Source organism: Polypterus senegalus, chromosome 8, assembly GCF_016835505.1.
Source record: "Polypterus senegalus isolate Bchr_013 chromosome 8, ASM1683550v1, whole genome shotgun sequence".
Taxonomy (NCBI): domain Eukaryota; kingdom Metazoa; phylum Chordata; class Cladistia; order Polypteriformes; family Polypteridae; genus Polypterus; species Polypterus senegalus.
This window is the reverse complement of record NC_053161.1, coordinates 168,719,873-168,791,961: the sequence shown is the minus strand read 5'-3', so window position 1 is coordinate 168,791,961 and position 72,089 is coordinate 168,719,873. Positions and strand designations below refer to the sequence as shown.

General features: G+C 39.6%; 2 protein-coding genes across 2 annotated transcripts in view; one reads left to right on the top strand and one right to left on the bottom strand.

Annotated features, from left to right (window-relative positions):
- Positions 1-15,510: 15,510 nt before the first annotated feature.
- On the top strand, positions 15,511-35,776 carry LOC120534690 (gastrula zinc finger protein XlCGF7.1-like). The gene is made up of 3 exons (XM_039762281.1): positions 15,511-15,665; positions 20,430-20,869; positions 35,082-35,776. The coding sequence occupies exon 3, from the start codon at positions 35,168-35,170 to the stop codon at positions 35,774-35,776; it is 609 nt and encodes a 202-aa protein (XP_039618215.1). The 5' UTR covers positions 15,511-15,665; positions 20,430-20,869; positions 35,082-35,167.
- Positions 35,777-70,186: 34,410 nt separating this feature from the next.
- The window catches only part of LOC120534479 (zinc finger protein 585A-like), a 349,597-nt gene continuing 347,694 nt past the window's right edge, over positions 70,187-72,089 (bottom strand). Inside the window, exon 5 of the mRNA XM_039762072.1 lies at positions 70,187-70,999. Within this exon, the coding sequence (XP_039618006.1) occupies positions 70,285-70,999 (715 nt within the window). The 3' untranslated portion in view covers positions 70,187-70,284. The remainder of the gene's footprint in view (positions 71,000-72,089) is intronic.

Genomic DNA, 72,089 nt, shown 5'->3' with positions numbered 1-72,089 from the left:
TTCTAAACTCATGTGCACTCCTCACCGCCTCGCCCGACCACAGCCTTTCCTCCTCCTTTTGTCTGTAAATGGCAGCTGGCAGACTCTCTTATGGTACAGACTATGAAGAGGAAAAAAAAAAAGAATTCCCTCTTGGTTGAGAGATTTCAAATTAACTCAAAAAGCCATACAGATTGCAAACAGTGAAAGATTGTTCTAAGCTATGAACTAAAGGCATTCTCCTATCCAATTTTCCAAAATGAAACTATTAAGCCCCAGTGCATGAACTGATGCCTGAAGTTGAATCCTTTCATCTTTGAATACTTAACATCATAATATTTCATGTTCTATGGCTTCCTGGTGACCACAGTGCCTACACAATCCTGACTGATGCTTTCCTATTAGATATGGTGAAGGACTTCAGAATTTTGTTTCCACATCTTAATCGTGTCAGATTTTCTCTGCCTTCACCGACAAATCCAACATTTTTATGTCTTCTTGCAAATGTCAAAACTTGTGGGATAACAGGAGTGAAGGGAGACATCATTGATTTTATCATTTCTTAGCCTCTGTTTTCCTAATTGAATACCCTTATCCTCATCTGAACTTTAACAGCTTTTTAGCCATACAATTTACCCTCTCATTCTCCCCAATACCTTTATATGCGAGAACCCACTTGAAGCACACACACAAACTCAGATATTTCAGGTGAAATAAAAACTGATTGACTTCCGATTGCAAATCCATTCTGCATTCCAGCTATCCAGATTTTTTTTGTTACTCATCAATCCTGAATATGAATCTCAACATAACAACTCTAGTTGGTGGAATTACTTTCACCCGTCACAAACCTCAAATGACTACAACCAAGTCAATTGCTTTTACGGATAAAAGACTTGAAATTCTTTCATTTGTTTTCACCTGAAATTCAGGAACATAAACAGCAACTCCAGGATTTCCAGATGTGGTGTTTTTGGAGCCATCAGTAAAAATGAATTTTAATCCATAAACATTTTACTTAATGTATCGATTAACAATCTTCCACTCTGATTTTCTTTTAATAAATCATGTAGACTTAGATCAGCTGCTGGCTCTGGAAATAACCAAAGTAGGGCTCTTAAAAAAGTTAAAGTTTGACTTATTAAATGATTTTATTTAACTTGACTCCTCTGTCTGTTTGTTTGTTTGTCTGTGTCAAATCTTGCAACTAATTTTAAACCCTGCACTTTTGCAGAAGCAGATTTCTTCAAATTTTGCGATACCTGTTCAGTATCAATGATAATACAATAATCCATCAAAACTGATATAATTACATAGCAAATTTTGCCGTAATTAATGGTTATGCAATTCCAATTAACGTACACACAACAATGACGGAGAGAAAATAAAGTGAGATATAGGAGCCTACAAGTGAGAGACGCATCGGATTGCCCCCACTTGCCTCTTCCAATGAGTAGAGTGGGTAAATATGTGTGCCAACTTTACCTGTTTACTCTTGTGAAGGAGTAGCCTTGATGATCACGGTGAGGAAGTATTGCCGTAAGCTTGCCGTTGTGTCGTTAATTATTTATTCGCAGCGACCGAGCGCTAATCCCATAAGAGCCTGAACAGAAAAATAGAGACCAAAATAGAATTCTTTTTAGTATTCAAATAATTCTGCAAAGAAGGTATATTATGTAATACTTTTAAAGAAGCTTCCCATTCATGAAAAATTATTTTTAAAAAATCATTTGCAAAATACTCAAAGCTTAAATAATAAAAAATAAAATATATTAAAAAAAATTTTTAAGTAAAATGATTTTATTTACTTTAGTTATAAATGCACTAAAAAGTAAAAAATACATTTGTATTTAACCACAATTTCAATGGTTTATATGCGACTAAATAAACTTGTGATTCATTCAATCAATTAATTTAAAGCTACTTTCTTTATAAAATATAAAAAACAACAACATTCTAATTCCCCAGCATGCTAAATAAGCTTCAAAAATTGCTTAAATTAATTAATTTATGTGCGCCCCACAATTTTATTTAGTCGCATATAACCACGAAAATTGTATTTAAAGAAAATTTCTCGGGGTGGGGGTTGATTTGTCTTCAATCCTATTTTTTTGTTAAAATTGATCTATTTATATGGAATGATTAAAATAAAATTAAAAAAATATATATTTTTGCTTTTCAGTGCCTTTATAACTAAAGTAAATAAAATTGTTTTACTTAAAAAAAAAATTCACATATTTAATTTTATAATTTGAACTGCACAGACTGATAAAAGGAGAAAGAAAGGCAGAAATCAAAGCACCGTGCGTGTGGCATGGCCGTCTCTTTGAGTTCAGCGACTCGAGAAGGACACAGCAGAAGGAATAAGCAGAAGGGAGTGAACAGGAGCCGGCAGTGTGTCTGGGTGCTTGGAAGTAACAAATGGGATTCAGGCAAGTGAAGTGAAATGGATGAGAGACACAGACAATCAGGGACCACAGGGGGATTCATCTGTAGTGAATCTCACATTGTTTGATTCCATAAATCGAGAATTGCACCTTCTCCCTTATCAAATCATTGTACTATACCAATGACGTTTAAATAAAGCAAGTAATAAAAAGAAGACTAATACGGCTTACTGGAAACTAAACAGTGCATTATTAAACTCAGATCCAAATATGTCAATGTCAGTTTATTTATAGAGCACATTTAAAAGAATATCAGAAATGCTGTAGTGTTTTACATTAAAACATACAATAAAATATAAAATAAATACAATAAAATACAATAAAAGCACAATGCAACCAGCAGCAGCAACAGTAGTAGTAATAGTAGTAGTAGCTTTTTTATTGCTTATTATTTATTTTTATAGCAGAGTACACAGTGAAACAAAACAGTGCTCCTCCTGGACTATATGGAACACAAGACCACAGACAAACTACTCATTTTAAGGTAAAGTGCATGTGTGCAAGCATGTAGAACACTGCATGACAATGCAAAGACAGACAGTGGTGCAAATGAAGGCAATGTACCTGCACCGACCAGTATACATTTATGATATCTAAAGGGACAAAAAAATGTAGCAGGTTATGCCAGAATGTGACAATGTTTTAATAGAAGGAACAGATGTAAACATGATACTGAAGCAGGAAGAAAGTAACAAGGGGATAATAAATATACTGTCTCTCTCTCTCTCTCTCTCTCTCTCTCTCTCTCTCTCTCTATATATATATATATATATATATATTGTGAACGCTGGCCCCAGCACAGACAGACGGACGACATATTTTGCTTCACAAAATTTGCTCCACAATCACTGTGCCTTTCCTCTGGCCGCCTCCTGTCCTCTCTCCAGCTCCGTCTTCTGCCTCCCGACTTCCACCCATCACTGGAGGGAGGCGGCCCCTTAAATAATGCCCCCGGATGAGCCCAAGGTGTTTCCGGCCTCTTCTCCTTAGCCACGCCCCAGCGTGGCGGAAGTGTCGGCTGCTTTCCTGGGGGCTCTCCAGGCGCCACACAAAGTCTTCCCCCCGGCACTTCCTGGTGTGGCGGAAGTGCCGGGCTCCCGGGATAATTAGGCACCGGGGCGCCGCCTGGCGGTGGCCACGGGTCCCTACAGGGCTGGGCTTCCAAGCCCTGTACCCGAGGCCCCCTTCCTAACCAGGACGGACGCCCCCACTCAGTCTGGAGGAGGTACACGCCCTCCTCCGGTCTTCCAAGGCGTCCCGGCCGGGCTCCATCCCCGGCCAAAGACCACACAGGGTAAACCGGCATTGGGGTGCCGCCTGGCGGTGACCACGGGTCCCTACAGGGCTGGGCTTCCAAGCCCTGTACCCGTGGTCCCCAATATAACCAGGACAGACGCCCTCGGGTCTGGAGGAGGCACAAGCCCTCCTCTCCTCCTCCTAGCGTCCCGGCGGCTCCAGCCCGCCGGGACCACAATATATATATATATATATATATATATAATATAAAAATCCTAAGCCTAAAAGTGCAATGATTTTAGGTGATGTTTTCAGTTACGGTTTAAATCTGGCTTATTTTAAAACCTACATATATATGTTTGGTGCCATTCTTTTCAGAATTTATCAAACTTTAATGTGATGCTTGTTAGATTTTCAAATTCTTATTCCGTTATAAATTATAAACTAAAAAATATCAAGAACTTACGTCTCACAAGACAAGACTTTGTGTCAAGAGATTTAACCACGGTCTGGGGCTGGAAATAAAAGACAAAGAGTAGATGACAAAGTAGCACGTTGTAAAGAATGCAAGTTAGAGATAATGGAAGTACGAAAATTAGAGTCTCAAGAAAAGGATAGTAAAGATCTCATTAGCGCAAACAAACAGATATCATTACTCGGTGAAATAACAGAACAGCAAAAAGAAATCAATTATATTGTTTGGACTTAAACTTCAAGTCGGAGACATGTAGATCGTCTAATTCCTGTTGCCACCAGGGGGAAAAAAAGTAGTGTTTCTCCCCAATGAAAAGGCGTATCTGTGAGAATTAAAAGATTTGTTGTTTGCTGAATGTTATACGTTGTCTTATATATAGGATTTTTTTAACTGCCTTAATGAGAACATCACAACAACTTTAATGAGAACAGGCCATGTAGTAAAATATTCAGAAGAAACGGTGTATCTCAAATGCCGCCACATACCGTCTTTAAAGATGTGAATGAAGCAATATATAACAAAAGATAAACATCATATAGACATGAGCTCATCTTTTAGAAAAATAGTGTTTTAATCCGTAAACTCTATATTCACTTAAGTTTTATAGCTGTCGCAAACAACGTGGGAAACATTATAAGCTTAACATTGTAAAATTCTTTTTCTTAAAGCGGCAATATGCAAAGTGCAGTACAAGAACAAAACAGAACACTAAGCAGGAGGAGATAACGCAAAACGTAATCATTGAGGACAAGCTTTCTCAGAGTCATTGGGAAACTCAATTCACCTGCTAAACAAAAATACAAAGTTGATCTGAAAATAAAATGGCCAGTAATGCAGTTTCCAAATAACTGATACACAAACACGAATGAAAGAACAAAGCCTGCTGTTTTCATCCCTGCTTGTAAACTGAACACCCATGAAACGAACACACGAATGCTAACACGTTGCATGGACGTCTCACTTGAGCTGTGATGTGAATTACTGGCTGGTGTTGTTATGTCATCACTGACAAAGTGCAGGTATTTTGTGGGTGCAAGTTAAGTAGGCAAAAGTGTGCTTTACAATACAGAGTAACAGCAGTTCTTAAACCCCCCATCCTTCGAGAAGGTTCCGGTTGCAGGTCGAAGATTCAGCCTTCCACGCCTCCGGCCTTCCACAGTCTGCCCCACAACCTCCCACAGTCCGTAGAAAGAGATGGAGAAGAGCTGCTGTGCAGTTTTTCCAAATCGAAAAAGAACAGGAGCTGAAAATGTTTTCCGCCACGGAACAATGGCACAACAGAACCAGGTATGGACTCACAGAATAAAAAGTTCAGTATATTTAGTTCTAGATCCTTTAAACTAAACTAATGAGATGTACGATTATACTGTATACTGTATAGCGAATCCAAGTGTTCTCTGTTTATCGTCATTACTGACATGTCCTATTTTTAAGCATATTGTTTTATTTTTTACCTCTTGTATTATTTCTTTTCAATATTTGCCATATTATTTAATTTATATTAACTTTTTCCCTTATTTATGAGATGTTATGTAGAGAATCTGCAATGTTATTGTACAATACGAAAGGTATTTATGTTTATCGTCGTCATTAACGTTTGTTAAATATCTTATTTAACTTGATTTTTCTGTAGGTAACTTAGCTATTTATAAAAGGATGTTAGCACTTTCTACCAAATTAGTCTTACATATTATTTTTGTCTTGATTTCCAGTCACATTTCTCCATAAAGGCAGAGAATGTAAAACCAAAATTTGATTAAATTGATAAAATATCAAAATGAGTCCAAGTGCCCTCTTTGTAAAAAGCAGAGAGATCACAGCATCCTGAGTCATGAAGGCCACATTGTCAAAAGTTACTGATGTCTAGATTTCTGAACTGGAACTGGACAGCCAGGACAGGGTCATTTGTTGCTCTTATTCTTTTGTTTCTTTTTTAACATTTCCTTAGGTAAATATTATTTTCTCTGTTTTCAGGTTTAGTCTTTATTGAGCCATTAATGAAAAGACAGAAGAAGAGTAAAGACTTGCACCACCTCTGAAGTGAACAAATGTCTCGGTATTCTATTCCATAGCACTGCGTTCTGCAGGTTTCAGATCTTTTCCTTTAGAAGAAACGTCAGCCTCCCTTCTCCAACATCCAGCACAAGGCACCGATGAGCAGGTACAGACACATCACTTTATAAACTTCCATAAGAAAGATGAATTACATTTTGTTGATGTTGGTTTACAATGCCTATGGTATAGTGAATAAAATGTATAAAAAGACTTAATGCTTGTCTCGGATGTTGACTGTTAATTGTTAACCAGTAGGAGTCAAAGCCCAAAAGACTAACAGCCTGTTTTACATCTTCTGACAAACTGGAGTACTAGTACAACTCTTAACGCCTTAAAACATTTGAAATGCATTGTGTGCTGTGTTAATAATAGTGTATGGTAAGAAACTTTGAAGACTTGTAGAATCTGCGATCGAAAGCAGTAATGTTAATAATGTATAACAAATTCAGAATAGGGCGGCACGGTGGCGCAGTGGTAGCGCTGCTGCCTCGCAGTTAGGAGGCCCGGGTTTGCTTCCCGGGTCCTCCCTGCGTGGAGTTTGCATGTTCTCCCGTGTCTGCGTGGGTTTCCTCCGGGCGCTCCGGTTTCCTCCCACAATCCAAAGACATGCAGGTTAGGTGGATTGGCGATTCTCAATTGGCCCTAGTGTGTGCTTGGTGTGTGGGTGTGTTTGTGTGTGTCCTGCGGTGGGTTGGCACCCTGCCCAGGATTGGTTCCTGCCTTGTGCCCTGTGTTGGCTGGGATTGGCTCCAGCAGACCCCCGTGACCCTGTATTCGGATTCAGCGGGTTAGAAAATGGATGGATGGATGGAAATTCAGAATATACTGTACATTATTTTTTTTACTTTCCTTTACTTATTTTACTTGTAAATGTGGAGGGAAAATGCTATAGGCTTTATAATGACCATTTAAAGAATTTTCTTTTTCTTTTTTTTTAATAAAACATATTACAGCAACACGGAATCTTTCAGCATCTTACCAAGGCAGAGAATTGGTGTGCTGAGAACATTTCTGTGTTCAAGGTGGCGAGTCTCACTACCTTCATTACTGTCAATGGACAAAGACGACATTGAGAAGGCCTTTTAGAAATCTGAGTTGTTATCTGAATTTCCAGATTAAGACGAGAGAGAATATGTCTTTTGACCCTTCATCATCCTTTTTTTTCACATATGGAAGACATGCATCTCTTTTTAGATAATGAGAGAGAAAAAGGGAAAATGACTGTGTTTTGTGAGAAAATGTAACCTATACTGTATGTCCCTCATTGCTCAGTTACAACCCACAATTCTTGTTCTATATTTTATATATTCTTTAACTTTTTTGAAATAAATGTTGCAGACCAACTTCTTCTTTATAGTCCATTTTTCAGATCTGCACTTCTTAGTGTTATGTATTAAAATAATGTTTTATTAAGCAAGGCAAGGCAATTTTTATTTTTAAAGCACATTTACAACAGCAGCCAGAACTGAACCAAAGTGCAGAACAAGGAAGGGTAAAGAGGAGGTTCAAATAAACTGTATGTACACAGCACAAAACTGCAAGAATAACCAACTATTACATAAAAGATAAACCAACACCCATACATACATATTTCTAATCATGAATATACATGAGCCAACATATACAAACAATGTCAACCTCATGCAGAGTCAAATGGCAGCAAGAAGAAATAAGACTTTGATGATGACATAAAAATTGCCTGTGCTGGAGCAGACCTAACATAATAAGGTGAGCCATACAAGAGAAAAGCAGCAGCACCACAAACACCTGATTCCAACTTTGCTTCAGCCTCAACCTTGGCACAACTAAGAGCATCTGGCTAGTAGACCACAGGGCTCCACACATTTGAAAACAAGAATTAGAATTGTAAAATCAATTCTGAAATGGACCAGAAACCAATGAAGCAAGGTCAGTATTGGTGAAATATGGCCATACTTACGAGAGTCTTCAATAAGCGAGCAGAAAAGCTGTGGACTAGTTGTAGGTGTCGTAACAGGGCCTGACCAACACCTACATACAAAGAACTGCAATAGTCCAAATGAGATGTTGTAAAAGATTGGATAGCATTTTCAAGATCACTGAAAGAAAGAAAAGCCTTTACCTTAAAGATTCAGCTGGAGAAAGCTTCATTTAACCTCACAATTTCTCTGTTTGTTGAGTTTGAATGAGCTGTTGAAGATCACATCTGGGCTCCTAACTGAAGCTTTATGATACATACTGTATATGGCAAGGGGAACAAGAGCAACATCAGAGACACTCAAACTTTGTTAACTTTTGGACACCATGATCACAGTTTAATTATCATTTAGTTTAAGAAGATGCATTGCCATCCAGGGTTTAATATCATTCAAGCACACATGGAGGGTCTGTATTGTCTCGCTTTGATTTTAGTGGCAAATATATTTGAGTGTCATCGGGATAAAGAAGCCATACCTGTTAACAATGGAGCCTAAAGGTAACATTCCTATCAAAAAGATAGCTGGTCCAAGGATGGAACCCTGCGGAACCCCACAAGTAAGAGGAGCTACAGAGGATGAGAACTCACCCAAATGAATAGAAACACTCCTATTTCTTAGATAAGATTTCAGGGCATTACCTTGGATGCCTACATACTGTTCAAGGTAGGATATAAGAATTGTAAGATCCACAATATCAAAAGCTAAGGTAAGATCTAGCAGTACAAGAATGGCAGAATCACCAGCATTAGTAGTTGGGAAGAGGAGGTCATCGTAAACCTTTAACAAGGCTCTTTCAGTGCGGTAAGAACATCTGTATCTGGACTGGAATTTTTCCAGAATACTATTTTTATCCAGAAATGTTTGAGTTAGGACAACTTTTTCTAAGACTTTAAATAAAAAAGGCAGTTTAGAAATTGGCCTGAAGTTTGACACATTAGAGGGTCCTTATTTTGACTCCAAATCTTCCTCCAGTGTTTTAATAAAACCTTTAATTTTTCCAAGAAATGCAGTGCCATTATCCGCTAAATAATTTGACTTATAAAGGTTGCTGTAAAACTGTCATATTTCCTCGTTTACTTGGTCTTGATCATCAGTTGTAACCCCCTTGATAATCCGTTTTTGAATTTTCTTTTTAGCTTGTCTCTGTTTTTCCAAATTAAAGAAGTAGGAAGAGTTTTTTTCCTCCTCTTCAATCCATCGGGCTCTTGAGGGAATAAAAGCACCGTTTGCTTTCTCGAAAAACAGTTTGTCTAATTGAGATTGAAAATTGCTTAGTTGTATTTGTTCATCCAATGATAAATCTTGTTGGCAGCACAATTTATTAATGCCCTCGATAATGTTTTGTTGCTCATATTGTTTCTGTTTAGTATTTATTTGGATTTCCACCTGTTTAACTTTGAATTTGTACCATTCCCATTTGCTTAAACTTGACGTTTCCAGTTGGCCAATTTCCTCAATTAGTTATTTCACTTCAGTACAAATGTTTTCATTATTTAGAAGGTTGTTATTAAATTTCCAAATAAGACTACGAGGTCCCTCTTTAGTTAATGAAATGGACAACTGTGATCAGTTAGAGGAGATGCTGAGATTTCACACTTGTAAATATCATTGCTCAAATTGTTTGAAAGTAACCAGTAATCAATCCTAGAACATTGACCATTGTTTGAGGAATTAAACCAAGTGTATTGAGTTGCAGTGGGATTTTTGAATGAATGAATGAATGCCTTTTATTGTCACTATACACATGTATAATGAGATTAAAAGCAGCTCCTTCAGTGCAGACATATATGTAGTACACAACAAGTAAATAAACAAATGGTGCAAAAAAAAGTTCTGTGACGCTATATACAAATGGAAAGAATAATAACTAAACTGAGTTATTCCATGTTATTTAAATACTAGAAAGAATAAATAACTATTGCACTATTGGGTTATTGCACATAATTTAAATATTGCACAATACAGTGTGTATTCAGTGCATGTGTGAGTTTAGAATGGTTATGGCTTTTGGGAAAAAACTGTTCTTGAGTCTGTTTGTCTGTGTTGTGATGCACCTGTAGCGCCTCCCTGAGGGCAGCAGGTCAAACAGATCAGCTGTCCTTGATGATGTTTTTTGCTCTGCTGAGGCAGCGGGAGGTGTAAATGTCCATCAGGGAGGGAAGAGGGCAGCCGATGATCTTCTGTGCTGCCTTTACTACTCGCTGAAGCCTCTCCCTGTCTGTCGTGGTGCAGCTGCCGTACCATGCTGTGATACAATACGTCAGCAGGCTCATGATGGATGAGCGGTAGAAGGTCAGTAGCAGGTTGGAGTCTAGGTTGTGCTTTCTGAGGACCCTCAGGAAGTGTAACCACCGCTGAGCCTTTTTGATGACTGCTGTGATGTTGTCTGTCCAGAAGATGTCAGCAGATATAAGGACGCCAAGAAACCAGAAGGTGTGGACCCTCTCCACACACTCACCGTTGATGTAAAGGGGGGCTATGTCAGTGCTGTGCCTCCTGAAGTCGACAGTGATCTCCTTGGTTTTTCTGGTGTTCAGAGCCAGATTGTTTTTTGAACACCAGGCTGCCAACTTCAGGACCTCCTCTCTATAAGCTGCCTCATCTCCCTTTGAGATGAGTCCAGCCACTGTGGTGTCATCAGCAAACTTGATGATGAGGTTATTGTTGTGGGCCAGATTGCAGTCGTGGGTGTAGAGACAGTACAGAAGGGGGCTCAGCACACAGCCTTGTGGGGTGCCGGTGTTCAGTGTGTAAATGGAGGATTGGTGGGGTCCAAGTCTCACAGTCTGGAGCCGGTTAGTAAGAAAGTCTTTTATCCAGACACATGTGAGAAGGGGGAGGCTAGAGTGACCAGTTTGGTGATGAGAATATCAGGAATTATTGCATTAAAAGCTGAGCTGTAATCACAAACATCATCCGGACGTAGCTCTGCTGCTGTTCCAGATGGCTCAGCACAGAGTGGAGAGCTACAGTAATAGCGTCTTCTGTGGATCTGTTTGTGACTCAGGCTGACTTTGGTGACCAAGTTAAGAAGATCATCAAAAAAAAAAGATGCGCTTGATGGAAAACAGTCTGAGGAAGGATCAGGAACCACATTAAAGTCTCCTCCCATCACTGTTTAATCTTGTCAACTGAATAATGTAACTTCCGTCATTCCAACCTTTCGCATAAGACAGTAAGAAGTTTTTTGTTCTGAGCTCTATTATTTTATCCATAACACACATAACAGGATATAGATTGAACGATGAATTTCTGACACCACCATTAGCCAATGTCCATCAGAGCCACTTTTATAGTCTATGACATTACCCGGAAACCTATTAAATAAAATCATCACTCCAGCTGAATGAGATGTTCCATGACTAAAGAAAACAGAGTCTCCCCACAGTATTTTCCAGAACTTAATGTCTGACTCCACTGAATGGGTCTCTTGCAAAAAAACACAGTTAGCCTTTTGCTCCTTGCAGAAAAGAAAAATTGCCTTGCGTTTCACAGTGTTTTTTAGCCCCCTAGCGTTCAACGAGTTAAAAGATAACATAAAGCACCTCAGTAAACTTTTTGAATAAACGGTAAAAGTTAGTAGACACGCAGGAATGAGCAGCTGTCTCCTTCGTATAAACAAGTAGTGCAATAACCGTTAACAATCAGGGAACATGAAATATTAAAGCTGATTTAACATCAGCTTACCTGAGGAGTGAAACATAATGTTCAGTTCGGGTCCACTCTTTGGTTGTCAATCAGAGCGTAGCCTTCCTTCAAAAACACACTCTTCCCCTTACTCCTGGCTTCCTGGACCAGCGGCCACAATTTGGCTTGAGCCTGCTGGTCTTCTTAGGAGAAGTCTTCCTAAAAGCAGATGGTCATCTCTTTTCAGACTCTCGCATCTCTCGATTTCTTCCAGACATTGTCCCAGACCATTCTCATGCCGAACTGAATGATTATGGCTCTTGGGGTCATGGAAGATACAGCGTTTCCCTTTCTTCCTAATCGATGAACACTATCGACAGTTTCTCTAAGTCTATCCACAGACATAGGCACAACTATGGTGAGTATCCCAATGATGGTCTCTCTCGCGTTTTTGGCATCTTTCTCGAGAAGACCAGTTAGCCTCAAATTCCACCTTCTCTTGTAACGAGCTTGTTCCTCACAAGAGCTGCGCAGAAATGTATTTTATTTCTGAAGTTCAACAATTTTCTCCTGGAGCTCGGCTATTCCTTCTTTGTTTTTTCTTATTTCTGCTGTGTTCATATCAATATGCTTTTCAAACTTGTGCCATCTGCTCGTCCATCTTCAGCGTTAAGATGTTGACTGCATGCAGAATAGCAGCAACAGTATTCTCATCCTCCATTTTCTGGGCTTGTGTCCCTTTTATTTTCTTCAGGTTCTGAACTTTTGATGGTGTGTGAGCCCAGTTAATTTTGTGTTCTTTGGAGGTCATTTCATCCACTTCCAGGTTTTCAATGTCATTGTCGTCACACGCCTCTCTGAGCACAGACAAGTTGTAATCATGATCCATCTTATTCACAGTTTAGTTATCAAAAAAGACAAAGTAACTACTGTGAATTTGGTAAATACAATAGTTGGTTATTTGGATAGCGGTTAACTTTGGTCCGCAAATACTGGGTTATTGTGAAAAAAAGTTCACAAATCCAGGACTAAAACTGAAAAAGTTCCAGAGCCTGCAAAAAGGTTGCTACTCACTCTGCCATCTTTGACTCTCCCAGTGGATTGCATCATGACACGAACTTCGAAGCATCGAGCAGACATGCACACTGGGATTGCATCATGACACGTGGTTCGGAGCACCGAGCAGACATGCGCACTGGTTATTGAATCATCAAGGTGGTCAAAGCACCGAACAGACACGAGCAGTTAAAGGGGGCTTTATGAAGCCTCAATGCACTCAAAGGCATTGACCTCTATATTTTGGAGGGTCAATCTGACACTCTAGTTAAAGTTTTGTAATTCATATTGACACTAAAGACTTCAGTTGATATAGTTAAGTGATGGACTGAAACGACAATTCAAGTAGTTGCTGAAAATTCATTATTGTTATTGGGGATTGCTGTGATTTCCTTTGTCTGATACATAGTGTCAAAGATATATTGTCATATGTCAACTGTCAGTTGTGCGGAGTTCGTTAATTATCCCGATTAGGTGGCTCAATGGTATTGCAACTGTCTCTCAGTAAAAATACCAGGGGTTTGCGTCGTTGATCCTCCTCTTGTGAAAGAATTTTTTTTCAATTCCTCCATTTAACAAAAATTTCCAACTTGAGTGGATAGCTGAGCGAATCGAGCTATCGAGAGAAGGTTGGGCTGCCATAACCGGCCACGTTATATTGTGTTTGTAAAGAGTTTCACTGTAAAACGTAATAAGCGACAGAATTTGTATTGTAGAAAAACAAACTACTGTCCAGCATGCCTAAATGTGTCTTTTTGTTTCTGATCGCTATACGGCACTTCCAACTTGGGACAATTTGCTATAAACAGTTTCGGCCAATCAGCGCCTTCTAAACGTGCAGAATGACAGTGTGAACCTTTATTGTTGCGGCGCAGCATCTTCGTTTCAGTCATTGTCCTGTTAGACTATTTACTGTTAAGTGCTAAGTGCTGCTTGAGCTACCGTTTATAGTACAACAGGTGACATACGTAGTTCTTAAATCATTATTGAAATGCACACACAAGTCTCCTAATTATTTATTGAAATGCCTACATTTACAGTGTCCATTTTAGGAGGTTGTTGCTTTTACTTGTTCCCGTTATTAGGAACTATAATTTCTCAGTGTCACTTCGTTACTACTCGCGAGTCCCGCATCATTGAGATTCATTGAGAGAGTGTCTGACATTAACAATGCATTCTGTCCTAAATGACAGCGCACACGCTTTTTTATATTTTCTAAAGGCCAATGTGTTTCAATTTGCTCATTAATATATTTTGACAGTGTACTTTAATGAGAATGATTATAAACATATTAACCATGTTCATTTCCCATGTAGATATGTAACGTATGGTTAGAATAAATAAAAAGTAACAACACATATAATAGTTATGTTGCATTGTTTATGATTAACAAAATTCATCGTTTATTTATACAGTCGATTTATTCCACTTCTGAAGGTGTACATTGTCGGTATTCTACATTGCATTTCCCCCCCAGTGTAACGTGTGCCAGTGCAACTGAAGGGCGGCAGACGAGCTCACGTAATGGGTTACAAGGCACCTCCCAGTTTACTATTATTATTGGACATGTATGTTGAAGAAATATGTGTCTTATTTTAATGTATGAAAAGAAGGACGGTAAAGCCTTGAATGAAACTGCTGTTGATGCTTTGGGTAACAATACAGGTTAAGGAGCAGAGAACGTTAAGTGTGACTGTGACTGCGGGGGATTGTGTAACTGGAAGATGGCTTAAGAATACAGAAACGGCAAAAGCTTAGTCTTTCAATAATTCTATTTACATCAATGATTTACTTTGTTGTGCTGCAAGTTCGGAAGATTACTTATTTACCCCCCAGCGCAGCCTTTGATAAGATGAATTCACAAGGAAAGGATGTTGCTGACAAAGTCAGGAGCTTTTTTGAAAGTTTGGCTCCAGATGTGCTTATCCAGCTGCTCCTTCTTGTCAGTACTATAGTGATCTTTATGTCCACCGCTGGGTGAATTCGCAGTTTCTTTACAATTTTTTTTTTGTCTCAATAACGCCGAAATCAGGCTTTTCTAAAATTGCATAAGACACTGCTGATGCCGCTTATTCTGTTTTAAAGACAGTTGCGATTAGTTATGCAGCACATACTTTTACTCACATTGTTTTTTGGAAATCAATAATACAAATCAGCAACAGATCTGGGAATCACTGAATAGTAAAAACGTTTAATGAGGAGTGTCTTGCGCATATACTGGTGTAATGACTACGTCGGCTTTAGTGAAGCGTTTCTTAGCCTCTCTGATATGATCGACATTGGGTAGAATAGATTCTAGATGGTACAATACTTGCTACCTTACGTAAAATATGATCATCAATTTGTTACAGATTCTAGGTGGACACGATTCTACACCAAGGATAAGGTGCCCCATGTAAATCGTAATGTCTCCAAAATATGTTTGTTAACTTACAGACAAGTACTATATAACTGATTTTTTACAAAGTCCTTATATTAACTTTAGGCAAGAACCATACGCGACCCCCAATTACGATCTAAACTCGCGTTAGCATACCTTATCGCTGCAACAAGGACAATTGCTTTTACGATTTGAGCCAAAGCAGTTCAGCAAACAAGTAGGTGACGAAATCTGCTGCAGACTGCGCAGATATTAATGACGTCATTACGCTAGCGTGCCTCAAAATCACGTGACGAATACATTTCAAACAAGCCTCGAAGCGGCGCTTTGAGCTCCAGTGTGTCGAAACTACAGTATCGAGCGGCCCATCACTAGTAAACTTCGGTTCAGTTGGTGGGGTCGCTCAATAGTTAGTGAGGTGCCGGAGAGACTAGTCCCCGCAGGAAAAAAAGGTACGTTGTTATATCTGAATATGAGAGAGAGCGTGCACGGAGGCCTCTATTGTAAGATATTCTGATTGTAGTCCCTGAGCAGCACTTGGAGGCTCCTCGTGCTTTCTGTGGTGTTGGGAAGGGGGTTTAAAAGCCCGATTTTCGATGGCGTTTCCCAGTGCACCGAGGGCGCTTCTCCGTTCATTTGTTTGTCTCTCTTAATATAACGTGCTGCGTTTTACTGTGGTTTAGTCGTTATGATTGTTGCTGATAATGTGGTGTTCGCTCACCCCTGCGTGCTGTTTTTTATATTGACTTAGCGCGTGCTCCTTGTCCGTTTGCGGAGTGTACATGCGTGGCCGTTCCATAAAAACAGAGTCGACAATATCGTCTTACGGATTTAACTTCGCTAAATTTGGCAAGTTATCTTATCTGGTTTAGAGGGGGATTGTGTAGTCATGGGGAATTTTATTACTCAAATGATAGCTGGACCAGCTTTTCAGACAGCCAAATGTAAGAACAGGGAGCTGTTCCATGAAGCACGTTTATGAAATCGAGACATGGGGCCTCATGTATAACGCCGTGCGTGGAATTCTCACTGAAACAGGGCATAAGGACAAAAGGGAAAATGTGCGTAAGCACCAAAAAATCCAGATGCAGGAATCTGTGCGACACTCCAACTTCCACGTTCTAACGTTCCATAAATCCCGGTCAGCGTGAAAAGCAACGCACGCGCTCCGTCTCCTCCCAGAATTACACCTCTTTGAATATGCATATCAATTTAAATAGCCCTAAAGCTCATCGTTTTGTGAAAAGGCAATGGCAAAAGCAGGGGGGAAATAAAGGAATTTCATCAAATACCAAGTGGAGGCAAGGGAAAACGTACAATTTGTTGGTTTAAACAGTTTTATAAACAACAAAAGGAAGTTGATCGAGTGAGAGAGTGTCAGATGTCAAAGCCGCTGTGAAAACGATTCGTGTCCCACTGTTTGAGTGTCAAATGAAAGCTTATTTGGGTACAGAGAAAAGAAAAAATAGGGACACAGTGAGGAAAAATCTCGAAATTTCCACTTCAAAAACGTAGTTTATTTTGTCATTAAAGTAGAACATCATAAACTTCATCTTTAAATCGTTTAAGTTTCTCAAATCCCATCGTAACTAAAGTAGCATGTTAAATGCTTTGTTTTGTATTTGATCTTCTATGTGCTGTATGTGAGTGAATCACTACGTGCTTCTTAAATTGGCTTTCTCTTTCTCCAACTGGACACAGAATCCGTTACATTTGTGATATTACAGTTCTCTGAATAATTTTAAATACTGAGATGTATACTTGATATCATTTTCATGATGATAGGAGTTAAAGCATTTTATTAAACATAGGAACATTCTTTCTCCAAGTAGCCAATCGCCACACAATCAGCTCTGTAATAGATGTTAAGCCATCTGTAAGCTTAGAACGCCGCTTCTTCAAGACTTTTAAGGAACATTGAAATATCTTTGTAGTACATGTTTATCCTATCCATCTATCATTCCAGTGTCGTGCCAGTCCCAGCAAGAATACAGTGCGAGGCAGAAACAATCCCTGAACTAGCTAGCGCTGCAACACTGTGTCCTCACATGTTTTGTTTATTTATATTTTGCTGCATTTCATCTTAAAAATGATATCGTCATCATATGTAAATACACGCTTTATAAAGTGGCTCAGGCTTTGCAATATTAGAACTGTACTAGCCATGTGCGCCCAACTACGTTGTGTGTGTTTAAAGTTGTCTGTGAAGGGCTCCCTGTTTAAACGAGGCTGCCAGTCGTGAACTGGGCCCTTCGTCGCACAGCATTATGATTTATTTTTATAAGGGAAACAAAATTACAAAAGAAAACCCTTGGATATTGATTCGATAGGAACAGCCTACTCAGAATTGCTGTCCGAATAGTAATTATGTGGTGGTGTAGGAGCGTTTCTGCTTCTGTCCGTTCACAGTCCGTCTCATTTTCACAACTCTATTGTTTCCTCTCACGATGTCTTCTCAACCTTTCTCCAATCTCGCAGGTTGCTTTGTGGCAATCCAAAGAGTAAGGCAATATACACAGAGCTATGGTTATAAAAGGGGGACACAGAGGTATCCAGGCTCTTTAAAGCATAAATAGGGATCACTTCACTGACATGTGAGCAAGCCACGGTACAACTGTGAGACACGCAGCACTCGCCGGCTACAACGTAACAATAATAATTTCTGGAACGTGCTGTTACGTTGTCATTCATTTTACCCACTGTCTGTCTTTCATTCATATGTTACGTAAGCACGTACCTTTTATCTTCAGCAATCTCATTCTCTAACCAGGCCTCAGGAGCTAACCAGCGTAACACTGTCCACCACCCCTTTCGTTATTCTGGCACATTGTTGACATCCGTGAGTAACAACAACGTACTAAACTGGAAGGTGCTCTACGCATGCGTGGAATTCGCGGACAAAGATCAAGATCTAAATGAAGATGTCTTTAGTTAATTTAAAGCTCAACAATTTGTTTAGTTTGAATGTCTGTGTTTTGAGGTGTGACTGGCGTACTACAGTCTTCAGTAGTATAAGCCTGGAGGAGATTCTTAATGCAATGCCTATGTTTTAGCTGTCTCTCTACTGCCATCTAGTGCTTCTTCTTCTAATTCATTCGCGGACAAACAAAGATCAAGATCCAAATGAAGATTATATATAGAGATTGCAAGTTTACAGTGAGGTAATTGTACTAATAAGTACAAACAGTTCTATAAGGAGCACTTGATGGACTGATCGAATGTGTTTATAGTTCTTGGGCTGAAACTGTTTCTGAACTGTGAGGTCTGTACAAGAAAGGCTCGGAAGCGTTTGCTATTTGAGAGCAGTTCAATAGACAGTGCACATGGCTGAGGCAGCGTGTGCTTGATGCTGTATTCTCTTTCTGATCATCTGCTCTAGAGCTGTGATTCCACACTCCGATACAGTGGGATAAATAGTCTGAGTGGTGCATTGAGAGGAACAACGCTAAAGCAGCTATGGTATTTGGAATACTTTGGCCATTCCGTGGACCATTATATTGTTGCAGGTTAATTACAATCAGATGCCTTAAATAATAAACAATATGCGGTTCATTTCAGTGTATTTATAAAGCCGCGTCAGGGATGTGCATCTAAAATAGAAAGGGAAACCACACTTGCACAAAAGCGCTGCTTTGATGCTGGGTGCCACCAGTTTGCAAAACCGAGTGGAGAATTTGCGTACACCAAGCATTTAGCTGGTGTGGAAATGTGTGTTGTGTTATGCCAAGTTTGTTTTATAAATCGCGATCTGAGCATGGAAATGGGAGTACGCAACATTTTTGTGAGTATGCACTGTTTATACGTGAGGCCCCAGGTGGATACAGGCAATCTGTGATTATGCGCACACTCGTGAGATTTAGACATCCAGGTGGAGTAACTTGTATTCTGGAATCACATAGTTGCATTTTAGTTGGTACATAATGAAACACTCAAACCATGCAGTTAACTCAAGGAACAGTGTTGTACATTAGAGAGAGAACCCCAAGTAGCATCCACTTGCAGAGCCACCGCACCATACATCACTGCAGTTGCAGACCCGGAAGTCATCACAGTTTCAGTACTGACTTTGTAAAATTACTTTTGAAAGGTTTCAGACGGACTCTGCAGAGCCTGGAAAGTAACGTCAGGTCATGGACCTGTTCAAACATTAAGTGATAAAAAATGAGAAGGAAGAACAGTACATCAAGAACAAACTCTGGACAGCTCACTGGTCCATTGCAGGGCAAACGCGCGCACACACACACACACACACACACACACACACACACACACACACACACACACACACACACACACACACACGCGCACTAGGGCCAATTTAGTATCACCCATCACCCCAACCTGCATGTCTTTGGACTGTGGGAGGAAACTGGATGACCCAAAGGAATCCCACCCAGACACGGGGAGAACAAGCAAACTCCATGCAGGCAGGACCTGGAATGTGAACTTTGGTCACCTTTACTGTGAGGCAGCTGTGCTACCATTGTGCCCTCCTCATTTTAAATGTGATATTCTTAATTTTTTTAATGCACAGTTTAGTTAGTTTTTTTTTTTTTTATCATTTTGTCATGCTCTCGTAAGAATAATTTTGTATTTTTGGTAACATCAAATTTGCTATATATATACATTAACATTACGATCAACTGAGCAGGTAAAATAGTGGCAGATGATGACATTTTTATGATTGGCTTTAGACGGTTATTACTCAAACGTCCTTTGGCTATCTTACCACCAAACATTGAAGGTAAGCATCGTAAATTACGCTTGTCAGCATAAGTTAGAAAACCCATTAGTTCACTTGCTTGTCATCTTCTGCAGTTCAGCAAAGTTATGTTCCTCTCATCTTTTCTTTTCTGACATGTACTTGTTTCTTAACACAATTTTAAGGCTCTGCTTGTATAAACATTCCTCATAAAAACTGATAACATGATTGTGGGATCCATATCAATCCAAGTGTTGAGAACTGTTGGCCCACACCTGTGGGAGTGGGTCACCTTCTTCTAGTGTGTTGGACCTTCACTCCATACTTTCCAAGCTTTACACTTGGCAATTTGATAACAAGAGTAATTAGTTACTGTCACCCTGCTATGAACTGTCAGATTTAATGTACATCTTAAATAAGAGGGTTTGTAAAATGAAATTACATTTTTTTATATATATATTTTTTTATCTAAATTATGCAATTTTGATTAAACCAAATCCTGCTTTTTACACAGAGAGAAACTGTGGTTTACTGTAACATCTGGATGGATGTGAACATGCAAGCGTCCGAGTCTGACACAACTATCATAGAGAAAAGGATCATAAATGTTAAGGAGGAGGACTGTGAATGGGAGTCTGTTCATTGTAAACAGGAGAGTCTGGGCATTAAGAATGAGGAGTGTGAACTGGGATCAGTGGGAATTAAAGAAGAGGCTGAAGAGAAGTCTGTCAACATTAAGACTCGAAACAATAAAAGTGTGGAGAGTGTCAAGGAAGAAGAACTTCATTATGGGTGTCAAGATGGATTGATGACTGCGTTAGTCTCTTCTCAAAGCAGAAACTGTTCATCTGTCAACGTGAAGTCTGAATCCTTACAGTCTGAAGGGAATTGAGGAAAATACATCTGTTAGAACTCGAGAACATCAGGCACCACCTACAAATCAGCCTGATACACGTAAGTTTAAAGTAAGAATGTGTAAGCTTTAGAGTTGAAGGTATGGGCCTGAAAGGGAAGTCTGATGCTTTTTTTTTGTAAAGCATAGAAATGTAATAAAGTTGTAACTCTGTGCAAATGCTTTGTTGGTGTGAGAAAAATGTTTGTCTACTGTGGAAGAAATTTAACATCTTATTAAAGAAACATCCTCAAACAGGATAAATCAGTAATCAGGCAGGAGAAAAGCTGTTCATTGTATCTTTTAATTACTCCTCATCTGACATTTCTGACTGACATATATTATTTCTTTAAGATGAATGCTGTAATACCCAAAAAATTATTCTTCCACGCTACCCTTTAGAGTTCCTTGGATTTCTTCATTAATTCCTCCTAATGATGTAGATTGACCTTCAGCTAGGTCCCAATAACAGACAAACACACTCATCTTAAACTAGTAAAATGGAAACATTTAGACTTCTTTTCAGTTCTGAACACATCAATATCTTTTTACGTTTTTATCTCTATTTTTCTCTATTTCACTGATCACTTCTACCACTTTCTTTATATGGAATTGCTCCCTGGAATTTTTATTTTTTTCATTTTTTCATTTTTATTGTTTCTTTGTATCAGCATACTGCTGCTGGATTATGTGAATTCATATAATAAAGTATCTATCTATCGATCGATCGCTGACCCCCTGTCTTTACTAACTGTTTGACCTCCTTTAGCTTCAGTCACCTCCACCAAACATTTCCTGTAGTTGCTGATCAGCCTTCAGTTTCAGTCCATTCCTCCTTTCCTGCTCCTTGATATCACTGGGATTTCTTGCATGACCAGCTCTCGTCAAGTGACAGCATTTCCTTTTCTGTTGGGCTCTGAACTCTGATTGGCCGTTCCAGAACACCAGTTTCCTCTGTTGTTGACTTCTTCCTGTGTTTCAATTCATTGTCCTGTTTCATCACCCAACTTTTGTTAAGCTTCCACTACCCTGATATTCTTCAGACTTTTTTGATTACATTTTGTATTCAGTGTTCCCTTGATGATGGCAAGCTGTCCATGGCCTGAAGAAGCAAAGTCGCTCCAAACTATGATGCTCCCTATAATTCAACCTTAACATATGTGTTTCTGGCAAAGACCTCAACACTATCTGCTATGGAATGTCCAGGTGGACACGCTCATGCAACATGATTGATTGATGGACTCTCAGGATTTTGTGCATCTTGCTAGTTCTTATCTGAGGTCTTCTAATATTTCATGAACAGATTTTTTATTTATTTATTTTTTGATAAGGCCTTTGCCAGTAACTAAACTTTCGGAGAGTGTGTTTTTTAATAGGGCTGGGCTCTCCAAGCCACACCTTCGATCTCATGTGATTAGTTGAACTTCTAGAGAGTTCATTAGCATCGAATAACACAGTAAATGTTTAAATGATGTGTTCAGCATTGACAGTCCTATTTGTGTGCTATGAGTTTAAGTTGATTGTGTTTGTCTGTAATTGTAAGGTAACTGAGGATCAGACTCCATTGTCAGGAGGAGTTCAAGTAGAAATCCTAGAGATTCCTTAACTTTATTTATTTTGAAACTATAAAGTGATTAAAATAGGTTTTTAACATCACATTGTGAAACCCACTTAATTCAGTTTGGTGTCCATGTATGTTAAGTATGTATTTTAGCTAACACAATTCCAGTCTGTCTTTAATCTGATCTGGTTTTAATGTGTTCAAGTGAATCTGACACACTTAATTTTCAGTGAGTATTTTTTTCCTTCTATTTTATTCATACTGTAAAAAATGAGGTGAAAGTAGGGCGATATGGACAAAAATCATATCTCTATTTTTTTAGCTGAATGGCGATTATATGATTTATTTATCTAGATATTTTTTCTTTCCATAAAGTGACAACAAAAAGACAGTTCTGAGTCAAAGTGTCTCAAATGTCACACAAGCACTTTTATTAACATAAACTTGTCGATGTACATGAGAAATGGCTCAAAAATAAACTCGGCATATATTACATAATAATGCTCCTTGAATAAAATAAAATGTTCTCTTCCCGCATAATAAAACACTCACAGCTGTGCAATTAAGAAAATGTAAACACAAACGATACAGAACAAAAATAACAAAAGGCTGACTTGCTTTATAAAAGTGGGTTTCCACTTAAGTAGAGTTCTTTCTTTACCAAAGTGCTTCCTCCTATGTGTAGTCCTGTGCAAACATCTAAGACTTTGTGTAAATAACAAAACATGTCCGTAACAAAACAACTTTATTACACCGAGAAATGGCCCAGGTGATGCAGGCAACATTCATATCATGTCCTGTAACGCACAATATCAAAACATTTAGAATCCATTTGATTTTTATGTAAAGAGGCAGATCACTCAAAGGCAAATTAACATCCATCTGTGTTTAGTAGGGATGTATAAAATTTAACTACATGTGTAGACAGTGTTGTGTAACGTGTAACTTACAAATGTTTTTAGTTAAACCATTTTGGTAAAATCACCAGCAAATAAGTGAAACAAAAATATTTTTAGACCTTTTCAATCTCAAACACTTCTGAATTTAAAAGGCATCTCTGTCTCTTCCTAAGCGGAGTGGTGGCTCTGGTGGTGAGGATTTGCTGGCAGTCACTGGTTCGAATTGCACAACTGCTGGAACACTTCTTTGGGTACTTGAGCAAGACCCTTAGCCGCAATTGTTTCATCCTGGGTATGACGTTAACCTACTTCCAGCCCTCCAACTTTTGGAGAGAACTTGGGGGTTGGTGTCAGAATTGGCTCTCCAGCCACCATTAAAACCTTCACATAGCTCCAAACGGTGTTTTGTGGTGCCGAAGCATCACCCATTGCACGTCATGTGTGACGGGTGCGGCCACGTGCTGTACACAGCACACGCTCCCCTTTCTTTTCCTGTCTCTTGTCAGCTGGGGCTCTCATTCAATGTCATAATCCTCAGTCTAACACATGCACTCCAATAGGGCTGATAGTTCCAGTTTCATAAGTGGTAGCTGTATAATGGCGCTTTTCCACTGCATAGTACGGCACGACACAGTTCAGTTCAGCTCACTTTTGGGGGGTTTTCCACTGGGAACAGTACCTGATCCTTTTTTTTAGTACCACCTCAGTCGAGGTTCCAAGCGTGCCGAACCGTTACCAAAACGTGACGTGTAAACTCTGCTGGTCACTGATTGGCCGGAGAAAATCGTCATTACTGCGTCACTGAACTTGCGACACGAGACATAACAGACCCACTAGATTTTTAGCACAGCCAGCGAAGGTTCGGACGCACCATTTTGTTTTAACCAAAAATGGCTGTTTCATGGTCTGTTGAGGAAGTACAGACATTCCTCTCGTTGGTAGCCGAGGAGCGGATCCAGCGAGAGCTGGATGGGGCGACGCGGAATGAAAAAGTTTTTCAGGAGGTCGCTAAGCTCTTGGGCGCACACGGCTACCATCGGACTTACAAACAGTGTAGGGACAAGTTAAAAAAAAATGAAGAGCGACTACAGGAGTATAAAGGACCACAACAGCCGGAGTGGTTCAAACAGGCGCTCGTGGAAGTGGTTCGACCAAATGGACGCAATCTACGGAGCTAGACCAGCGAACAATGGAAGGGAGGGTGTCCTGGACTCGGCCACGCCATTGTTGTTGGAGAACACGATCGAGGATGGTACGTTGTGTTAATATAACGTTTGAAATCTTAACTTTACTGATTTTATTGACCGTCGATTCTTATTTTATATCGCAATTTGACTGTAAAATCATGGCCTAATGAAGCACGAAGTCCTAGTAGCTAACATTTATCAGTGGTAGTGCTATTGTTCATGATGTTCATGTTTTTTTTTTTGGTGTGTTGCAGTAATTTGTGCATTCCCAACTGATTAGACAAACTGCGTTTCAGACTCATTGTCCACGATCGATTCACTTGCACTTTTTTCTCCATGCAACAACGACTCCTTTTCCCAAGCGGTGCTAGCAGCGTCTCCACCACACCCGCCAACACCATCACCATCAACCTCCAGCGGCACGACGACACCACAGCGTGTGGTAACGGGTATGATACAAATTTGATATTTCATATATCATAGTATGTACAAATAGGATATCACAATATAGGATATATATCCTTATATACCGTGTCTCATGAATTCCTGTTGCTTACCATAAATAGTATAATATTACAATATAATGCCAAAAAAACTGTAAATTTAATTGATTAAAATCAAAATGATTAAAAAAATTTCTCCCATTTTTACTCCAATTCTCTACGCTTTGGTCCAGGCAAGAGGAAACGGAGCCTGCACCAACAGGAACAGCTTGCTGTATTGAGAGAGATGCATGTGGCAGACATTCAGCAGCAGGAGCTGAACCGTGCCCAGAGGGAGCGGCACTTGCAGATGGCACTTGAAGAGGCCAAACAAGCGAGGGAGCAGGAAGCGGCCTTGAGAGCAGAGGAACACTCTCAGACGGCTGCTTTCAATCAAGCATTCCTCAATGTTATGGGGATGCTTGTCCAGACAATGAGTGGCCGACGGGAATAGGAACTCTCTTGCTGACTAATCTCATAGGCATGTGTGTGTGTTTGTTTTTTGATACTGTTTGCACTACATGTCTGCACACTGTTAACAATTTCTTATATACAGTATATACTTATGTATATACTTTTTGCACTTTGTATTTTTTTTAGTGTTTTCTGTTCATATTTTTACCTTTTATAATTGTTTTGCTTTAATAAAAACAATCTGATCAAATACGTGTATGTACCCCAAGACTATATTAAAGATTTATTATTGTATGAGCAGGTAATGTACCTCTTGATAAAGACAAATGATTAATGCCGCCACGATACAAGCCAAAACAATTTAAAAAAACAAGGAATACATTGTAAACTTTGAAATGTTGTTTAAAAATTTATTGATAATACACTTTACAGAACATGCTACGTGAATAGTTAGCTATTCAAATAACGCATCAGACCTGCACTGACATCCCTGCCCTCCTCCTCTACAGCCTGTGGCACTGCCACCACAGTCTCTGCTGCTGCGGGTAAATCCCAAGCATTCTCATAGGTCTGACCATGACTCTCACAAAGGTTATGTAGAGCACAACATGTCAGCACCATGGACTTCACAAGGTTGACAGCACAGTCATTTCTTTTCATAATGCATCGCCATCTTCCTTTTAATCGACCAAAGGCATTTTAAACAACTACGCGTGCTCTGCAGATTTTCATGTTGTAGACCTGCTGTTCTGCTGTCAGGTGTCCTGTGTCAATGAATGGTTTTAAGAGCCAGTTCTGCAAGGGATAGGCAGAGTCTCCTAGAATGTAGTAGCCAGCAGTCACCCCACCTATGTTTCTGGTGTTAGCTGGTATGTGGTTTCCACGGCTTGCCAACTCCCACAGTGTTGACAGTCTCAAAACCCGAGCATCATGCAGGCTTCCAGGCAGTCCTATGAAAACATTCCAGAAAAGTGCTCTGCCCTTCACATCTCCCTGACACATCTGGATAAAAAAGACACATATGTCAGGATGCTATTCATAGACTTTAGCTCTGCCTTCAACACAATCATCCCTCCAAAGCTGGTTGTAAAACTGAGCAGGTTGGGCCTAAACACCACCCTCTGCAATTGGATCCTGGACTTCTTGACAGAGAGGCCCCAGTCAGTTCGGATGGGCTACAACACTTCCAGCATCATCACACTGAGCACTGGAGCACCGCAGGGCTGTGTGCTTAGTCCACTGCTCTTCACCCTGCTGACTCACGACTGCACAGCCACGCACAACACCAATCACATCATCAAGTTTGCGGATGATACGACGGTGCTGGGACTGATAAGCAGGGATGATGAAAGAGCATACAGAGATGAGGTGAAATGGCTGTCCGCATGGTGTGAAGACAACAATCTATCTCTCAATGTCGACAAAACAAAAGAGATAATCGTGGACTTCAGAAAATCACGTCCTGCCCACATCCCGCTCAGCATCAACGGTTTAGATGTGGAGATTGTTAGGAGTACCAAGTTCCTCGGTGTGCACTTAACTGAGGAACTTACGTGGACACATAACACCTCATCACTAATCAAGAAAGCCCAGCAGAGACTACACTTCCTGAGGCGGCTGAATCAAGCACGTCTTCCCCCTTCCATCCTCACCATGTTCTACAGAGGCATCATAGAGAGTGTCCTGACCAGCTGCATCACTGTCTGGTATGGCAACTGCAACATATCCGACCGCAGCCTGCAAAGGATAGTGAAGACAGCAGAGAACATTATTGGGGTGCCTCTCCCTTCACTACAAGACATATTTTACAAACGCTGTGTCCGCAAGGCCTGCAGCATTGTGCAGGACCCTTACACCCCTCACATGGACTTTTCACACTTCTGCCATCCAAGAGAAGATATTGCAGCATCAAAGCCAAATCTGCGAGGCTGCAGGAGAGTTTTTACCCCAAGCTGTTAGACTCCTTAACACCAGGCTGCCCCCTGGGACCTTCCACACGGCCTCAACCTCCTCTACAAAACAGAACTTTTATACATGAAAACCACTATCCTGCAAAGAACTGAAAATCTCATACTGACCTCTAAGGATTTATGAAACATTCTGACCTGTCATTGTTTACACACGTCTTAAACAACTATTATCATACACTGATAATTTCTGTATTATCTATATCTATTATTTATTATTTATTTACTTATTATATTACATATCTTACACATCAATATTGCTGCTACTTGTTTGTCCTATCTTTGCACAATGTCTTGTCTTGTTTGTTTGTGTTTTAATTATAAATTTTAAAATTTTTATTCTATTTTTAATTTACTATTTGCACATCATGTTGTTACACTGTGGACCCTGAGCTTACAATTTCGTCTATCTGTATACTTGTATATGGTTGAGATGACAATAAAGTTCCCTTTCCATCCACAACACCTTGAAGGATGATGGAGTGCCAGCCTTTACGGTTGAAATAGTCACAGTGATATTCCTCTGGTGCTATGATGGGGATGTGTGATCCATCAATAGCACCAATACAGTATGGGAGCCCCCACCTGTTCTCAATGTAGGCAGCCATTTCTTTAAACTTTTCCTGATCTGGATAACAAATTAGCTCTGGTACCAACAGGGTTTCTGCTGCTGCACAGAACTCCTGAACACACCGACACACAGTTGTTATGCTTACACCAAAAAGATGTCCAACACTTCTGTACTCCGCACCGGTTGCAAGCTTCCACAGTGCGATGGCTATTCTTTTCTTTAACGGTACACACACGCGGAAGTTTGTGTCCCGTCTCTCCATCACTGGACGCAGTTTGTTGCATAAGTGGATGAATGTTTCTTCAGACATTCGAAAGTTCTCCAGCCACTGAGTGTTTGTAAAACCGGGAACAATCACATCCCACCACTCTGAAGCACGGTTAAATGTCCAAACAGATGGTCTGTTGCGGCGACTTTTTTGCAAAATGTGGAAGATCTGTAATATACAGAATCAGCATTTTAATGTTACACTGGCAGTTAAGTTCATTTTATGCTTTGCAACAGTGATAAAAGTTAGCTAGTGATGTGCTTTTTTTAGATGCTTACCCTTGCGTGTCGTCGAGCTAAAGTGTTGTCGTTGTCTGCGTGTTGTTGTAAAAGTTCCAAAACTCTCTTGTTTTTTTTAGCTGTGTTTTCTTTGGCTGCCATCAGCCTCTTTTGAAACAAACTCCTTCGTCTTGCTGTTAAAAACATCCACATGCCGAGAATGGAGAACACCATTCCGTCGATATGCTCCATTGTTGTGTGTTTGTTTGTGGCGCGTTTACGATGATGTCACGGCAGTAGAGGCGCAACTATAACGACACGTGAATAATCCCGCCCACTCTAAAGCGGTACTAAACTGCAGTCGAAACGCAAACCGAGCTGAACTGAGCCGAACCGTGCTGTGCCGTACTATGCAGTGGAAAAGCACCATAAGCTTAAACTTTTCAAATAGATTATCTTGTAGTCAATAACCATATTTAGCTGTGTAAGTGGTTTTATAAAACATTTTACTCTGCTCTTTTAGAGCGGGCAGAGGGCGAAAAAAAGCTGGAAATGTCGATAAAACTCGCCATTATGTTCTAAGCAGACCCTCTTTGCTTGGAGGACTGTTAGACTCACTAATTTGATATCAAATCCCAGCGTTTGTGAGTAGCACAGAGTAAACGATGTCTAGAATGGCACCGACCGGGCAAGATAGTGAAGCAAATGTGCAAAACAAAGTACTCAGTGGATGACATTTTGCATGTAGTTTGTTATTTTGAATTGGACTCTGACTTGTTGGACGATGATTTGTTGCAAATGCTCTGGAAATCAAAATCTAAAACGAAAGTGAGGTACTGGCATCCGCTGATCAATCCCCAGCTGACGTGTCAACGACTCCACCTCTGCCCAGCTGCTGCAAGATCTCTAACACGCAGCGACTGCAAACTGCATGCAGCAAAAAACTATTACATTGTTTGCTTTTTTAAAAACATGAGTTTTTTGGGAAAATATTCAGCCCTGGGTGATAAACGAGAAGAAAAAAAATCAGCAATGTGATAAGCCACTACTTTAGTCATGTCATCCCATTTCTACCTTTTTCTCTCGTAAGGCACAGCACAGAAAGGGAAACCACACATTTAGCTGGCGTGGAAATGTGCGTGGCTTTATGCCAAGTTTAGGTTTTATACATCGCGATTTCAATGTGGAGACGGGAGTACACACACAAAGTTTATACATGAGGCCTCAGGTCTTTATATCTTGTATATTTGCTGCCCAGTAATGAAATTGAAAGTTAGGTAGTGCCATGCCTCCTTCTGTTTTAGGTTGTTGCAAAGTCACTCTTTGTTTGCATGGATGTTTTGAATTCCAAATAAATGAGGTTTTGATTAAGTCTAATTTCTTGTGATATTAGCAAAGGCAGCACTTTCTCCATCCTTCTAGCTAGGACTTTGGAGAGTAACTGAACACTGTTTTCAGAAGTGATATTGCTCTGTACGATGCACATTTTAAATAAGTCCTTATTTTGTTTTGGGAAAACTGTAATTAATACTTGGCGAAAAGTTTGAGGTAGAATTTTTTTTTTCTCTAGCTTCCGTAAATGTTGCTAATGGAAGGCGAGCTAGCTGAGTTGAGATTTTCTTATAAAATTCGTCAGGGTAGCCATCAGGACCTGCTGCTGTCCCACTCTGCAGTGAGTTTATAGCATTTATTAATTCTGATAGTGCCAGAGGTTTATCCAATTCCTCTGCACTAAGAGTATCTATTTGTGGTATCTGTAATGTGTCCAGAAATACATTAGATTGTGTCTTGTCGTCTTTAATCTCAGTAGAATATAAGGATTTGTAGTACTCTGTAAATGTGTACATTATATTTTTATGGTCAATTTTGTCTTTGTGTTGGCAATTGCTGGGAATGCATTGCGAACTTTTTGCCGGTGGATTTGTTGAGCTAAGATCTTGTTAACTTTCTCTCCATGTTCATAGTAATGATGTCTTGATTTCTGAATGAGTTGTTCAGTTTCTTTAGTTGTCAAGAGATTGAGTTCTGAATGCAGAGCCTGCCTTTTTCTATGAAGCGCTTCACTTGGACATCTGGCATGTTCTTGATCTATTCTAGTAATTTTGCTGGCTAGCTCTGATAGGATGCATTTGTCTCTTTAAAAAAAAAAAAAAATTGATTTGCTTGGATATAAATATAAAGTCCTCACCTGCTAGTAAAGGTGGATTAAGATGCCATCTGTGTAATGAGTATATGGGGTAGTGTGATTTTAGCTCCAAAATCAAGGGGGCATGGTCAGAAATAACAATAGCTTTATACTTATATGATTTAATCGTAGGCAAGAAGTTATATACAAAGAAAAAATCAATTCTTGAGTAGCAATGATACACTGGTGAGTAGAAGGAATATGCTCTTGAGTTTTGGTTTAGAATTCTCCAGGGGTCTGATAAGTTGTGGTCAGTTACAGAAAGTGTAATTGTCTTTGCAGTGTTCGCTCTATCTAGGTCTGGATTTAAAATACAATTAAAGTCCCCATCCATTATAATTTTATGAGTGTTCACATTGGGAATGGATGCAAGTACATTTTGCATGAATTCCCTGTCATCGACATTGGGTGTATAAATATTTATCAAAATCACTTTACATTTAAATAAATTACCTATGACAATCACATATTGCCCTTCCAGATCAGCTACTTCATCTGATACTACAAATGTAGTTTTCTCCGTAAAGCTGGAATGGAATATTTGGCCAGTCCAGTCTTTGTGCAGCCAAAACTAATCCTTTCTTAAGTGGGTCTCCTGTAAAAATGACTATTTTAGCATTTAGATGTGTTGAGTGAGAGAATACTTTCTTTCTTTCTTTCTTTCTTTCTCATTAATTCGTGATTGAGGACTTTGAGATTCCAGCTCACAAAGTTAACTGTTCAGTCCTGGAGACATTGCTTCTGAACTTGTGTTGTCATTTTTTAGTCTTAACTGAAAGTGAGACAGCTTTGATCTTAATTTCCAAATTTCCCAGGAGTTATTGCCATGAAGCCTATTGTTGCATTGGCACTTATAAGGATTAAAAGGATAGATTAGAGAGAGATTGCTCTCTTTCTCTCCAACCCCATTTTGCCTGTTTAAGTCTCATTTTTTAAATGATTGTTTAATGTATATGGGGATGGTATGAAATAGGAAGAGCAACTTGGAGAGGATGGTCACCTTAACAATGTTGTTTCTCCCTGCTAATGTAAGGTTGAGGATAGACCATTTATATTCATATCTTGTGTAATTTTTTTTCCATGCAGACAGCAAAAGTTTGAAAAGAGCTTTACATTTACTAGTAAACTTTTCCCCTAGATATTTAAACGGATCTGCTATGATAAATGAGTGTCCAGTTTGATATTACGTGCTAGAAAATTCACTGAACAAAGCACACTTTTCTTCAAATTAATATTAAGTCCAGGTATCTTTTGAAAATCTGCTAATGCTTTTAGGACTAATGGCACAGAATCTTGTGGGTCAGATATATACAATACCATACCATCTGCCATACCATATTTCCCCGAAAGTACAACTGGGTCTTGCATTTATTTTTTATTCAAAAAGATGCATTAGGGCTTATTTTGAGGGGATGTCTTATTATTCATGTACATCAATCTACATTTATTCCAATACAGTTATGTCCACTTCTTCTTCTGGAATATCGTCATGACTCGCTCCATTCAACCCTGAATTTCTTGCGACTCCAGCCACTTTTAGAAATCTTTGGGATCGATGCGTGTACTTCGGTTGATGAATGGTTTGACTTGGTGAAGCAAATTGCCGTCATACAAATGCATTTGTGGTGTCTCAGCCCGATGATTGCTGGAATGGGCACATCCCCCAGATTGATGGATGTAATCATTAAACATCCTTTTCAGAGATATTGTGGCAAGGTGTCCTCGGAATTTAATGGATGTTTCGGGCAATGCACAACACAGTGAAGCTGAACATCATTTTGCCGAGATGATATCTTGCACTGCCACCTGGTAGAATCTTCCAGATTACATAAAGTATGTGCGCAAGTATAAACAGTACAACGCTTGCGTAGCAGTACCATCCGCTGGAGCACGCTTCATGTTGTGTGACGAATAAACCCGGCTGACGATCTTAACTAGAGTGTATTTTGGGGTAGGGCTTATATTTCCCTGAAAATCACGCTACGGCTTATTTTCGGGGAAATAAGGTTCAAGTCCTTCATTGAGAATCCCATTTATCTTTGATGTGTTTCAAAAGTTTACAGTCAGAGGTTCAATGAAGATTGCAAAGGTGATAAGGGGCATCCTTGTTGAGTACCACGTTCTAGTTTAAAGTACTCTGGGATAATGCTGTTAGTACAAACCAAAGTTTCTGCACAAGTATAAAGTAGTTTGATCGATGCAAATGTATTTGGGCTGAACACAAAATTGTGCAATGTGGTGAATAGGTAGTCCCATTCAACCATATCAAGTGCTTTTCTGAATCTAAAGATAAGATCTTCCAAAAAAATTGAGCTCAGTAGTCATCTAAGACAACTGGTCGGAATTAGTTATCAGAGTGCTGTCATGCCTGATCCTAATGGTTTTCTTTGCTAGGCTCAGAGTTACTAAATTGGGAGAAGCTCTTAAGCTCAAGTGAGGTTATCATTATAGACAGCTATGTAGATAAATTCTTAAGTTATTTAATAAAGGTACAGGGACAAAAAGAATTAAACAGCAGGGGCTGAAAAGCAAAGGCTATGCGACAGAGAGCAGCTAGTCTGCAGCCATACCTGAGTGAGTCACAAAGCTGACCAGCCCTGGTCTTACCTTTTCACACCCCCCACACAAATAACTGCACTGATTCTGAGTGTTCTCATCTTTTTCTTCTTGACCTCCTACAGCTTATATAGTCCTGTATATCATTACATTTTGTTTGTTTGTCTCTGCTTTACTTTGGTAATTTAAATACACTATTGTGATCTACTTTTTGGAGTCAAGTATCTTTTGCTTAAGTGTGGAAAAATGTTGGGGCACATTTGATTATCAAAAGTGCATTTCACACGTTGGCTTGGTGTTCTGTTTTATAAATTAAACTCTCTTCAGTGTTGATTTGTAATAAATGAAGATTTTCACTTTTTACCCCCATTAATTAAATATAGTAATAACATACAAACCCCATTTCCAAAAAAGTGCAATAAAAACAAAAATGTGTAGTTTGGAGTTTCACTTGGACCTTTATTTAACGGGCAAAAAGACTTTGTGTGAGAGAATTATGCCAATTTTAAAAACAGTGCTTCTCGTGGGGCAAGACAGAATTTAGTTCTGTCACCATCTACAGTTAATAACATTGAGAGAAGATTCAGGGAGTCGTGAGAAATTTCTATGTGTAAAGGCCGCCCTTGGAAACCACTGCTGAATGTGTGTGACCTCTGAACCCTCAGGCAGTATGGCATTAGAAACTGTCATGCTACCGTGATGGACAAAATCACAAGGGCTCAGGAGTACTTTGGGAAATCATTGTCTCTTAACATTATGCCACTGTGTCAAGAAATGCTCCCTGAAACTGTATTATGCAAAGAGGAAATCGTACATCAATTTTGAGCAGAAAACCAGCGAGTTTTTTGGGCCTGTGCTCATCTGGTCAGACGAGTTCACATTTCTGCTTGTTTTTGGGAAAAATGGACATTGCATTCTATGTGCCAAAGATGAAAAAAGACCATCCAGGCTGTTCTCAAGAAAAGGTGCAACAAACAGCATCTGTGATGGGAAGGCAGTGCATCAGTGCCCATAGCATGGGGGATCTGTATATATGTGAAGACACCAGAATGTTAGAGTGACATATACTCCCGTCAAGATGACGCCTTTTCCCAGGATCTCTGTGTATATTTCAGCTGGACGATGTCAGGCATCATATTTAACAAATTACAAAAGCGTGACTTCATAGACATAGATCCTGTGTGCTTGACTGGCCTGCCGGTAATCCAGATCTGTCTCCTATTGAAAATGTCTGGTGAGTCATGAAGAGGAGAAGTAGACAACGGCGACTATGGACTGTTGATCAGCTCAAGTCTTGTATACAGCAAAAATGGGCAAAAATTCCACTTGCGAACCTGCAACAATTAGTTTCTTCAGTTCCCAAACGATTAAGAAGTGTAATTAAAAGAAATGAGGATGTCACCCAGTGGTAAACTTGCCTCTGTTCCACCTTTTTCAAGTGTGTTGCAGGTATCGACTTCTAAATTTGTTTATCTTTACAAAATACAATTAAGTTTGTCTTTGAAAACACTGAAAATCTTTTCTTTGTCCTTTTTGCCTGGTAAATGAAATGTCAAGTGAAGTGCCAAATTACAGATTTTAGTTTTTATTGCATTTTTGGAAATGGGGTTTGTAACATTGAAAAACATTTTAAGAGTATGATGTCAAAACTATGATGCAGTTCTGTACCACAGTCCAGAAAATGTGACCAACAGCCTTCTCCGTTGGATCTGTGACACAGTATTTTTACTGTCTCAACTTCTTGACTACAGTTCTTGTGTGGATGTGCTAAGTAGTTGTAATAGCTATGGCAAAAATTATCAAGTTAAGGGTCTTTCCAAGTACAAATTTAAAATTGTTTATGCTCATAAAAGGTTGTTTATCATTTCAACAGAATTTATTGTTTTGATTTAAAGTGAAACACAGGGAAGTGCTGTAGATGGAAATTAAACCATTTTTATTTGTTTTCTTTTTAAAATTCATACAGGAGATCAACCTCGCTGCTGTTCTGAATGTGGACAATTATTTTGTCTTGTGCACTTTCATCAGAGCATCAAAATAAATCTCACAGGAATGAAGCCATATTGCTGTTTGGAATGTGGCAAACAATTCCTTGACAATTCCCATCTTCAGAGCCACGAAAGAATTCACACTGGAGAAAAGCCATATTGCTGTAATGAATGTGGGAAACAGTTTAGTCAGAAAATTAGTCTTCAGAAGCACAAAAAAATTCACACTGGAGCGAAGCAATACTCCTGTTTGGAATGTGGGAAACAGTTTCGTGACAATTTCCAACTTCAGCGCCATAAAAGAATTCACACTGGAGAGAAGCCATATTGTTGTAATGACTGTGGCAAACAGTTTCGTGACAATTCCCAACTTCAGCGCCATAAAAGAATTCACACTGGAGAGAAGCCATATTACTGTAATGAATGTGGGAAACCGTTTCGTGACATTTCCCAACTGCAGAGCCATAAAAGAATTCACACTGGAGAGAAGCCATACTGCTGTAATGAATGTAGCAAACAGTTTCGTAAGAATTCCCAACTTCAGAGCCATAAAAGAATTCACACTGGAGAAAAGCCATATTGCTGTAGTGAATGTGGCAAAGAGTTTCATCAGAAAACTAGTCTTCAGCGCCACAAAAAGAATTCGCGCTGGAGACAAGCCATATTGTTGTAATGAATGTGGGAAACGTTTCTTGACAATTACTTATTTCAGCGTCATGAAGGAATTCACACTAGAGAGAAGCCATTTTGCTGTTTGGAATGTGGGAAACAGTTTTGTGACAGTTCCCAACTGCAGAGACACATAAGAATTCATACCGTAGAAAAGCTATTTAGCTGTTTAGAATGCGGCCAGCCACTGTATACCAAGAGAGGTCTTCAGATTCACAAAAGAATTCACATCAGAAAGAACATATATTCCTGTTGTGAATGTGACCAGCGATTCACAGATAACAGCAAACGCAAGACTCACAGTACAATCCAAACTGGAGAGAAACCATATTGCTGTTTGGAATGTGACCAAATATTTTGTACAAATGGAATTCTTTAGGGCCATGGTAAAGTTCATACTGGAGAAAAGCCATTTTGCTGTTTGGAATGTGGAAAACAATACTCTAGTAGGAGTTACCTTAAGAAACACACTAAGATTCACACTAGAAAGAAACCCTGAGGTGTGACTTAGACGGAGAAGAAGAAAGGAGGAGTAAAAAATTCACCCACTTAACTGCTCAAATCTTGATGAGTTCCATTCTTGTGGTGGGCTTTATTGTATAATACCCATGCTAAATCTTATGGCAAAAACACATTCTTAGGGCAAAGAGAAGACCTCCATTGTGGTCATAGTCCTGATGGGCAGTGCTGCTGGTCCCACCACAATAAAACTGACTAATTAAAGCTAAATGAAAGGAGGGAGTTCACATTAAGTTAAGCAAAACTACAAATAGAAGTCTTGCATATGAACATATGAAGGCCTAAGTTTGACAAACAATGGAATACAATACACACAAGCACACGTTAAGTAAAAACAAACAAAGGGTTCAGACAGACTTTTGAAGGATAACATAAGAGTTCTGCAGTGAAGTTAACCTGAAGGACACTTTATCACCTCTTAGTTTCCTTTTTCAAAGCGGAATAGGAAAAAGTGCCAAAACTAGCTACACGTCTGTTACCAGTAATGTCCAAATTGGACGCTGCATACTTGACTGTCAACAGGCTGCTTTGCTTACTGGGGCCGATTTGTGTGGTTTTTTTTTTTTTTTTTTTTTTTTTTTTTTTTTATAACCCAAATTACCATCAATAAGGGACTTCACAAGACCATCTTCTCATACCTTTAAGGAACGCAGCTAGACAAGGATTCTAGAGTCATAGAAAAGAACATTAAGTCTTTCGGCCATGTTAGTAGCAATCCGACAAAGACATTAATTTAAGCTCTTATTTAATATTGTAGTTTACATCTACACCTCTAGCAACAAATATAAGCAATACCAGGAATAATTAAAACCATGTTGGGTTCATGCAGTATTCATTCAATCCTTGTTGACATATCACAGTTGGCTTCCTTCTTTTCTTTAGTTTCAAATTATTCAAATAATCGGTTTCTTGCCCGAGACGGGGCTCTTCGGAAAGTATTTAGCCATTAAACAAGAGCTCTGTCAAGGGACCATTTTCAGGTTTTACAAAGCAGCAGGGAGAGACTTGCTAATGTGTTTTTTGCAGGTGAGCTGTTCAGAGAAACTGAAGAAAAAGCAGCAGCTAAACTGAAAGAGCTCAATTTCTGAAATTAAACTGAGAAAACCCTTTTTGGATAAAGGAGAGGAAAAAAAAAAAGACAGTCACTTCCATTCCCTTCTTGCCAAAAACGATCACATACAAGAAACGGCAAGCTCTTCCCTCTGTTAGTGGAGCATACCGTGATATTTTTCCCTCAGAGTCTCCAAACAGATTGAAAAGGTTTCTGAATCATTACTGTAAGAGACAATCTTAGAAAGGTAAAACTTTGAGTTAAACTCATATCAGTGTTTGCTTAATTTCAATAGCATATACATTTCTTTCAGAGACATATCATGGCTGGCCTGTATACTGGTAATGTGAGTGCTGTGCGGAGTGTAGGCAGGACCTCTGCGTTTTTCCCCAGTTGATTAGGGGTTCGTCAAGGGTGTGTTCTTGCTCCTACTCTGTTCAATGCTTGTATGGGCTGGGTGTTGGGCAAGGTCATGGGGTCCAGCGGCTGTGGGGCATCTGGTGGTGAAGAAAGATTCACAGATCTAGACTTTGCTGACAATGCTGTTATCTTCGTAGAGTCAATGGAGGCTCTGATCAGGACGCTCGAGAGATTGAGTGAGAAGTCTGAGTGTCTTGGATAAAAAAACAAGATCCAGGCCTTTAATGACCTCCTGGACACAGCCATCAGCAGTTTGTCTGTTTGCAGAGAGAGTGTTGACCTTGTTGAGAGGTTTACTTACCTTGGCAGTGACATTCATGTCTCTGGTGACTCTTCCTGTGAAGTCAGTAAACGGATTGGGAGAGCATTGGGGGTGGTCATGAGGTCGCTGGGAAGGGGTGTTTGGCGCTCCCGATATCTATGCAAAAGGACGAAGTTCCAAGTCTTTAGAGTCCTGGTGCTTCCTGTCTTGCTATTTGGTTATGAGCCATGGACGCTATCCTGTGACCTGAGACGAAGACTGGACTCCTTTGGTACTGTGTCTCTCCGGAAAATCCTTGGGTACCGTTGGCTTGACTTTGTGTCGAATGAGCGGTTGCTCATGGAGTTCCGAATGAGGCACATTACCTGCATTGTGAGGAAGCGCCAGTTACCGCACTACGGCCATGTGGCGCGTTTCCCCGAAGGTGATCCGGCTCGTAAGATCCTCATTGTTGGGGACCCGAGTGGATGGACCAGGCCAAGGGGTCACCCACGTAACACCTGGTAGTGGCAGATAGTGGGTCATTTCCGGAGGGCGGGACTGGACCGCGTGCCTGCCTTCCCTGCAAATAGGGATCCGGAGTTGTTTCGCCGTTTAGTGGGTGCAGCAACGCACTGTACCAGTGCATGCTCCCCACCTTGACTTGTTATAGACAATAGTATAGTATGAGGTAGAACTTTCTTGCTGTAACTAAGATACAGTGTGCAAATTGAGTCAATTGTTGTTTAGAACAAGTGGTCCCAATACTCTGGGACTTAAAAGACCCATTTTCAGCTTAGAAATGGGATAGGCATATAGTTTTCTGAACGTTTTGAAATGGTTGAGAAACGTTTTGAAGTGATTTGTAATGGTTTAATTTTTTGCTATTTTTCTTTTTTGTGTGAACTGTTTTACTTTGAATTTTAACTAAAACTTTTAAAAGCGAAGATATTTTGTCAGAGGAATCCTTTCAATGCTTCAGGCTTTTGTTGTATCCCATTTTTTATGTTAGTGCTGTTGAACTTTGGTAATTTTGGAGAAAAAACACAGCTACAGTTATCAATAACTCAAGTTTTATTTTCTGATTTCAGTCAAAAGCCACAGTTTCTAACTAAGAAACACTCTTAAGTTCTCCATTGCCTTTCAGCTTTAGCAGAAAACCTAGCACTAGCGCTCAACTTATAATAAGACTTTCAGGGTAAGACCTATGACCTGAAATCTGTCAGCTGAAAAGGTTCAAGTATCTCCCATACAGAAACTTTATGGCTGTTCTAAATTTACAGAAATTTTATTCTGAGAGCAGTTTTAACACCTACATGACAAATTCCTAAGACCAGAATCCCATCCTGCTGCTGTTAATGTGCTAAATGTTTCATCAGCCATAGCAGTTTTCAAATCCACTGATAAATACAAGAGCAATTTTGGTCTATACCCCTTCAACCTACTTTCCTGTCCTTTCTTAAATACTGCATCTCTCCACTTTTGTTGTACCTCTGATAGTCTCATTTCCTATTCTGTCCTTTTTGTAACTCCATACGCTTATCTCAACATTCGTTCCCTTTATCCTGACTAGTCTCCCAGTTCCTGCTGCTGAAAAACATCCCCACAGCATGATGCTGCCACCACCATGCTTCACTGTAGGGATGGTATTGGCCTGGTGATGAGCGGTGCCTGGTTTCCTCCAAACGTGACGCCTGGTATTCACACCAAAGAGTTCAATCTTTGTCTCATCAGACCAGAGAATTTTGTTTCTCATGGTCTGAGAGTCCTTCAGGTGCATTTTGGCAAACTCCAGGCGGGCTGCCATGTGCCTTTTACTAAGGAGTGGCTTCCGTCTGGCCACTCTAACATACCGGCCTGATTGGTGGATTGCTGCAGAGATGGTTGTCCTTCTGGAAGGTTCTCCTCTCTCCACAGAGGATCTCTGGAGCTCTAACAGAGTGACCATTGGGTTCTTGGTCACCTCCCTGACTAAGGCCCTTCTCCCCCGATCGCTCAGTTTAGATGGCCGGCCAGCTCTAGGAAGAGTCCTGGTGTTTTTTTTTTTTTTTAAATGTATATTTTTAAACAATAACCCTCCAAACGCTCTGGGTCATTGATCATTTTAAATCAAATTAAAATACAAACTGTCCGGGTCCAAATTTTATAGTTAATGATTAGATCTACTAGGAACATCACAGCCCGTTCATCCATAATTACTCCAAACTTTAAAAAAAAAAAAAACCTAACGGACTTTTGATTTCCACCCTCCTCTGACTCACAATTCCTGTCTACTCATAGTCCAGTTTTTCTGCCCAAATCTAATTGCTCCCATCCTCTCAACAAACTACACAAATTTCCCGAAATTACTCCCATTCACTTTCATAAGACTAAAACCTTATTCCTAAGACTAAAACCTTACCCCATTATCTCAAACTTAAAGCCCTATTCCACTATTTTAGGCTTAGGGCCTAACCCCACTATTTTAACCTTAGAGCCTAACCTCACTGTCTTAGGCTAAAAGCCTAATCTCACTATTTTAGGCTTAGAGCCAACCCCCCCTATTTTAGGCTTAGGGCCTAACTCCACTATCTTAAGCTTAGGGCCCTCTCCACTATCTTAAGCTTAGGGCTCCTCTCCACTATCTTAGGCTCAGAGCCCCCACCCCCCTGAGGTTAAGGTAAGGGTTTGGGCAAGGGTGGGCCCCTATTTACTTCTCCATCCCAAGATAAGGGCCCACACCCCCCTGGGTTAAGATAAGGGTTTGGGTAAAGGCAGGACATCTTCCTATCTATAGTCCGAGAATACTTGAGAAAAAACAAACAATACACCGTAATACAAACCCATACGAATCAGGCCATCCCTCAATCAAGGCTAAATAACCCGAATCCTATGACAACAAACAACTAAAGACTAAAAAACAGACAAGTTCAATCGCCCCCTCCAGACAGCACACTAAAAACTGCTCAAAGTTTTATTCAACCAACAATTGACTAGCTCATGAGCAGAATCTGAGCCTAAGCGATCCGGGCAATCCACCTCCCTGTATAATTTGAATCTAGGAATGAGGATCACCCTTGTCATATCACATCTCAGAAGCTGCTCATTAAAGTTGAATATCTTTCTGTTCACCACCGGATCAGCCGTGAGAGGAATCTGAGCTAAGAAAATTTGTGCATAAACAAAAATGTTCCTCAAAGTGGGAAAAAATTTTGACCACTGTATTTGCAGTTTGGCCCCAGTTGAGGCCTGCATCACATCCCAATAACCAGCTAAGACAACGACTCTCCTCACCCCCAAAGTATTCGGGCTTTTATTGAGATGCCGTAATAGTGAAGTCAGTGTCATTTTACTGACCGTGATCAAATGCACATTATTATGTATCTTATTCTGGAAATTGACAAACGTGCTATCTGCTAAAATCAAGGTCTCTTTATCAAAGTCTGCAGGCAAGGGGGCCAAGTCCTCACAATGGCTAATTTTCATATTGGAGGTATCCGTATCAATCGACTCCTCGGAAGAATCCTGGGAGAGATCAATCATCATTTGTCCTCCAAAAGGTGAAAAATTTTTCTTTTCCAATTGAGTAGAGCTTGAGGCCTTATCCTCAGCTTGAATTGACTGTACCTGATCTTGCCTCTCCCAACCTGCAGAATGTGAAACCAAGGAGACATTCTGTATATGCCCAGACTCCCCCACAGTGATGGGTGTAGATGTAACAGAAATCCCAAAGTTTTTTTTTATTATTTTTTACCTCTCCTGCTCTTTGTACTCTCTCCACCACTGGAGGGCCCAACGCCAACGGAGCCGCAGCCTGTGAATTTTGCGGATCCGACTCAGCAGACACCGATCCCCCCCAGATCGGAAGAAGACATACGGCAAGCAGTTTGATCTGTAATGAGAAGCACCTCTTGTTTCTTAGAGCTGATAAAAAAGTGCTGCCTGAAAGAAACGAGGGAAGAAGCTGTCAATTTGTTTCTATATTTCCTCTTTGCCATCGAAATGGCTTTGGCTTGAGCCAATTCATCTGCTACTGGCAATTGTTTGCAGAAATTTTGTATGACCTGGTCATAATGGTCCCTTAACACATTTTGCAACCAAACATCAGTGTTACTCTTAATTTTAGAAGCAGTTACTGAATTGTGTGATGCAGGTTTAATAAAATTAGTTCATCTTTCTACCTGTTTTGCCAGACTAAAATCCTTTCCACTCCTTCCTTGAGGCTAACAGTGGCATTTTTAAAACTCTGGTTATCTTCTTCCAGCAATTGTGAAAAAAGCACAAAATCACTTTTTAATAAAGAATTTTACAGAGCTAACTTTAAACAGAAAAGAACATGTAAATAAAGAATTGTAAATCAACAGTTTCTTCTGTAGCGAAGGGGATGTGGATGGCATAGAAAAGAGCTACAAAGCTGTAAGTTTCCTTTGCAAAATGTCGGTAATGGAGAGAGAGAGCTAACTTGCTTAAATTCATTTCTAATAACTGTACAGCTAAACCCAAGTTTTTACCCTGATGAAAAAATGAGAAGGCTATTTTTTCCAAATTAGGGGCTCTAAAAAGAAAATAAGGTTCTATAAAATGTGTAATCTAAAACTTGCCACTTTACTGCAGACATCAATCAGCACTTGTCCTCTGTTTTTGAGCCATTTCAAAATAAATCAACTAAAATGTTTCTATGGAGGCACATAATAGCGAAGATTCTGCCTCAAAAACAGTTTAGGCACAATCTGCTGCCATTTCTTTAGCCTCAACTCGGTTTGTTTTAAAATGCCATCACCACCAGTAATCCGTGTAAACACATTGTTAAAACAGAAACGTTTTTTATATTCTAGTAGTAGATGAAAACATGTAGGCATAAACTATATAATGTATGAAGCCTGAAGTCCAAATATCATAGAAACTTTTTCACAAAAGGTACAAATATAACACAGCAATTGTGCTTTTATTCAAAAATATAACTGCAGAAACAAAAAGCCGCCTTAACACGCGACATTGACAGCCATTTATTTTGACTGCCTCCATGGCGCAATAGACTCAGTTGCCGACAGAGAATCAAAAGGTCGTAAGTTCGATCCTACACCACTCCGTTTTGAGAAGTAAACTCCTCTTAGTCTTACTATTTTAGAATAAAAGCATACATTTGATTTCAGTCTGTAACAGCCGGTGTAATTTATGATCCTTGTAAAGGTTAGCTTTTTTTTTTAATTCACTTTTGATTTTCTCGGTCGCGTTCAGAATCAATCCATACAACCCCATCTGACACGGCTGTTTTCACATAAAGACACGCTATAGCTCTGCAGTTTACTTGTGACTGCATTCTCGTACCAATGTTTGTGAAATGAAGTGTCTGCGTGCACTTTTCGTGACATGCTCAAACACAGGAACATATGTTGGTGTAAAAGTATAACAAAACAAGTGCACTAGACTACCTGTATAACCGAAGAAAAAAGAAAGCAAGTTACAGTAGGTGATTGATACGACAGCTTGCATGGTGCAATGCTAAGAAGTGCTGATTTCCATTCTGTGCTATATAAAATCATCACATTCAAATATTAGATAGATAGATACTTTATTAATCCCAAGGGGAAATTCACAAACAGTTCCCACACACCCAAGGACCGTCCTTCCTACATTTACGACACGTGTACTTGTTGCCGTGTACACACCTCTCTGTGCTATGGTTCCTATTACACTGAATGAGCACCTGACACTGTACTTTCTTCCCTGGGGGAAGGTCCCACATCAGAGAATTTCCAATTCCTGCATAAATTCACACCCGATCTGACGCTGTTCGTTTTCAAATAATATTGCATTAGTGCGATGATATTTTCACATATATTGTCTCTTTCTTTCAGGGGTGTAATAGAAACCACAGCATAGAGAGAAGTGTGTACATTGCTTCTTACAGGACAGGAAAAGGCGATGGAAAAAGTGCACTTTTGTTATACTTTTACACCAATATATGTTCCTGTGTTTGAACGACACGGGCAGATGGGGAGTGTCTGATTATTGCATATAGCGCCGAAGTTACTGCTCTTTACCATTCTCTCCTCTGCATGTCCTGGAGTACAAAAGAAACAGCATACAGCAACAGGCGGGGACTGGCAGGAACACTCAATAAAACTGAATAAAAAGAAAAGCAAGTGACGGTGAGATACAAAGAAGGCAGCTTCGCCAGCGTTTGTGTGTCAGAACCCAATTGGTGGGGTCTGGGGGGGTGTTTGGCGTTAGTATGCATCGTGGTACACTGCAGAGCTATAGCGCGTCTTTAGTGAAAACAGCCGTGTCAGATGGGGTTGTATGGATTGATTCTGAATGCGACTAAAAGAATCAAAAGTGAATTAAAAAAAAAAAAAACAAAGCTAACCTTTACAAGGATCATAAATTACACCGGCTGTTACAGACTGAAATCAAATGTATGTTTTTATTCTAAAATAGTAAGACTAAGAGCAGTTTACTTCTCAAAACGGAGTGGTGCAGGATCGAACAAGCGACCTTCTGATTCCCACTCGGCAGCTGATTCTATTGCTCCATGGAGGCAGTCATAATAAACTGTTGTCAATGTCGCATGTTAAGGTGGCTTTTTGTTTCTGCAGTTATATTTTTGAATAAAAGCGCAATCGTTGTGTTATATTTGTACCTTTTGTGAAAATGTTTCTATGATATTTGGACTTCAGGCTTCATACATTATATAGTTTATGCCTACATTTTGTCATCTACTACTAGAATATAAAAAACGTTTCTGTTTTAACAATGTGTTTACACAGATTACTGTAGAAACGGAACAGACATGAAATGCGTGTGTTCCAAACAACGATCTATTATTTCACTCTAAAACTCCACTTCACTCCCAGATACTCAAATTAAGGCATGAGCTGGGAGAAGTTCATGCACGTTCTAAATTGGTGGGGGGATGGAATAGCCGGCTGCTTCTAGCTTCTCTTTATCAGCACATTTAGAGGACAAAGGATGCTGGCGGAGAGGTGAGAAGGGATTTAAGAAGCGATTTAAGGTGGGACGAATTTACGAGTTTTTTCGTAGGCTCCGGTAATTCTAGTGTTAAAACATTTTAACACAATGTTTAAAAAATGTAAATAAAATTATGCACACCCATACCTGTACACTGCTGACGTAATGTTCCTCTCAAATGCTTAAGCTGTTTAACTGTGAACCACACGCCTAATTCTCTGTTATCTCCATCCATTGTTTTTCTTTAACTGCTTTATCCTAATCAGGATTATGGGGGAAGTTGGAGTCTATCCCAGCAAGCATCGGGTGCCAGTCCAGCGTGTGATGAGCACACAGACACACACATTCAAACCCCTCACACAACAAAAACCCACGGGCCATTTTAGCATTGGCAAATCACTTATCCTGCATGCATTTGGACTGTTGGAGGAAGCTGGTGCACCCAGAAGAACCCCACTTAGACAGGGTGAGAACATGCAGAGTGCTTACTGTGAGGTAGTACTGGCACCTCCGTGACACTCATGTTACGACCAGTAACTACTAAACTAATGCATGAAAAAGCCACTTGAGTAGACTGCTACTCTGAAAGTGAATGTTCATGTATTATTTGCATTGGGCTGAATTCTGTTAAAGGTTTGGGGCAACACCACAACTCCATACGTTGTAAATGAAAAATAATAAAGTTCTTTTCAACAAAAAAGACATGAGTCACTTCCAGTTAAATACAGGCCAGGCAGGGAGAGGAGGATACAGGTGGATAGCCACCAGAAGTGACGTCAAAGGTAGTAAGGATATCAATTATCGGGTCTGCAGAGGCAGGAAGAGAAGAGGTATAGTAGACAGCACCACCCTGTGGACTGTTGAGGTTTAGATTAGGGATCAATGTGCCTTGTTTCTGGTTTTATAACTATTAACTATGAGAAGCAGATGCTTTACATCTTTTTTCAGTGGCTTAGAGAGGCACTTTTATTTTAAAGGCCATTGTTTTTTGTTTTTAATGTGGCCTGCTTGTTTTTGACTTGCCTTGTTTGCTATGAACCAAGGATGTTGTGTTTTTGAGGGCACTGAGTAAACACGCTTTTGTTTGGGGACATGGCAGTTGTGCTGGGCCTTCTGGTTGACAAAAGTCTAAACAAGATTCCAAAAGCCTTCAAGGCCCGTAATCTTCAATAAAACTTAGCAAGCTTGCATGCTAGTATATAAACATTTTATACATAAAAACAATTTTAAATTGCATTTAAATTTATGTCTTATGAATATTCTAGATGAACAAGTTAAAAGCAAGCTGCACTGTGTCTGCTAGTTTGAACTATGCAAGGGTTTAAGAGTTGATTTATTAAACAGCCTTTTGCATTCATCTCCTGTGGCTCAGCCCCTGTGCTGGCAAGTCAGACAATATGAGGCTGTGCGCTCATAGGCTGTCACATTGACGTGTGTGTGTGTGTGTGTATGTGAATACAGTGGACCCTTGACTTACAAACTTACAAACTCAATTCGTTCACGAGGGCTGGTTGTAACTCAAGTTGGTTGTAAGTCAAGACTATTTTTTTCCATAAGAAATAATGGAAATAACCATAATGCGTTCCAAACCTCCCACTGCAACACTTACCTTTTCATAAAAAAGGGTTATATAATGTGCATAATTTACCAAATACACCAATTATTTTTCTAATGTACTAACCAAAAAGTTATAAAAAGTGCCTAGCCTACCAGAAACAACAATTTCACACTGCTTGGGCTCACTCACTCTCTCTCTCTCTCTCTCATTAGAAAATCAGGTGCCCTACTCTGCTCTCTCTCTCTCTCTCGCTCGCTTACTCGCTCTCGCTTACTCGCTCTCTCTCTCTCTCACTCGCTTACTCGCCCACTCGCACTCTCTCTCTCTCCCACTCACCTCGCTCACTCGCTCTCGCTCTCTCTGTCTCGCCGCCCACTCGCTCTCTCTCTCTCTCTATCTCACTCGCTTACTCGCCCACTCGCTCTCTCTCTAAACGCTTCATATACAATCACAACACGCATCGAACACGGGGCAAAACTTTTTCGCAATTTTCTTTGTAAAAATTAGGGTGCGCGTCTTACACGAGGGTGCGTGGTACATGAGTAAATATGGTATTAGCGGGATCGGTCACATGAACACCACTCTCATATTTCCACACAATTTCCTTCTTCGTTTTGATTGTGATCGCTTTCTTTACCTTCGTTACCTTCTCTTACTTTCTTAGCAATTATGCGTCTTGCTTGCCATGGTCTTAGTGAATTATATAAATATATATAGATAAATTGCTGCACTGACCGAAATTACGTCCACAAGCACATGTATCTGGGCTCCGACTGACGCTTACGAACGCTCTCGGCTGTTTGTTTACAATCGCACAAGCGGATACACGTGACCGCATTGGGTCGTAACGCAAGATGTTGGTCATAAATCAAAACAAAAATTTTGGTCGTAAATCAAGTTTTTCGAATGTCAGGCCGGTCGTATTTCAAGGGTCAACTGTATATATATATATATATATATATAGAGTCTATATGTCAATGCTTCCTCCTGAATAAATATCTTAATTAATGAAGTTACAGCAAAACATAGATATTATATCAGCTGGCTTTGAGCAATATAAGAATTTAAGGGTTCATTAGTAAAACATTGTATTTTTCTTTTTAGCACAGTTCTTGCCTGCTTCCAGCTCCAGCAGCTTAGCCCTTATCAGTGAAGCTACGTGCTGCACTTATCAGTACAGCTGCCAATGGTTTTAGCCTTACGGGATAAATCTCTGAAAGTATTATAATTTACAGCCCAAATGGGTGCATGCCATCAATGACAGCCAGAGAGTGTTTATATATTTAAGAGGTCTTTATTGTACTGAAGCAATTGAATATTTTACCTTCACTCTGACTACATGTATTGATAGGAATCACTTCAACTTATGCATGATGAAGATTTCAGTAGGAGTAAATTGCCATCAGCAAACCTGACAGTCATCCATATCCATATTTAAGGCACCCTCTACAATAAAAGTCCATTTTGTTTCTGGCTATAACTGTGAATGGCCAAAAGAGCACAAAGGTTTGCTAAGATGAAGATGAAGCTGACAGAGATGATGAACTGATAAAACAGCAATGTCCACACTAGACTCTGAGGATACATCTGTACAAGGAATAAAAATGATCTTCAGGATAACCTTTTCCTTAGCTATACATGTAGTGTTGCAAAAATCATGGAAGTCTTCATCTTCCTATTTAAGATTAAAGCATCTATTTAGTTGAAATTTGTCTTTCAGAATCAGCTTAAGGCAATCAACAGAATTTGGAACGGTGCGGCATTTAATTTTATGAATGTCCAGTTCTGAGATGAATACACGTAGCAGCATCTTTATTTAATAAGGACCTTTCATAAATGGCCCAGAGCTTGTGAAAAGAGGAGAAGACCCATGATAAGATTCATGAAATGATTATCAGTATTTACTAGTGATGTTTTCTGGTAGTGTTCTAGAGTACTGTCCAAATCAATTGGGGAATCGTGTTTTCTAAAAAAGGTTAAAATACTGCCACAGACGGCAGAATTACAGGACAGATGGTCACCAGACTTGCAAAAATATAGTAGTGATTCTTCTGGCGAACACAACGCTGCACGTTCCAGGTATGAAAAGAAGGCACATGTATATGTACATTCATGCAATATGGCAAATATAGCTTTATGTGTGCGTAAATGAAAATTGGAATAACATTTTATCACAAGAATAACGTGAAAAATATCCACAAGTCAGCTGTTCCATGTTTAATGTTTCCTTTACAGGTTTCATGACCTGCTCTCCTAAAATCATTTGGTACATTGACCCCAGTTCCCCTGGGACATTCCAGGACACTTGTTCTAAAATAATAATAATAATAATAATAACACCACCACATTTTAAAGTAGGAAGGTTTTAGGATTAACGATTAGTTTTCCTGATATTCTGTATGGATACAGAAGATGCAATTCATTTAGCTCATGGGACTCCACAACCATAAACTCTTTCACAAGTTCATAACCCCCTGGTGCTCAGTGTACCATGCTTTGAAGAGTTCAAACACACATGAGTTTCTGTTGGACACAATAAGAATTTGAACAACTTTTCCAAAGTCTGCTAGTCCAGCCCAGTGCCTCACAGACAAAAACATGCCCTCAGAATAGTTTGTTCCATACAGATATGCACGGATTGCAAGAGATACTATAATAATGTTTGAGTGTTTCAACTCTATAGCTTGTTTAATTTTGTTCTCAAATGTGCCCGCTGAAACATGGAAAACATGAGCTACTTCCAGGTCTGGTCTGAAAAGATTTGATGGATCCTTAATGGTCGTCTTCTTCTTCTTCTTCCTCTTCGACTGCTCCTGTTAGGGGTTGCCACAGCGGATCATCTTCTTCCATATCTTCTTGTCCTCTGCATCTTGTTCTTTAACACCCATCACCTGCTTGTCCTCTCTCACCACATCCATAAACCTCCTCTTAGGCCTTCCTCTTTTCCTCTTCCCTGACAGCTCTATCCTTAGCATCCTTCTCCCAATATACCCAGCATCTCTCCTCTGCACATGTCCAAACCAACACAATCTCGCGTCTCTGACTTTGTCTCCTAACCGTCCAACTTGAGCTGACCCTCTAATGTCCTCATTTCTAATCCAATCCATCCTCGTCACACCCAATGCAAATCTTAGCATCTTTAACTCTGCCACCTCCAACTCTGTCTCCTGCTTTCTGGTCAGTGCCACTGTCTCGTATGCTAATGAAAGTTGGTGCTTTGTAGCTAGAGTGAGCAAAATGTTTTGGGAGCTATGCTTAGCTTCCAAGCAAATTGTTCAGAAATCAATCAGAGGTCCAAATCTGCAAATTAATACAGGATAACATTCTAAAAAGTAATGTTTTGGAAGCAGACTGTAATTTGGAAGCAGGTCTTTTAATAACAGTGTGATGTTAAATTTTAGACTCATCTGAAAAATGCTCACAGGCCAGCTGCTCTACAATCTGTTTAAGGTACCTCTAGGGTATTGCATTACCAACCATCAATGGCAGTCACCTCAGTTTTTGTGACAATTTCCACCAACTGAACGTTTTGATGAACATGTTTTTGGAATTTGTTGGGGTTGTTGAGAATTTCGAATAAAGATCAATGTACATTATTATTAGTTTCAGCATAGGCTTTAAAAGCTACAACTAATTTTAACATAACGGCTGCTGGGCCTGTCCTCTGCGACCATCCTGTCTTATTACTTGCTTGGTTTTGAGTTTCTGTGGGCCCAGGACATAGTGTTCTGTGAAGGAGGTGAGCTAAAGAGCAGTCAGATTTTGTTTTGGGAACACAGGTGCCTCTAAGACAAAACAAGCTTCTCCAAGATTCGAAGGCCTTTAATTATGAGAACACTAGGCAAGCTGACACGTTAATCACATAAACATATTAAAACATTAGAACGTTAGAACACTCTGGACGAGAACAGGCCAATCAGCCCAACAAAGCTCGCCAGTCCTATCCACTTATTTCTTCCAAGAAAACATCAAGTCGAGTTTTGAAAGTCCCTAACGTCTTACTGTCTACCACACTACTTGGTAGCTTATTCCAAGTGTCTATCGTTCTTTGTGTAAAGAAAAACTTCCTAATGTTTGTGCAAAATTTACCCTTAACAAGTTTCCAACTGTGTCCCCGTGTCCTTGATGAAGTATAAGTGTATATATATATATATACAGGGTGGTCCTGATCTAATTATGCAGATACAGATCGTTTGATTTATGTGGGGACGATTCCAGTTCGGCACAAAGTCGATTCTTCATGTCGTCAGTTTGCACACTTCTCGATGGTCCGGGATTTTTCGTTGTGATTTTCTATGTAATAAACTTAATAAGTTATAGCATAATGAAAATTGCATATTTATATCTGGACCACCGTATATAAGTATATAGATGACATTTAAATTTATATATTACAGCTCATCGATACCTTAGACAAACAAATTAAATCATGCAATTTGTATTGTGTTAGCTAGCTGGAGCTTTATTGAAGCTGAAGAGTTGATTATTGAAGGCTAGGGCCTTTCTCTTGTTTTTAAGAAGGTCCATGCAAGCTTTTGGGGGCCTGTTTCCATCGCCAGTAGCTCATTCCCTGGGCTTCCAAGTCAGAGATTGTGTGGCTGTGCGCCACTGCCTGGGTTTACAGGCCTTCATATTAACATACATACGTATGTTTTAGATAAGCATTTAAGTGTGTATGTCATTTCTTCTTTATGAATTATCTATACTAATAAAAGGCAAAGCCCTCACTCACTCACTCACTGACTCATCACTAATTCTCCCACTTCCCGTGTGGGTGGAAGGCTGAAATTTGGCAGGTTCATTCCTTACAGCTTCCTTACAAAAGTTGTGCAGGATTTATATCGAAATTCTACGCGTAATGGTCATAACTGGAAGCAGTTTTTCTCCATTTACTGTAATGGAGATGAGCTTGAACGCCGTGGGGGCGGAGTTTCGTGTGACATCATCACGCCTCCCACATAATCACGCAGTACATAGAAAACCAGGAAGAGGCCCAAAAAGCGCTGAAGAAAACATGCATTATATAATTTAGAAGGCAGCGAAACAATAAGAAGCGAGCGAGTGACATATACAACCATATTCATGAGTTCTGCTGCTTGAAACAAAGCACGATGTAAACCTACACTTTAAATTAAGTTCATAGACAGGCTGCGCTGGCGTTTGTAATTTAGTGCCTGCCCATATAAGGCGTCCGTCAGCGGCAATCCAATAGCAAACTCACTAAATATTCACGGGTTAAGGACTGTGTTTATGGAGAGGAAGATGAGATGGTCAGGGTGGTGTTTGACACAAACTCAGCGAAACTGCGAGAGAAAGTTTTAAGTGCCAGGACTAAGGTAACATTAAATACAGCCATGGACATAGCACGAGATGGCACCAGCACAGCTGGGAACCCGATGCATGTACACCGGCGGCTCACGTGAACTGGCGCAGTGCACAGATAAAAGCAACAGTTCCAAAGAGCTGAACAAAAACCAAATTACGCAATTGAAAGGCAGCAAAAATATGAAGCGTCTGATACATACAAGCATATTCATAAATCCAACTACTGCGGAAACAAAGCACCGCGGTGGAAAAAGTCAATGTCCGCTAAAGGAAGACAGTGTAAAAAAAAACCCGTGCATGCAGTGTGTCAGGTCTCAGATAAAGAAGAAGACGAGCTGTTTATTGATGCAAGAAACGAATCGATGAATGAAACCTGTCATCTTTACAGCGATTGACAAACACGGAATGTAACTTGAACACAACACATCCTACAAATACGAACCTGATTGAAAGAAATAATGATAATCAAATCCTTGATGACAGCAACACTCAATAACACTCACAAAACAAATACTGTATATTGACAGTCATGTTACGTTATTTTAAAATGTTCCCTTTTCTTTTCTAGCTTTTTAACACACTACTTCTCCGCTGATACGGGGTATATATATATGTATATATATATCCCGATCTACATACTCGAATAATGGATACTTTATTCACCATCAATGATTGTTTTGGTAAAGCCATACAGTTTATTTATTTTTGTATAGCCCAAAATCACACAGGAAGTGCCGCAATGGGCTTTAACAGGCCCTGCCTTTTGACAGCCCCAGCCTTGACTCTCTGAGAAGACAAGGAAAAACTCCCAATAAAAACCTTGTAGGGAAAAATGGAAGAAACCTCGGGAAAGGCAGTTCAAAGAGAGACCCCTTTCCAGGTAGGTTGGGCGTGCAGTGGGTGTCAAAAGTAGGGGGTCAATACAATACAATATACACAACAGAACAATTCCTTAAGACAGCATAATAAAAATTTTAGAATTACGGTTTAACAGTAGATGATATGACATAATTAGGTTTGGATATTTTTAGAGTCCTGGAGACCTCATTCATCTAGCTGCATCTCCATTTGGCCATGCCACGGCTGAAACATTGCTCCGATGAAAGGACCTCTCTTTCCCATGATTCCTGTGATCCTCCATCAGGGATGACTTTACCATAGGCAGGCAAACAACTTGGCAGGTGGGCCGTGGCACCAATGGCCACGCATACTCAGTGTATTCATTAGATGAACGGTAAAAAAGTAAGAGCGAGGGGAGGATGACTTATTGAGGCATGCAGGCTGTAGTGCGCGTCAACTCTATCTGAATTGCGCGATCACATTTGAAAAAATATATCTTTTCAAGTTCTATTTAGTCCATATGTGTCAAACTCAAGGGCCGCGGGCCGGATATAATTACACGAGCGAGATCATTTTATATACTGTATTATTGTTATTAATGGCCCGGGTATATGAGCGCTGGTAACACAATAAACTACAGATCCCATAATGCAGCGCTTCAGCTGCCTTGCCGAACACTTACCGTTAATCAAGTCTAGCTTATGATGCTGCAAGTTATTGCGAAGCTAGCTCACACGATGATGATGAGAAAAGTTGATTCTGAAAATAGAGCCTTTAAAAACCGATGGGAGGCTGAGTATATGTTTACTGAACCCGTGTGTCTCATTTGTGGAGCTAATGTGGCTGTAATTACAGAATTTAATCTAAGACGGCACTATGAGACAAAACATCAGGGTAACCTGAAAGACCTGAATGCATTGCAGAAGATACAGAAAGCAGCATAATTAAATAAGAATCTGACACTTCAGCGGACGTTTTAACCCGTGCACAATCACAAAGTGATTTCAAGTGAAGCTGCTTTTATGGGAGACACAAATGCACCAGTGCAACTTGCCCCACTTTCCCTGTTGCCAAGTAATGTTAAACCAAGTCGTCACTACGGTGTTCCCAAATACGCACTTTGCTGATAAACTGAGCGCACTGAGTTTGCACGGCTTTGGTGACTTTGAAGAACAAAAAGTCCGTCTGCATGCGGCTCGAACCTTGTGCATGTTTGGTAGCACATATCTGTGTGAGAAGCTCTTCTCAGTGATAAAGACTAACAAAACAGCACACAGGAGTCGCCTCACTGATGAGCACCTGCAATCCATCCTGAGAATCTCCACAACACAGAACCTCACAGCAAACAGAAACGAACCTGTGGCCAAAAAAAGATGCCAGGCGTCCAGCTCTAAAATGACATATGAGCAAAGACAACTGAATGATTTGATTTGTTATTGCTGAAAGAACACATTTTATTTATATTTCCAGGTTTTGTTATGCAGCATGTTCATATTTGAATTTGTATAATTTTGACAGGATATATTTTTATGGAGAGCAAAATCTTTTGGGATATTTAAAATCTAAGTTTATTTTTTATATAAAATTACATAAGAGTAAAGAAATTTGAATGTTTGTTCTTTTAACGTTTACTGTATTTCTAACTTGTATAATTTAGACAGGATATATTTTTATGGAGAGCAAAATATTATAAGTTGTTTAAGGTTTGAGTTGATTTATTCACGAATAATATTTCTGTCTGTTTTTACCATTCCTACCAAAGATATTTCTGTCGAATAAATAAAAATTCCGTCTATTTAAAATTTAAATAGAACTTGAACAAATACGATAGTTCATAATATCCACGCAGACTTGCACGTAAGAGCGGGAGTTATCCGTTTTAACAAGCAGCGTATTGCACTGATACGAAATAGCTGTGTGTGTATATATGTGTGTGTGTGTGTGTATATATATGACAGTAATACTCATCACTCACAACAGTGACAAAACAATTACATTGACAATCATGTTACGTTATTTTCAAAATGTTTCCTTTTCTTTTCATTGCTTCTTTAACACACTACTTCTCCGCTGCGAAGCGCGGGTATTTTGCTAGTAATAATAATAAATCACGTCACAGCAAGATGTATTTATATGGATACACCTTAATAAAATGGGAATGATTGGTGATATTAACTTCCTGTTTGTGGCACATTAGTATATGTGAGGGGGGAAACTTTTCAAGATGGGTGGTGACCATGGTGGCCATTTGAAGTCGGCCATTTTGGATCCAACTTTTGTTTTTCAATAGGAAGAGGGTCATGTGACACATCAAACTTATTGGGAATTTCACAAGAAAAACAATGGTGTGCTTGGTTTTAACGTAACTTTATTCTTTCATGAGTTATTTACAAGTTTCTCTTTGTTTACAGCCATTGACATGTCGCAGAGGTTAACACATGAGGAGCGGATAGAAATTGTGTTGATGTCTGGTGAATGCAGTAACCGGGTCATTGCAGCAGATTTCAATGCAAGACACCCTACGAGACCACCCATCTCCCATGCTACAGTTAGCAAACTGCTTGCTAAGTTTCGTGAAACTGGTTCAGTGTTGGATTTGCCAAAATGTGGACGCATGAAAACTGTCACTAATGAAGAAACATCAGTGGCTGTCCTAGCTTCATTCAGCAAGAGCCCACAGCGTAGCACTCGCCGCATGTCACTGGAGAGTTAGTTAGAACATCCCTTCGCGGATATTAGCTACTCACAAATGGCACCCTTACAAACTCCAGCTACTGCAGCATCTCAACGAGGATGACCCAGATCGGCGCACTGAATTTGCAGAATGGGCAAAACAAAAATTGGAACAGGACCATCAGTTTACGCAGAAGATTTTGTTCAGTGATGAGGCAAACTTTTATGTGAATGGTGAAGTTAACAAACAAAACCACCGCTATTGGTCTGACACTAACCCACATTGGATAGATCCCTCCAAGACTGTTGGAACAAAAAAATTGATGGTATGGTGTGGTATATGGGGTACAAAGATAGTGGGGCCATTCTTCATCAATGGAAACCTCAAGGCCACTGGATATGCGAAATTGCTACATGATGATGTGTTTCCCTCTTTATGCACTGAAGCTGGCACGTTCCCTGAGTTTTTCCAGCAAGATGGTGCACCACCACATTATGGGTGTCAGGTCCGAGCATTCCTAGATGAACAGTTTCCTGGAAAGTGGATTGGTCGTGGGCCAGTTGAATGGCCCCAAGGTCTCCCGATCTGACCCCCTTAGACTTTTATCTTTGGGGTCATCTGAAGGCAATTGTCTATGCTGTGAAGATACGAGATGTGCAGCACCTGAAACTACGGATACTGGAAGCCTGTGCTAGCATTTCTCCTGCGGTGTTGCTATCAGTGTGTGAAGAGTGGGAGAAGAGGGTTGCATTGACAATCCAACACAATGGGCAGCACATTGAACACATTTTATAAGTGGTCAGAAACTTGTAAATAACTCATGAAAGAATAAAGTTATGTTAAAACCAAGCACACCATTATTTTTCTTGTGAAATTCCCAATAAGTTTGATGTGTCACATGACCCTATTCCTATTGAAAAAACAAAAGTTGGATCCAAAATGGCCGACTTCAAAATGGCCACCATGGCCACCACCCATCTTGAAAAGTTTCCCCCCTCACATATACTAATGTGCCACAAACAGGAAGTTAATATCACCAACCATTCCCATTTTATTGAGGTGTATCCATATAAATGGCCCACCCTGTAGTTAGCTTTAAGCTATGTAAGAATTCATTGTTAAAGGCATGTACTTTTCCTTTCTGTCAAGCAGCCAGGATGCACAATGCCAAGGCTGTTGACAGCTCAGCTCTTATCAGAGAAGCTGCGCAAAAGGTTTTGTCAGTTGTTGTAAGAAAAAACACACCTCTCTTACTTAATGAATTTCAATGTCTGTGTGACTGTATTTTCACATCACTGCTCTTAGAAAGACAAGCTAGATACAGTATGGTCACTTTACAGATGAGCTCTACTGTATTGGTAAGTTAGAAATAACCCACAGACCTTGTGCTTCTTTCTTGACGTTCCTAACAGGTTACAAACTTCAAAATCATCTGTGTGTTTACTCCAAACGCTATGCTCAAATGATCTGATCATAGTACATTATTCCCCTTGCAATATAGCCCATCCTTGTATGTTTTAATCAACCCCTCAGTAGCTTGTCTGTTTTCAGATTGCAAGATTGTATCTAAACTGTCGTTATGAATTCAGAGAAGACTTTCAAAATTTGTAAATGAACAAATTTCTTTTTGAGAGACTAGGGGGCTTTGTTCCCTGCTTGCTTCACTCACCAACCCCCTGTGCTTGCGCTACGTGCTAGCCTGTTTGCGGTTCTGCCACTCACGTATGGGGATGCGGATGTACAATTTAAATAGATTTTTATTTTCATTCTATATAAAAGCGTCCTTCTGTCCCGTGAGTGCTACGCAGGCGCGGAGTTTCACACACGCCCCGTTCATTTTGCGATGCACGATGGGATTTGTAGTTTCGTTTTTCCAGGTAAAAGATGATTTTCTACTCCAGACTCTGCGATATCTTCTTCTTCTTTCTTACTATATAAAAGCAGTCGGGATTGTCCTTCCGTCCCGTGAGTGCAAAGCGTAGCAGTATTCCGCTTATTACAGACTTACTACTTGTGGCTTGAGGTACGAAGCGACGCGATGTGAGCAGAGTTCTGGTGCTCCCATCGTTCCCTTGCTTTTGTGCGCGATGCACTGGAAAAATAGACAAAATGATGTCTCTGGAAATAATTAATGTTGATGGAGTACAAATGCCTCACCGCGTAGTAAATATCAGGGGGGTTCAAAAGGGCGACCTCAATATAGAAAAAAAGTTTACATTTCATCACAAAAATAACAGAAACTACGAATATTAAAGTAATACCGCTCAAATATATAACCAAATTAATGAGTTTGTATAAAATATCAAATTGATCTACATATTGAATTGCCTTAAGAAGTGGTCAACTTAAAAGTCGGTCGCCTTAAAAGGCGGGTGAGCCTAGTTATTACATATGCATCAATGCAACATATAACTGCCCGTGATTGAATTACGTTTCTTTCTCTCTATTAAATAAAATGACAATGAATGTTTGACTCTGAGATTTGTTAGTTGTCTTTGCAAACGCTATTCTAATGGGAATCTGTAAACATTTTAATACGAATGGCATATCAAGATCCTCTTTGTTATCTAATGCAATCCGCGGAACGACATTACCTTTCTTGGGTACATCCTTCTTTCTCCAGCAATTCCTGCGTTGGAAGACCGGACAGAGTTAATGGTTGTAGATATTCTACGGGATATTCTAAGTTGATGTTTTTATCTTCTGCACCATCACCACCAAGTGTTTCTGCATAGTCTATTGATACAAATTTAACCAATTTGTCGTGTAACCGATGGTCTTTTTTGGCATTAATTTGTTTGACGTCCTCGTTTCTCAGTACTAGAGGACCATGGACTTGTTTGAAAATGTTTGAGAGGAGGGCGTGACTTGAAAAGATCTCTCTTCCAAAGAGTCTCGTCTCCAAAAAGTCCCGTCGCATCAAAGGATTTTTTTTATAAAATATAGAGATGAATCTAAAGCAAACTCAGTAGGCTCAATCACCTTAAAAGTGTGTTTGTAATAAGTGGTTTGTCTGTATTCAGAGCTTAAAGGTCCAGTATTTGACAGGAAACTTAAAGGATTTGTTTGTCGTGATATTTTCAAATTTAGCAAAGGTGACTTACACATTTACAATCCAGCCATTCTTGGTCAATAGTCTTTCAATTCATTTTGGTGTTAACTTTTCAGCTATTGAGGAAATTCAGCACAATTTTTTCACAATTTCCTGAATGCTTGCTTTGAAATACATGGAGAACTGTTTGCATCCAGAGAAACAGAACTCTTTGTGCTGAAGAAAACAACAATGTCTTCATCATATCCACCGGACTGTGACTGTTAGAAGTCAATGGGCTCTGAGTCAGGCATGAAGTCTGTGCCTTCAGAGTTCCAGATATCTGAAGTGTGTGACTTTGGTAAATCACATTACACAAATTCTGTATGGTGCAGCTGTGATGATTTCTGCTCTTGTGAGCATGGAATGGACTGTAATCAGAGGACTCAAAACGGGCATCTTTTAAAGGAAATGTGACAGACTATTTATGATATGTTTCTTCAAGTGTGTGAAACACTGAGAAACACTACAAGAGTATGTGAATTCCCCCTTGGGATTAGATAGATAGATAGATAGATAGATAGATAGATAGATAGATAGATAGATAGATAGATAGATAGATAGATAGATAGATAGATACTTTATTAATCCCAAGGGGAAATTCACATACTCTTGTAGTGTTTGTCATTAATAAAGTATCTAAGTCTCTAGAAAAAGTACAGAGGTCACAGTTAAGTTTGACGCTGTAGTGCCGGCCTCAACAGAGGGCTGATGGTCTCTGCTCAGATGTTTCTGCAGAGCAAAGTCCCTCCTGAAGGAGCACACACAGTCTTTGTAGATGCAGGGCAGAGGACAGCTACTTGTGTGAATGTTAGTGAATTATAAGCAAATGTTGGTCGTGTGATGAGAAAAGAGAGAATTTACAACTCCATCTCATGAGAGCTCCCGATCAAATAAGCAGACAAAAAATCGGAGATGTTTCTGTTTACAAAATGAGAAAACCTTTTAGCAACAATGGAACGTCATTCTATAAGCAATGTGCCTATAGGAAATGGGAGCTGTGCTCATCCCTCCTCAGATGGGTTCTTCTGCTCCCAGTATAAAGTTGCATTTGACTGTCTCCCTTAACGCTTGATGGAAGCTGCTTGGTCGAGTGAGGTGGACTTGTTGCCGCAGACTTTCTGGTACTAGTCCCCATAAGAATGTGTCCCGTGCAAGCTCATCTTCAGCCATACAAGTGGGGATAGGAGCGTCTGACTAAGGCTTATCTTGGCTGCAAATGCTTTTATTTTTAAACCACCTTGTACCATGGAGTTAAAGTGCATGAAAGCATAAATGTCTTGGTACAGTTGAGTTTGGCATGGAAAAGACATTATTGTTGTTACTATTTCCATTTTACTATAATTACATTTCAATTTACATTTTATTTATATATTGTCACACACATGCAATTGGGAGACAACTGAAAGGCCTTAAGAATAGTACTACCATGCCAGACCAGAGGGTGGCAAGCTGCACTAACTCTCTCAGTCTTCTGCAGACCATCCATGGGAAATCTCGCCAGGTCCCAGCACCTGTGATGACGTCACTTCTAGTTCCATCACCATGAATGACGTCACGTCCGGTTCTGGCGTCAAAAATGACGTCACTTCCAGTTTTGAAGACATCACTCTCTGTCACAGCACCAATGGCCACGTCACTTCTGGTCCAGAAGACGTCACTTTTGGTTCCAGTCCCGATGACGTCCCTGACTGGTCCCGGACTTAAAAGCTGCCATCTTTTCATATTACCTTCAGTTTGATTTTGGACTCAAACCTGTGAACATCACATCTACTTTCAACCCTTTTCGCAGCCAAGGCACAATGTACAGGTAGCTGCCCCAAACCTTTTTTATGTCTGTGGTCTGCTTTTGTAACAATATATTAAAAGGGTATGTGCTTAACGTTGAAGAAAGCAAACTTGAAACCCTTCTGAAAGATGGCATTTTTGACTATCCTTATACAGAGATCCCTATCATCTTTTAAAGAAAAAGCAGCTCTGGACCCTCATAAATGGATGAAAGATGTTTGGCATGGAGCATGAGCTAAAGCAAAAAGAGGAATGGTACAGAAAAGTGAGCAGGCAGGAACTGATCAGAAACAACATCGATGTAATCCTGCATCTGTACTTAATCAACACGGTTTTGTGTTCCACAAGGAACAGATATAGTACATCTGCAAGGCTATATATAAAAAGCTGTTAATATCCAACATTAAAGCCAAAATAGACAAAAGGGTTACTAAAGGGGATGTAGAAGTGACCCATGAGGAATTATGAATTGATTCCACCAAGCACTTTTAGCCCTCATAATACCACATTAACTGTGATGAGCCTTCGCAACCTTCTCAGTGACCACAACCAGAATTTCTGATCATAGTGACCTAGCCGCTGGGTTATTTCTTTGTTACAGTTAGTGTTCTCATATACAAGTATGTACATTTTTCTTTCAGGAATTTACTTCTCTGGTGTCTGTACATGGGACAAAAAAAAAAGAAAAAATCTGCCCTCAAAGTAACTGGTGAGCGATAGATGGGTCACTGCAGTGTGCCATATTTATATCACAAGTCACATACAGTGGTGTGAAAAACTATTTGCCCCCTTCCTGATTTCTTATTCTTTTGCATGTTTGTCACACAAAATGTTTCTGATCATCAAACACATTTAACCATTAGTCAAATATAACACAAGTAAACACAAAATGCAGTTTTTAAATGATGGTTTTTATTATTTAGGGAGAAAAAAATCCAAACCTACATGGCCCTGTGTGAAAAAGTAATTGCCCCCTTGTTAAAAAATAACCTAACTGTGGTGTATCACACCTGAGTTCAATTTCCATAGCCACTCTTGGCCTGATTACTGCCACACCTGTTTCAATCAAGAAATCACTTAAATAGGAGCTGCCTGACACAGAGAAGTAGACCACAAGCACCTCAAAAGCTAGACATCATGCCAAGATCCAAAGAAATTCAGGAACAAATGAGAACAGAAGTAATTGAGATCTATCAGTCTGGTAAAGGTTATAAAGCCATTTCTAAAGCTTTGGGACTCCAGCGAACCACAGTGAGAGCCATTATCCACAAATGGCAAAAACATGGAACAGTGGTGAACCTTCCCAGGAGTGGCCGGCCGACCAAAATTACCCCAAGAGCGCAGAGACGACTTATCCGAGAGGTCACAAAAGACCCCAGGACAACGTCTAAAGAACTGCAGGCCTCACTTGCCTCAATTAAGGTCAGTGTTCATGACTCCACCATAAGAAAAAGACTGGGCAAAAACGGCCTGCATGGCAGATTTCCAAGACGCAAACCACTGTTAAGCAAAAGAACATTAGGGCTCGTCTCAATTTTGCTAAGAAACATCTCAATGATTGCCAAGACTTTTGGAAAAATACCTTGTGGACTGATGAGACAAAAGTTGAACTTTTTGGAAGGCAAATGTCCCGTTACATCTGGCGTAAAAGGAACACAGCATTTCAGAAAAAGAACATCTTACCAACAGTTAAATATGGTGGTGGTAGTGTGATGGTCTGGGGTTGTTTTGCTGCTTCAGGACCTGGAAGGCTTGCTGTGATAGATGGAACCATGAATTCTACTGTCTACCAAAAAATCCTGAAGGAGAATGTCTGGCCATCTGTTCGTCAACTCAAGCTGAAGCGATCTTGGGTGCTACAACAGGACAATGACCCAAAACACACCAGCAAATCCACCTCTGAATGGCTGAAGAAAAACAAAATGAAGACTTTGGAGTGGCCTAGTCAAAGTCCTGACCTGAATCCAATTGAGATGCTATGGCATGACCTTAAAAAGGCGGTTCATGCTAGAAAACCCTCAAATAAAGCTGAATTACAACAATTCTGCAAAGATGAGTGGGCCAAAATTCCTCCAGAGCTGTAAAGACTCATTGCAAGTTATGCATAACGCTTGATTGCAGTTATTGCTGCTAAGGGTGGCCCAACCAGTTATTAGGTTCAGGGGGCAATTACTTTTTCACACAGGGCCATGTAGGTTTGGATTTTTTTTCCTCCCTAAATAATAAAAGCCATCATTTAAAAACTGCATTTTGTGTTTACTTGTGTAATATTTGACTAATGGTTAAATGTGTTTGATGATCAGAAACATTTTGTGTGACAAACATGCAAAAGAATAAGAAATCAGGAAGGGGGCAAATAGTTTTTCACACCACTGTATAATGTCCAAACCATCACAGTACGCCCTCTGATGCAAATTTAAACCTGCCCATCATCATCCTGACTGGAGTTCGAATGAATGGCGGTCTTTCAATATTTTACTACTAAGGTACGAATTGTATCAGAGTGTGTTAAAGATGTCGAATGCCATTCAAGGAACTCTTAAATGCTGAGCACTCTAAGAAACTATTCTCAGTTGCCCAAGAGACAGGTCGGTCTGTATACCATATTATTATTACTATTACTAGTGACTGGGAGCCCGTTCAAATTGGGCTACGTTTGTGAAATCCATACTTTCTCTGCAAAGAATTATTTGTTTTTTTACGTCCTTGAAATGATTTTGTTATCTGTGCTTAAAATAGACCTTTTTGGCCGATGTAATGAAGAGCTTCCTGTTTAAACGGGGCTGCGAGACGTGAACTCAGCTCTTCGGCGCACCTCATTTGAATTTTTCCCGCAAACAAATTTTCAAAACAAACCGTATTTTATGACTCTAATCAGAGTCGGAGTAATAATTATGTTGCCATGGTCATTTTAGATCTGAGATCGGCTAAAATTTAAACAATGACCATTGTTAATACCCAGCCGTCATTGCTCAGTTTGCCAATAGATGTCAGAAGGACGGATGCCAAAACCGAACTGCCCAAAGATAGATTTCGACGTACCAAGCAAATGGCGATACGTTCTGTTCTAAATTACTTACGGTTCCAGAGCTGTCGAAGGGTTTAAGTCATTCCACGATTTTAGTCCTGGAAAATACTCCCCACCAAACCAACGTTCCAAAAACCAACTGAACTTACTGTTATCTGCTCGAACCAACACCGTCTTACTATACTCGGTCATCCAGCGGCATCACTGTAGCATTCGAACATTCTTAGTCAATCATGCAATACTGAGTCCGCGTTTGTCACGTTACGTTCTAACTACAGAGACAAGAGTCTCATTGCATGGTTCTAACTTGTGTTGAGTCGAGGTATTGATGCAGACACCATACATAAAGATAGTATCAAATTATATATAAGGATTATTACAGGGCTTTGTGGCATATTCTATTCTGACTACTAAATCGAGACATTCAGTGCTAAATTGTTTTGTTTTAAACAATTATTTTACACACTTTACCATTGTTACATATAATTGACTATAGCTAAGTGTGATGTACTGTAATAAAGTTACTTACTAGTGCCAAAGAAATAAAATCTATCAGTATAACACAGTATTTTAGATATCAAAATATACTCCAGAAAGGTAACAAACAGAGATGGTGCCAACATAAGGTGTTTTTTGCACAGAATGTTTTTTGTTTACAGATATTTGGAAGACTAAGACACCTAATAGAGCCTATAAAGTTTTCTAAGTACAGTAAAGTTACCTGTCAAAAGTCACATGCCGCATACCACACTTGCTGTAGATAATCTATTTTCTTGTAGGTATATTAAGTTGTATATGCTGTATGTACAGTACAAAATTGAGAATTTAAACAAGTGACTACAAACTAAACATGGCAATGCTCAATTACCTATTGTCCAGGAAAGGTCAAGTTAGGCACACTACATTTTTGTAAAGTTCTTTCAGTGATAGTATAGCAGATATCTCAAAACAATATTCATCACTTAATGCTCAGCTCCCCTGCATTGTTCAAAACTACTGCACTTTTCCCCCTTTTAATAATTGTTTACATTTCTTTTAAATTTTAAACATAGAGAGATTATTATATTTAAGCTAACAGATAAACCAACAGTTTTGATTGGTGCTCAGGTGTTCTCTTGTCCATTTTGTCACAAAGTCACAGAGTGTGAAGACATCATCAGCCATTGACAAAGCCACACAAGGACAGTGCTGACTCGAGGAGATGTGTGAAGGTCTCAAAAATACAGTGCAAATGTATACTTTAATAATCTGACACATAAAAAAAACTGGAGACAGCATGATCTCCACCTGAACAGTATTACCTCTGACAAAATAACAACATGATAAAGAATGACAAAATCACATACTGTGCACCTTTTCACCTGTTGCAAAGTCTGTTTTAATTTAATTTAGATAAAATTTTAGATTGAATTTAGATTCTGTCTTTGCAGGGTTCTATATTAACATTTTTTTTTTGCTTTAAATTCAATATTTAGTAGAATATAACAAAGATTATAATTCTGATACTTTAATTTCAAAGAACATCAATGTGGAAATACATCATGTATAATTAATAGGGCTATGTATATATATATATATATATATAGTGGCGGACGGTCGTGGACCCTAATTATGTAAGCACCGGAGGAGAGAGTACTTCCGGGGCAGTTTCTCCGTCAGATCGACAGAGGGCAGAGTTTCCAGTAGAGCCACAGGTCATGAGCATAGAGATAACTTTGTTGGGGCCCGTGGCCACCGTCGGGGGCGCATGGACATTTGCAGGGCCATATTTCGCAGCATTTCTGACACACCTGAAAATGCTGCTGGAAGAAGCACGTTGGGCACCTGCAGTCCTTCCAGGTGCCCTATAAAAAGGGGCCAGTCACCAGCATCCAATGGCCAGAGTCAGCAGGAAGAGGACAAAGCCTATGTGGAGGACTGATGACAGCGGCAATCGAACTGTGTTGGTGCTTTATATATATATATATATATATATATATATATATATATATATATATATATATATATATATATATATATATATGTATACACTCACCTAAAGGATTATTAGGAACACCATACTAATATGGTGTTTGACCCCCTTTTGCCTTCAGAACTGCCATAATTCTACGTGGCATTGATTCAACAAGGTGCTGAAAGCATTCCTTAGAAATGTTGGCCCATATTGATAGGATAGCATCTTGCAGTTGATGGAGATTTGTGGGATGCACATCCAGGGCACGAAGCTGCCGTTCCACCACATCCCAAAGATGCTCTATTGGGTTGAGATCTGGTGACTGTGGGGGCCATTTTAGTACAGTGAACTCATTGTCATGTTCACGAAACCAATTTGAAATGATTCGAGCTTTGTGACATGATGCATTATCCTGCTGGAAGTAGCCATCAGAGGATGGGTACATGGTGGTCATAAAGGGATGGACATGGTCAGAAACAATGCTCAGGTAGCCCGTGGCATTTAAACAATGCCCAATTGGCACTAAGGGGCCTAAAGTGTGCCAAGAAAACATCCCCCACACCATTACACCACCACCACCAGCCTGCACAGTGGTAACAAGGCATGATGGATCCATGTTCTCATTCTGTTTACGCCAAATTCAGACTCTACCATTTGAATGTCTCAACAGAAATCGAGACTCATCAGACCAGGCAACATTTTTCCAGTCTTCAACTGTCCAATTTTGGTGAGCTCGTGCAAATTGTAGCCTCTTTTTCCTATTTGTAGTGGAGATGAGAGGTACCCGGTGGGGTCTTCTGCTGTTGTAGCCCATCCACCTCAAGGTTGTGCGTGTTGTGGCTTCACAAATGCTTTGCCGCATACCTCGGTTGTAGCGAGTGGTTATTTCAGTCAAAGTTGCTCTTCTATCAGCTTGAATCAGTCGGCCCATTCTCCTCTGACCTCTAGCATCAACAAGGCATTTTCGCCCACAGGACTACCGCATACTGGATGTTTTTCCCTTATCACACCATTCTTTGTAAACCCTAGAAATGGTTGTCCGTGAAAATCCCAGTAACTGAGCAGATTGTGAAATACTCAGACCGGCCCGTCTGGCACCAACAACCATGCCACACTCAAAATTGCTCAAATCACCTTTCTTTCCCATTCTGACATTCAGTTTGGAGTTCAGGAGATTGTCTTGACCAGGACCACACCCCTAAATGCATTGAAGCAACTGCCATGTGATTGGTTGATTAGATAATTGCATTAATGAGAAATTGAACAGGTGTTCCTAATAATCCTTTAGGTGAGTGTATATATATATATTTTTTCTCTAATTTTTTCTCTATATATATTTATATATATATATAATATATAAATATATATATATATATATAAATATATATATATATATATATATATATATATATATATATATATATAAATATATATATATAAATAAATATATAAATATATATATATATAAATATAAGAGTACGTGACACGTGTTTCACCCTTATTTAAGCTCATTAGGCGGACACACTCCACTGCACCCCTCGCGGGAATCGAACCTTGGACATCAGCGTCGAAGTCCCTTTACGCTGCATCACAGAGTGTGGTTTGTTTATTTGACAGCCTGCAGATCGGAGTAATTTCATTCATAGCATCCGTAGTCCAAGTCCCAATCTGATTGTATGGGTGGTTATCTACCAGGTAACATATGTGGTTGGTCTACCAGTCGGGAAACATCCTCCTCGAGCCCTCTCAGTTGCAAGAAGCAGATCATAGAATGTTACTTAGTTTACTGTCAAATAATGTAGAGTACACGACATGTGTTTCGCCCTTATTTGGCTTCATCAGGCGTACACACTCTACTGCACCCCTCACGGGGATTGAACCTTGGACATCGGCATCAGTGGTGAAGCCCCTTTACGCAGACCAACCACATGCTATGTTATCTGGTAGGTAACCACCCATACAATCAGATCTTGTTTCAGACTACGAATGCCATGAGTCAAGAGAAAAAAAAATACAAGTCTTTAATAATGAACTTTTAAACACTTACAGTATATAGCTCAAAGCTAGCTTATATGATATGTTTTGCTTCAACTTGACTAAGAAATTGATAAGTACTGATATAAATTTAAATGCTATCTAAAATGTACATATGTATATGTGTTAACGCAAAAGCCTGCTTAGTTTTTCTTAAAATTAAAAGCCTGGGAAAGCTTGTTTAGTCTCCTTTCAGTTAGAAGCCTCTGCAGCTTCGTTCCCAAAACATAAGTCTGCTTAGCTCTCTTGAAAAGCCCAACGTCCTTCACGCACTGACGTTTTAAACATAACAACTGAAAAGACATGCAGGCTGCATGTGAGCATAAGCTTACGCTAACAAATAAATGGCGACCTTTTAAGCTACATAAAGAAAATGACAAGCATACACTTTTAATAGTTAATAGCTCTAAAACTAATAATAAGGCACATTGACCCTTAATATAATTTCTCAATAAGTGTAGAAAAGCAGATTCTGGAAAAAAAAACATCACATAGCCCACTCAGGTGTTCATCCACACTTCACAATGGGACAATTTGGAATGGGCAATGAACCAAACTTAAGGGATGTAAAGTCTTGGTACGAACAATTTCTTCTCTGTTACTTGATGTGATGGTAGCAGTTTTCTTGTTTTGGTGATCACATTCTGGACAGTTTACACATTCATCATGGTAATACTTCTCTGATTTAACATTTCCAGATTTTCTTGGCATGTTTAATACCAAAACAGGATTGAACCTCACTGTTTTGTCAAGATGGTCTGGTTGGTTGTCCTGCTTTATTTCTTATTCCCCTAAGTTTGTAGCAAGGGCTTGGTGTAGCATCTGCATTGTTCCTATTATGGCTTCTTTTTGGAATTCAAATGGAGTTATGGTCAAGATGGGCCTGCAAGCTTCACTGTATTAATCCTGGGCACTATTTCTGTTTTTTTTTTTTGTTTTGTCCCACATTTGGGACATATCTTGGATTCCATTTCTTAGTATTTTGTTATTTTTTGCCTCTCTAATGTAATCACTAGTAACTGATACAGATGCTATCCAGGCTTTCTTCAACTGTTTTTCCTCAAAGACTATATCTCTCAGTTGTTATTGCTGTGTCCCAAGTGACTAGCATCTCCTTATTTTCCATTATATGGTCAGGATTTTGGTCCCAGTGTTTTTCAGTTGCACGTAAGTTGCATTTCTTACATATTTTCCAGTGAATGAGCCTGGCCACTTTGTTGCATCTTTCAGTGTATACTCCTTCCACCATCTGTATTTCGCAACAAGATGGCTGACAGTTTCTTGTTGTGTTTGGCAGAAACAGCACTTATTGGTAATGCAATTTGTCCTGAACTGATGCCCTCAACTACCTTGTGTACAAACCCCTGTCTTCTGCAGTCATTATAAGGCATTCAACTTTTGGTAGTTGTTTTCCCCTTGTGAGCCATGTATGGGTAAGTTCAGGGTACACATACAACTATTGGAGGATGGCGACATACGTTCAACAATACTAATGTTATTCACCATTCTAATTTTGTTATCTTTTAACTCTTTCCTCTGCTGCTTAGCGTATTGCATGGTCTTCAGATACTTAAGTAGGGCGAATTTTTGTCATTTCCTCATTTCATTTTTTTGGAATAGCGTGGCTAATTTTCTTTATGGATGTTATATTGAACTTTCATACTTCATAATTAAATACTTTTTGTACATTTGGGTCCTTTGAGTTCTTCTGGTGAGTTTGTAGTCCAATTACGAATGATCTGTGACTGTAGTCAATTTTAATTAAGCCCATACCTCGTTTTCATGCTGGGATGTAGACTCTTGTGATACATTGTTTTTGTAAATAAGTTGGTACGTATGAAGTAGTTTTCACGTTCTGGTGTCCAACTAATGAAGTTAAATTTGTGACCAGTTGATGATGTTAAAACTGTAGAATAGCACCAGGATTGTAAATTGATTTACAGCTTCTTTTTGTTTCGTGTTGTGAGGAAGTTCCTAAGGATTCATATTATTCTGTTAATGTATTCTTTGATGACAGTCTGTCATAGCGTTTTATTGTTTATCTTTGCTCTTTCGTAAATGCTAGGCATTTGAATGTTTTGTCTGGGTTTAAGTATTTATTAGCACATTCCTGGATCAAGATTGATAGTTTCAGTGGTGGTTAACTTTCCATTAATGAAGACTGCTTTGGCACATTTGTCAAGGTGAAATGCCATTCTGATATTAGCTGAAAACATTTTTGCTAAGAGCTGAACAGTTCCAAATTGTCGATATATTGGAGGCGAGTGACTATCTGAGGTTCTGGTTCACTGCAACAGTTGATAATAAATCAATGGCTGAGGTTATTTAGGTCAGTATGGATTTAATGCTAGACAGAACAGTACGGGTAATACAAAGGGTAATGTTTAAAGGAAAATTGTTATTTTTATATTTGGAGTAGTGATCTGTCCTTTGTCATGGTGAAGTTGCAGGGCTCTCTGCCAGTAATGCATGGTGGTTGAGATGAAACTTACCAGAGTGGAATGGATTTTGTATACGCATAGACATTTCAGTATCCAAGAGTGAGGTGCACTGTCATATACTGCTTTTTGGTAATCAGTCCATGCCACACTAAGGTTTCTGACTTTTACAGCATTTCTTGATCACTTTGTCCAGTAGTAGGTGGTGTTTAGTTCCATACGAGTTTCTTTTGTTTCCTTTTGGTGTTATTGCCATCAAGGTGCTATTGTTCAAGTGTATGCAATTTAACTCTGTGTCTATTGCTGCAAATAGTTTGTACATGGTGTAGAGGCAGGCTATTAGCCAATAATTTCTTTGGAATATTTGATTGTTTGGATTATGATAGCATGAAAGTTGTCCCTGTAGTAAGCCACTACTCTCGGAAATAGATCCCTGAAGGACTACGTATGTTACAGAGCTGAAGAACCAGAACGGAGAAAGGAGGGAAAAGAAGTCAAAAAGTAATCTTAATAACTACTCAAGTCTTGATAAGCACCTTTACATGGTAGCCTTTCCAAAGACACTTTGGTAGCATTGCAAGTGGTCCTTGTAGTAAGCCACTATGTCTTTCCGGTGTGAATTCTGATGTGTCTCTGAAGATTACTCCTGCGACCGAATTCTTTCCCACATTGATTACAGCCATATGGCTTCTCTCCTGTATGAATTCTATTGTGGCTCCGAAGTTCGCTACTGTGAAAGAATTGCTTGCCACAATCAGAACAACAAAATGGCTTCTCCCCTGTGTGAATTCTGATGTGTCTCTGAAGATTACTCCTGCGATTGAATTCTTTCCCACATTGATTACAGCCATATGCCTTCTCTCCTGTGTGAATTCTTGTGTGGCTCCGAAGTTCGATACTGTCAGAAAATTGCTTACCACATTCAGAACAGCAATATGGCTTCTCCCCAGTGTGAATTCTAGTGTGTCTCTGTAGATCGCTCCTTAGAGAGAATTGTTTTCCACATTCAGAACAGCAATGTGGCTTTTCACCTGTGTGAATCCATTTGTGGATTTGGAGATTGCTAATTTGTGAGAATTGTTTTCCACATTCAGAACAGCAATACAGCTTCTCTCCAGTGTGAATTCTAGTGTGTCTCTGTAGCTCACTCCTTACACAGAATTGTTTGCCACATTCAGAACAATGATGTGGTTTATCACCTGTGTGAGTTCTTTTGTGGATCTGGAGATAGCTGATTTGTGAGAATTGTTTGCCACATTCACTACAACCATACGGCTTCTCTCCAGTGTGAATTCTAATATGTCTCTGTAGACTACTCCTTTCAGAAAATTGTTTGCCACATTCAGAACAGCAACATCTCTTTTCTCCAGTGTGAATTCTTCTATGTTTCTGAAGAGAACTCTTGTACCAGAATTGTTTGTCACACTCAAGACAGCAGTGACGTTTGGTTCCTGTAGTAAAAAAAAAAGTTTTGTTTTTCAATCCACTGTCTTATTACTGATACTGAGTTACAACATTCAATTCTGTAAATGGTGATTGAAATTCTGGACAACATTCAGTAACTCAAGGAAATTATGCATTTTCAGATAACTAAAATAGGCCATTGTTTTGAAAATACAAGAAGGTAACTGCAGAGAATTAAACAGGTTTTCACATTAGCACATTATCCTGATTAATCAAGTTAAAGCAAAACATACTATATCAACTGGAATTGAGCAATATACGAATTTAAGAGTTAATTGTTAAAGGCTTGTAGTTTTTCTTTTTTTTTTTTTGGAGTCAGGAAACACTGTACTTGCCTGCTCAAGGCTAACTGCCTGCTTCCAGCTCCAGCAGCTTAGCCCTTGTCAGTGTAGCTGCCTATGATTTTAGCCTTACGGGATGTTGGTTATTATTAACTAGCAAAATACCCATGCTTCGCAGCGGAGAAGTAGGGTGTTAAAGAAGTTATGAAAAATAAAAGGAAACATTTAAAAAATAACATAACCTGATTGTCAATGTAATTGTTTTGTAACTGTTATGAGTGTTGCTGTCATCATGGATTTGATTACCATTATTTCTTTCAATCAAGTTCGTATTTGGAGGACGTGTTGTTTTGAAGTTACATTCTGTGTTTGTCAACCCGTTGTAAAGATAACTGGTTTCATTCATTGAAGTGTTCACTACGTAGATCGCTACTCGTGAATGTAAGATGTTTAACAGGCATTCCCGGTATTAACTTGTGCTAAATGTACCATGGTGTGACGCAAGGGGAGCTGACTGTAAAAAGGCAAGAAGGCGCATATTTTGAACGAAAAGGCAGAAGACAGCGAAGGAGCGGAAAAGTAAGAAGGAAAACTGTTTTTAATAAAGAGCTAGGAAGGTGAATGGTAAGAAGCAGCCAGCGGTAAAGCAAGGAAGACTTC

Coding starts and splice junctions, on each gene's coding strand:
- LOC120534690 (XM_039762281.1), top strand. CDS start 35,168: ATGAAGCCATATTGCTGTTTGGAATGTGGCAAACAATTCCTTGACAAT.